The sequence below is a fragment of the Schistocerca cancellata genome, chromosome 9 (assembly GCF_023864275.1).
Source record: "Schistocerca cancellata isolate TAMUIC-IGC-003103 chromosome 9, iqSchCanc2.1, whole genome shotgun sequence".
Lineage (NCBI taxonomy): Eukaryota > Metazoa > Arthropoda > Insecta > Orthoptera > Acrididae > Schistocerca > Schistocerca cancellata.
This window is the reverse complement of record NC_064634.1, coordinates 209,505,119-209,577,207: the sequence shown is the minus strand read 5'-3', so window position 1 is coordinate 209,577,207 and position 72,089 is coordinate 209,505,119. Positions and strand designations below refer to the sequence as shown.

Below are 72,089 nucleotides of genomic sequence, written 5' to 3'. Positions count from 1 at the left end.
TGCTCAATGGGGGACAGATCCGGAGATCTTGCTGGCCAGGGTAGTTGACTTACACCTTCTAGAGCACGTTGGGTGGCACGGGATACATGCGGACGTGCATTGTCCTGTTGGAACAGCAAGTTCCCTTGCCGGTCTAGGAATGGTAGAACGATGGGTTCGATGACGGTTTGGATGTACCGTGCACTATTCAGTGTCCCCTCGACGATCACCAGTGGTGTACGGCCAGTGTAGGAGATCGCTCCCCACACCATGATGCCGGGTGTTGGCCCTGTGTGCCTCGGTCGTATGCAGTCCTGATTGTGGCGCTCACCTGCACGGCGCCAAACTCGCATACGACCATCATTGGCACCAAGGCAGAAGCGACTCTCATCGCTGAAGACGACACGTCTCCATTCGTCCCTCCATTCACGCCTGTCGCGACACCACTGGAGGCGGGCTGCACGATGTTGGGGCGTGAGAAGACGGCCTAACGGTGTGCGGGACCGTAGCCCAGCTTCATGGAGACGGTTGCGAATGGTCCTCGCCGATACCCCAGGAGCAACAGTGGCCCTAATTTGCTGGGAAGTGGCGGTGCGGTCCCCTACGGCACTGCGTAGGATCCTACGGTCTTGGCGTGCATCCGTGCGTCGCTGCGGTCCGGTCCCAGGTCGATGGGCACGTGCACCTTCCGCCGACCACTGGCGACAACATCGATGTACTGTGGAGACCTCACGCCCCACGTGTTGAGCAATTCGGCGGTACGTCCACCCGGCCTCCCGCATGCCCACTATACGCCCTCGCTCAAAGTCCGTCAACTGCACATACGGTTCACGTCCACGCTGTCGCGGCATGCTACCAGTGTTAAAGACTGCGATGGAGCTCCGTATACCACGGCAAACTGGCTGACACTTACGGCGGCGGTGCACAAATGCTGCGCAGCTAGCGCCATTCGACGGCCAACACCGCGGTTCCTGGTGTGTCCGCTGTGCCGTGCGTGTGATCATTGCTTGTACAGCCCTCTCGCAGTGTCCGGAGCAAGTATGGTGGGTCTGACACACCGGTGTCAATGTGTTCTTTTTTCCATTTCCAGGAGTGTATGTCTGAGAAGTTCATGCTACGAAGTCAAATAACAGCAGGCGAGCATCCTATTTCGTGGAATGGAATCTCTTGGTCCCAGTTCCTTTGCACACGAGTCTCTCGATTACAGAGATGTTTCTAAACAAGACTGCTATACGATCTCTTTAAGAGGCTATCGTCGCATCAGATGCAGTGCAAATGGTCTTGCAACCTCAGCGAAAGTCAATATTGTTGTCTGCTTGCAAACGAATTCTCAGTCTACGATATTTGCCCAAGTAACAGACGACCGCCTTTATATATGATAAAAATATTTTGTATATGCACAGTAGGCAGTCAAATTCTTTATACAAGATAGCCTTTATTTCGTTGTGTATTACGTCACACTCGGGCCAGTTTGCCATGTGGCGGCTTTCAGGTGCTGTTGGCCGGTGATACTTGTGTATTTTTTTAACTTAAAAAAATGTTACATTTACACCTATCACCGACGTACGCACATTTGCAAACAGCCATGGTGCGAACCTAGATGTCCGCACTGTAATAAGTGTAAGTTGTTTGAGAAGGCCGCGCGCAGAACAATGGTTTCGGGGGGGGGGGGGGGGGGGGGGGGGGGGGGAGCGGGACTTGGTGCTCGTTGGTTTCTATTTGAGCCAGAACATGGAGTAAAAAGATTTTGGCTCATCTCGGGCCAGCGGCGATTTCTATAGCCATTTGAAAATCATCTTTACTGTAGCTATGTTACAGTACATTAAACGAGATTTGAATGACGAACCGGATCTGGCGCCCAGGAAATTTGCAAGGGTCGATTAATTCCGTTTGAAAAAGAATTTAATTGGACTGAAATTAATACCTGCATACGCAGGGTTCTGATTATACGTGCAAAAACATGCGAAGAAGACATTTTTCTGAAAGGATTTTTAAACGCGCCACTTCTTTACATTAATTACGAATCGGTTGAACTTTCGCAAGGAGCAAGATAAATAGATAAAGTCAAAAATATTTCTTAATCCAGTAATCGTTGCCCATTGTCGAGATGCGCTGGTTTAAAGTTGAGTTAAATGTTGTGCGTAAAATTCGTTCTTAAGTGAAATGAGTGCGCCGAAACGATTTAAAGTGAATCAAATTAATGAAAAATTTATTATTACGATAAAATTGAAAACGTGCTTTTAAAAATCTTCGTTCAACAAACACGTTTTTGTAGCTTTTTTACGTGAGCGACTTATATGTTACAGACATGTTAAAATACATTCATATTTTGTGAAAGCTTTACCCGTTGCCACGATATAATCAATATGGTTCTAAAGATAATAATAAAAAAAACAGTGGATCAGTCATCCTCCGAGTCAGCAAAAATGTACGTTGGTTCCAAGCTATGACGGTGTAATATCACAATTATGGTGCAGTTAAAGTTGGGAATCAGAATGAAAAATGCACCTATCATAGAACAAGAAATGGCAAATACGTCTCGGTAGACTCAGGGATGTAAAAAAGTAAAATAAGCTTTTTGACTTATTTGGCAACTTCAAAAACATTTAAATCAATACATCCTGGCATACTCGCTCTTTTTATGACTTAAACCAACTTCTCCAGCGCAGTGAGCTCTCTTAAGCAGTAATGTACCGGCACACCTGTATCTTGCGATTTATACGCTAAAGTCCCTGATCCTGTGCCCAAATTCAGAACATCCGTGAGCCATAGTAAACAATACGTAATATCATATGGCTGAAGAGCATGTATGTAATAGCTAAAAATGTTTTTCTGGGATGATAAAATTTCTGGTAGTGGATTTTTTTTTTTTTTTCAGGGCGGCGGGGGTTGATTTTTTTCCCCCAAAGGGACCATTTCTCTCCCAAAACCACACTCTCTTACATCTAAGATGTCGGGCCTACGAACAAATAAGACACAAATTTTCGTGCTTCTAGAGAGTGGGATGCTTCTACAACAGGAAATATCTGAGAGTGGTGGTGCATCTGTAATAGGAAATATCCCAGGATGAGGATGCATGCATCCTAAACTTTAATAACATGTTGTGCCATATTGTACGACGTGACAAATGCCATGATGGATGTCAAATGGCCCGTGTCATGTTATATGACATCACATAACGTATCGTTGATACATTATATAACACGACATGGGTACTAACACTAAAGCCGGCCCGGGTGGCCGAGCGGCTCTAGGCGCTACAGTCTGGAACAGCGCGCCCGCTACGGTCGCAGGTTCGAATCCTGCCTCGGGCGTGGATGTGTGTGATGTCCTTAGGTTAGTTAGGTTTAAGTAGTTCTAAGTTCTAGGGGACTGATGATCTCAGCAGTTAAGTCCCGTAGTGCTCAGAGCCATTTGTTTTACTAACACTAACAAGTAAAAAAGCGTGAATATGTCAAGATGTGAATATGTCACTAACTCTGTCCAGGACATATTCGCGTTAGGGGCAATTTTTCATTCTTTTGTAATACATGGCGTAACTGAAGTCATGTTGTATAAGGAATTCGACAGCCTGCGGCGGACATTTAAAATGGCTTTGTCGTTCAGAAACTGCGCCGAGGCTATGAACCCAGACATTAAGAAACTAATAGTCAACTGCGAATTATCTGTATAGAGACAACTTCCCCCAGCCACACGCCACAGACAGTTGACGCCGAACCCCTTCAGGTAGCAGAAATATCGTTTTTGAGGGCACATGTAACTGCGCTGATGATTCTACTTACCGAAACCATTGTAGCACTGTGTACAGAAGAGCTGCGGAGTTTGACTAGTATCTCCTGCCGCGGTTGGGACTTATATAGAAGCAGGGTGGCTTCATCCCTAACTGCAAATGTAATTAGACGACCAGTTACGTGTGGGACCGCGACCCCTCCTCGTTAAGCATAAAGTAGGACTCTCAAAGGAGGACGCAGAAATTAGTACAGACACCATGGATATTTGGGAACAGTAAATCTGTATCGGTGACCTCTTAACGCTAATACTGCTACAAGGAAAACATTTGGTAGCCCATTTGATGCGCAGGAATCATTTACATAAATTTCTTTACCTGAATGTACAAATTAATTCCATAGCTGTTACGTAAGTGAATACTGCTCGAAAGTAAGCCTACATCACGTCAGTGGTTAGTCTATTTGTGTATCGAAAATATTGCAGAACGCAGGAACAGCGGCAACTAGGTAACATATTGGCTTGAAATGAACGCTGGAAATCTATAAACCAGCGGACAAGTGTAACAGTGCGCGATTGACAGAAAAGTCAAAAACGTACACATATTTCATTGGTTATAAGACATTTAGGTATCGATGATCCACGACCCAGTTCTAGTAGTCACAGTCAACTATCTCAGAATTTGTAGTTTAGCAAGTACATTACATGCATCAAATAAACTGAAATAATTAAATTTGATTAAAGTTTACACGATCGAGTAGGTTTTCCCTGTGTAAAACGGTGCAAAAAATTTTAAAAAATTCAGAATGCTTCCAAAAAATAGTGTGATATTAAAACGTGACGTTCAGAAGTTAACATGGGAACATTCACGAGATAATTGTATACCTTTACCGAAAAACGCTGTAGTGCAACTATCAGACGTTGTAGAGAAAAGATTGCTCTTTCAAACAGGTCAGGGATCAGGCGTCCCTTTTGAGACACAAAGGTTTATTTAAAAGACATTTACGTAGCAAACGTTGTTGTTGTTGTTGTGGTCTTCAGTCCTGAGACTGGTTTGATGCATCTCTCCATGCTACTCTGTCCTGTGCAAGTTTCTTCATCTCCCAGCACCTACTGCAATCTACATCCTTCTGAATCTGCTTAGTGTATTCATCTCTTGGTCTCCCTCTACGATTTTTACCCTCCACGCTGCCCTCCAATACTAAATGGGTGATCCCTTGATGCCTCAGAACATGTCCTACCAACCGATCCCTTCTTCTAGTCAAGTTGTACCACAAACTACTCTTCTCAACAATCCTATTCAGTACCTCCACATTAGTTATGTGATCTACCCATCTCACCTTCAGCATTCTTCTATAGCACCACATTTCGAAAGCTTCTCTTCTCTTCTTGTCCAAACTATTTATCGTCGATGTTTCACATCCATACATGGCTACACTCCATACAAATACTTTCAGAAACTACTTCCTGACACTTAAATCAATACTCGATGTTTACAAATTTCTCTTCTTCAGAAACGCTTTCCTTGCCATTGCCAGTCTACATTTTATATCCTCTCTACTTCGACCGTCATCAGTTATTTTGCTCCCCAAATAGCAAAACTCCTTTACTACATTAAGTGTTTCATTTCCTAATCTAATTCCCTCAGCATCACCGGACTTAATTTGACTACGTTCCATTATCCTCGTTTTGCTTTTGTTGATGTTCATCTTATATTCTCCTTTCAAGATACTGCCTATTCCGTTCAACTGCTCTTCCAAGTCCTTTGCTGTCTCTGACAGAATTACAATGTCATCGGCGAACCTCAGAGTTGTTATTTCTTCTCCATGGATTTTAATACCTACTCCGAATTTTTCTTTTGTTTCCTTTACTGCTTGCTCAATATACAGATAGAATAACACCGGGGAGAGGCTACAACCCTGTCTCACTCCCTTCCCAACCACTGCTTCCCTTTCATGCCCCTCGATTTTTATAACTACCATCTGGCTTTTGTACAAATTGTAAATAGCATGTCGCTCCCTGTATTTTACTCCTGCCACCTTCAGAATTTGAAAGAGAGTATTCCAGTCAACATTGTCAAGAGCTTTCTCTAAGTCTACAAAATCTAGAAACGTAGGTTTGCCTTTCCTTAATCTAGCTTCTAATATAAGTCGTAGGGTCAGTATTGCCTCACGTGTTCCAACATTTCTACGGAATCCAAACTGATCTTCCCCGAGATCGGCTTCTATCAGTTTTTCCATTCGTCTGTAAATAATTCGCGTTAGTATTTTGCGGCTGTGGCTTATTAAACTGATTGTTCGGTAATTTTCACATCTGTCAACACCTGCCTTCTTTGGGATTGGAATTATTATATTCTTCTTGAAGTCTGAGGGTATTTCGCCTGTCTCATACATCTTGCTCACCAGATGGTAGAGTTTTTTCAGGACTAGCTCTCCCAAGACTGTCAGTAGTTCTAATGGAATGTTGTCTACTCCCGGGGCCTTGTTTCGACTCAGGTCTTTCAGTGCTTTGTCAAACTCTTCACGCAGTATCATATCTCCCATTTCATCTTCATCTACATCCTCTCCTATTTCCATGATATTGTCCTCAAGTACATCGCCCTTGTATAGACCCTCTGTATACTCCTTCCACCTTTCTGCTTTCCTGTAGGCAGTATATATCTTACCCCTAGAGAGATAAGCCTCTACATCCTTACATTTGTCCTCTAGCCATCCCTGCTTAGCCATTTTGCACTTCCTGTCGATATCGTTTTTCAGACGTTTGTATTCCTTTTTGCCTGCTTCATTTACTGAATTTTTATATTTTCTCCTTTCATCAATTAAATTCAACATTTCTTCTGTTACCCAAGGGTTTCTACTAGCCCTCGTCTTTTAACCTATTTGATCCTCTGCTGCCTTCACTATTTCATCCCTCAAAGCTATCCATTCTTCTTCTACTGTATATCTTTCCCCCATTCCTGTCAATTGTTCCCTAATGCTCTCCCTGAAACTCCGTACAACCTCTGGTTTATCCAGGTCCCATCCTTTTTGCAGTTTCTTCAGTTTTAATCTACAGTTCATAACCAATAGATTGTGGTCAGAGTCCACATCTGCCCCTGGAAATGTCTTACAATTTAAAACCTGGTTCCTAAATCTCTGTCTTACCATTATATAATCTACCTGATACCTTTTAGTATCTCCAGGGTTCTTCCAAGTATACAACCTTCTTTCATGATTCTTGAACCACGTGTTAGCTATGATTAAGTTATACTCTGCGCAAAATTCTACCAGGCGGCTTCCTCTTTCATTTCTTAGTCCCAATCCATATTCACCTAATATGTTTCCGTCTCTCCCTTTTCCTACTCTCGAATTCCAGTCACCCATGACTATTAAATTTTCCTCTCCCTTCACTACCGGAATAATTTCTTTTATCTCATCATACATTTCATCAATTTCTTCATCATCTTCAGAGCTAGTTAGTATATAAACTTGTACTACTGTAGTAGACGTGGGCTTCATGTCTATCTTGGCCACAATAATGCGTTCACTATGCTGTTTGTAGTAGGCTTACCGGTACACCTATTTTTTTATTCATTATTAAACCTACTCCTGCATTACCCCTATTTGATTTTGTATTTATAACCCTGTATTCACCTGACTAAAGGTCCTGTCCCTCCTGCCACCGAACTTCACTAATTCCCACTATATCCAACTTTAACCTATCCATTTCCCTTTTTAAATTTTCTAACCTACCTGCCCGATTAAGGGATCTGACATTCCACGCTCCGATCCGTAGAACGCCAGTATTCTTTCTCCTGATAACGACGTCCTCTTGAGTATTCCCCGCCCGGAGATTCGAATGGGGGACTATTTTACCTCCGGAATATTTTACCAAAGAGGACGCCATCATCATTTAATCATACAGTAAAGCTGCATGCCCTCGAGAAAGATTACGGCTGTAGTTTCCCCTTGCTTCCAGCCGTTCGCAGTACCAGAACAGCAAGGCCATTTTGGTTAGTGTTGCAAGGCCAGATCTGTCAATCATCCACACTGTTGCCCCTGCAACTGCTGAAAAGGCTGCTGCCCCTCTTCAGGAACCACACGTTTGTCTGGCCTCTCAACAGATACCCCTCCGTTGTGGTTGCACCTATGGTACGGCTATCTGTATCGCTGAGGCATCGAAGCCTCCCCACCAACGGCAAGGTCCATGGTTCATGAGAGGTCTCACGAACAAATAAAGTCCAAATTTCGTTTCTCACGAACAAATAAAGTCCAAATGCTATTTCTGAGTGACAAATCGACTATGTGAGTTTACGGTAGATGTACATGGGGTGGATAGAAGTATGGAAATATCTTAAACCCAACACATTAGCTTGTCTATGAGAGCGTAAGAAAACCGTTGGTATTCAAAACAGTTTTCCGTCATACCGGAATGTATGGTTTTTAAGCGAATCTTATACCACTTTTCCTGCAAAACTGCTGCCAGTTCAGGAAAAGACGATGAAGCCAGATATCAATCACGCACACTTCTCTCCAAAGCAGATCACAAAAGCTCAATAATACTGAGACCTGCTGGCTGTGATGGCCAGGGGAGAGGCGACAGTTCATCCTCACTTTCACAAAATCAGTCCTGGGCGGCCCGAGCTGTGTGCGCGAGGTACCTGTCGTCTTGGAACACACCACCACCATTGGGGAGGAAACGTTGTACCCTGGAAAGGACTTGATCAGCCAAAATGGCCACATAAGCCTTGACAGTAGTATGACCTACAAGAGTAACTGTGGGTCTATGGAATGCCATGATATGACTGCCCGAAAGATCTCCGAAACCTCGACATGTTCATTCTTGGGACGTAGCCATAAGTTGGAGGCAATGTGAAAGAAGACTCATCCTACCAAAAGATTTTCTTCCATTGTTCCATAATCCAGGTTTTATTGGCTTCGGCAACACGTTCCCCTGTTTCGGGCAATTGCATCTTTGATGAGTGGTTTTCGAATTCCAGCTCGCCCTGCAATTTTCTGCTTCTGGAACTCCCTTCTTTCTACATTCTTGCTAACAGGGTTCGCTAGTGCGACATTCTACAACTACATATCTACATATACAGAATGGTCCATTGATAGTGACCGGGCCAAATATCTCACGAAATAAGAGTCAAACGAAAAAACTACAAAGAACGAAATTTCTCTGGCTTGAAGGGGGAAACTAGATGGCGTTATGATTGGCCCGCTAGATGGCGCTGCCATAGGTCAAAACGGATATCAACTGCGTTGTTTTTTTTTTAAATAGGAACCCCCATTTTTAATTACATATTCGTGTCGTACGTAAAGAAGTATGAATGTTTTAGTTGGACCTCTTCTTTCTCTTTGTGATAGATGGCGCTGTAATAGTCACAAACGTATAAGCACGTGGTATCACGTAACATTCCGCCAATGCGGACGGTATTTGCTTCGTGATACATTACCCGTGTTAAAATGGACCGTTTACCAATTGCAGAAAAGGTCGATATCGTATTGATGTATGGCTATTGTGATCAAAATGCCCAACGGGCGTGTGCTATGTATGCTCCTCGGTATCCCGGACGACATCATCCAAGTGTCCGGACCGTTCGCCGGACAGTTACGTTATTTAAGGAAACTGGAAGTGTTCAGCCACATGTGAAACGTCAACCACGACCTGCAACAAATGATGATGCCCAAGTAGCTGTTTTATCTGCTGTCGGGGCAAATCCGCACATCAGTATCAGCCAATTTGCGCGAGAATCGGGAATCTCAAAAACGTCGGTGTTGAGAATGCTACATCAACATCGATTGCAGCCGTACCATATTTCTATGCACCAGGAATTGCATGGCGACGACTTTGAACGTCGTGTACAGTTCTGCCACTGGGCACAAGAGAAATTACGGGACGATGACCGATTTTTTGCACGCGTTCTATTCAGCGACGAAGCGTCATTCACCAACAGCGGTAAAGTAAACCGGCATAATATGCACTATTGGGCAACGGAAAACCCACGATGGGTGCGACAAGTGGAACATCAGCGACCTTGGCGGGTTAATGTATGGTGCGGCATTATGAGAGTAAGGATAATTGGCCCCCATTTTATTGATGGCAACCTCAATGGTGCAATGTATGCTGATTTCCTACGTATTACTACAAGATGTTTCACTGCATGACAGAATGGCGATGTACTTCCAACATGATGGATGTCCAGCACATAGCTCGCCGGCAGGTGGATTGGTCGTCGAAGCACCATACCATGGCCCGCACGTTCACCGGATCTGACGTCCCCGTATTTCTTTCTGTGGGGAAAGTTGAAGGATATTTGCTATCGTGATGCACCGACAACGCCTGACAACATGCGTCAACGCATTGTTAATGCATGTGCGAACATTATGAAAGGCGAACTACTCGCTGTTGAGAGGAATGTCGTTACTCGTATTGCCAAATGCATTGAGGTTGACGGACATCATTTTGAGCATTTATTGCATTAATGTGGTATTTACAGGTAATCACGCTGTAACAGCAAGCGTTCTCAGAAATGATAAGTTCACAAAGGTACATGTGTCACATTGCAACAACCGAAATAAAATGTTCAAACGTACCTACGTTCTGTATCTTAATTTAAAAGACCTACATGTTACGAACTGTTCGTCTAAAATTGTGAGCCATATGTTTGTGACTATTACAGCGCCATCTGTCACAAAGCGAAGAAAGTGGTACAACTAAAGAACCCTTCAAGCAACACAAGTTTCGTTCTTTGTAGTTTTTTCGTCTGACTCTTATTTCGTGAGATATTTGGCCCAGTCACGTTCAATGGACCACCCTGTATACTCCGTTAGCCACCAAGTGGTGGTCAGAACCACGACTGACACTTACAACATGCTGAGGACGTTGCAGAGTATCCTTTCGTGGTCAAATACAACTGCGCAACCTGCAGGCTTGGCTAGTGTCTGAATTTACGCTCAAGCATGCATTTTCAAGTATGCATTTCTCACATTGTCCAACACCTCTAGATGGCGTAACTCCTACCTACTTCAAACGGTTGCTCTGACGATTGTAGCAAGCCTCCTTCATGACGTGGCAGTTTTAATGTGTATGTTTGTGTATGTGCGTGGATGTTTATGTATGTTTGCCATTTATGGGCGCCCAACAGCGAAGTGATCAGCGCCCTTACAAATATTAATAGGCACGAATGTCGTTAAAATATGATAATACCAGATTGTATCATGACACTGGATTGTAAGACGTACCCAGGAGCAGTCAGTACAGAGATATTTCAAATCCCTAGAAGTCAGGTACCAAGAAATGCACAGAATGTAGAACAATAAGTATAATTTCTCACGCTTTTAAAATTCTGTTGAGGGTGTTGAATTGTATATTTGTTCATAGAACGGAAGAGAACGTAAGGGAAGATCAATTCAGGTTTTAGAAAAGGGCGATGTGCAACTGAACGGTTATATTTATTGGTGGAAATTCTAAAATTCAGAAAGGAGAACAGAAAGGACAGGGGACTAACTAATGAGCTATACATCAGGCAGAAAGTAACCACGAAACTAATAAATGGTATGACAGATTGGTCTGAAATAGGAAGAAGAGTAGACAAGGCTCTTGTCTTTCGCCTACTCTCTTAACCAAATGAATCGGGGAGTTGTTGTTAAAGACGGTAGAAACAGGCAGGGAAGGATTAATCACATAAGGCCGGAAGATAAACTGCATCATACTTGCTGTTGTCGTGGTACTGCCTTGAGATACAGCAATATCTCTTCAAAGAATTTCTAGACTTGAAGAAGTATTACGAGAGTACAGAATGAAAATCGACAAACAGAATACTTGGGTGACGGGAGTAGGCCTACATGATAAGAAGATATAAAAGTGAAAATACAAAATGTCAAATTCAACAGGTTGCGCATGCGGCATGCTAACTGATAACTGGATGAGTGAAAAAGAAATAAGATCAAGAATATCAACGGCAAAGTAATCTTTCCTGATAAATAAGCACTTATTATGCAGCAATATGATGCTGGAGTAAAGGAAAAGATTGGTTAAACACATCTTGAGCAGTGTTTTTCTGTATGGCTGTGAAAGATTGACACAGATGAAGAGAGAAAGAGACGGAATTGAAGCAGTCGAGCGGTGGTTCTGGAGGAGAAAGGAGGAAATAAAATGGGTGGATGGTGTGAAGAAAAATGGAGGTACGAAAAGGATAAAAAGAACAAATAATTCTCCGAAAGCTGGTTAAGAAAAGAAAAGCTAATTGAACGTAAACCGTGAGGAAAATGAACTGGAACAGCAGTTATCCAATATGGTGGAAGTACGGAAGAAAATAGGAAGAAGAAAAATAAAAATACCGGGATGAAATGAAAGAAGAAGATAACAGACTACGAATCAACGGTTTGGAACAGAATCGGACGAAGACAATGATGGCAGGAACGTGGCAATAGAAAGAACACGCGATGATGACGATTATAATCTCTTTCTTATATTGTAAATTTTTAAAATGATTTAGCTCATGTCTAAAAATTTAAGATTACATTCTACGAAGAGTATGCTTATTGTTGGTTTCAGTGGCATGCTGTTAATGCTAACAACATTGGAAACGATCAATATCAGCCTGTAAGATAACCGACCATCAGAATATTCGCTCGCGTAAATGAAGAATATGTATTTAACATTTCATTCACGTAACAGCGTGTGAATCGTAAGGACTATGAGTAGCCACACAAAGATATTCATTAAGATTACGTGTTTCTTTAAAGGACAAATCCAATGACTGTAGGAAATCTGTATCAGAAACACTGCTAGCAAAATTCCAAACGAAGCCACTCCACGATATCCTCACATTCTCGGACAATACTGAGAACACCCCCCTCTACACTCTATACGCAAATGGCACAACTCGGTAGACCAAAAGTCTCTCTCATTGAACCGCAGAAAGGCACTTAAAATTGGCCAGTCTGCAGGCAGTTTCTTTTCTTATATTTATTTCGCATAACAGCTACAATTTATTGAACTGTAATCTATCGAAATTCACCCAACCGACTTATACTGGTCATCAAGAAAACCTGTTTTCATTATGGATGAGCGATATTTAAAGTAACTATTAAATTAACCCTGTCCCTGAGTCGCACGTATTAAGCAGATAACATGTGACTCTGTCAAAATTTATATTGGGCAGGATTCGCTAAAATAAAAATCAGTTTTCACCATTCATATCGTTTTTGGATTGTAATGAGAAAAGTATTGTCTTTATGAGAATACTTATCTGATCACTGTGAAATTCTCAGTTCTCCAAAGTTTTAAACGGATCAGTACCATTCGTTTATTCTCCCAGCAAAAGTCTGAGTTCCGTCTTGCAACCTATTCCGCACAGGTGTATCCGTCGCACCTGCGGAACGTATCGTCTTAGACCAACAGTCTAACTGTAAGGAACATAGTCGTGACACTCAGTGCTATGAAAATCGTCACTATGAGACGCATAGAGACACATTAGCGTTCTCAGTGGCGATAAATCACCACTTCACGTCATATATACCGTAATAATAATTTACATGTTGTTGGTCTGGCCGTGAGTCACACACGGATAATTAAAGCGGTTAAGGCGCCCGCTGACATGAAAGCCAGAAATCCGGGTTCGAGTTCCGCTCCGGCACAAACTTTCGTTGTCGTAATTCCATTGTACAGCTGATAGTTGTTCGTATTCGCAACTGCGAATACGTTTCACACATTTCTTATAGGTTGTAGCCGCCGCAGTGCTTGTTCCTTTGGACCTCTCTGTCCATCTCTTCCTCTCACTCTTTCCACCCCTTTCTGTGTTCATCTCCACCTCTTCCCTTCCTCTGTCCACTTCTCCCTCGTTTTCTCTCTCTCATCTTCTCTTCCTCCCCCTCTAAGTATCCATTTCCTCCTTCCCCCGCTCTGTCCATCTCCTCTTCCTCCTTCTCTCCCCACATTATCACCCCCGCCCCAATAGAAAGTTGCTGGCTCTTTTCTTTCCCGATGTAAATGATGAGTGTGTTTCAAATTCATCCAGGGGCTTAGGAGTTTTTTATACATGTCTTTGCCCATATGCTCACATGTGATTTATATTTAATAAGTTTGTACATATATGTCACGTGTATCTGTAGTGAATTTCGCCTTGCAGTTTCGCTTTCACTCAGCTCCATGTTTAAGACGTCATATCTGCTGAACAATGTGTCGTACAACAATATTGTCTTGTGGGCACATTTAGTAGCATATGTTGATAACTGTCTGCAAAATGTGTTGCGAATAGAGTTAATAGCAAAGAAATAATAAATTTAAACTTTATGTCCCATGCGTCCGCCCTCGTGGTCTCGCGGTAGCGTTCTCGCTTCCCGAGCACGGGGTCCCGGGTTCGGTTCCTGGCGGGGTCAGGGATTTTTCCTGCCTCGAGATGACTGGGTGTTGTTGTGTCGTCTTCATCATCATCATTCATCCCCATTACGGTCGGAGGAAGGCAACGGCAAACCACCTCCATTAGGACCTTGCCTAGTAAGGCGGTGCGGGTCTCCCGCATCGTTCCCCTGCGCTCTGTAAAGAAGCGTGGGTCTTCATTCATTTTTTTCATGTTCGATGTGGCATTTTTTTCACGCATATCAGTGTTTATGACGTTAAACACTGAAGCGCCGAAGAAAATGGTGCAGGCATGCGTATTCACATACAGAGATATGTAAACAGGCAGGATACGGCGCTACGGTCGGCAACGCCTGTATGAGACAAGTGTCTGGCGCAGTTGATAGATCGGTTACTGCTGATAAAATGACAGGTTATCAAGATTTAATTGAGTTTGAACGTGGTGGTATAGTCGATGACGAACGATCGGATACAGCACCTCCGAAGTAGCGATGAAGTGGGGATTTTCCTGTACGGCCATTTCACGAGTATATCGTGAATATCAGGCATCTAGTAAAACATCAAATCTCCGACATCGCTGCAATGGGAAGAGATCCTGCAAGAATGGGACCAACACGATTGAGGAGAATCGTTCAATGTGCCAGAAGTGCAACCCTTCCGCAAACTGTGCAGATTTCAATGCTGAGCCATCAACAAGTGTCAGCATGCGAAGCACACAACGGAACATCATCGATGTGGGCTATCGGGGCCGAAGGCCATCTCGTGTACACTTGATGACGGCACGACACGAAGCTTTATGCCTCGCCTGGACCCGTCGACATCGACATAGCCTGGTCGGACGAGTCTCGTTTCAAATTGTATCGAGCGTATGGACGTGTACAGATATGGAGACGACCTCTTGAATTCATGGACCCTCCATGTCAGCAGAGGACTGTTCAAGCTGGTGGAGGCTCTGTAATGGTGTGGGTCGTGTGCAGTTGGAGTGATATGGGACCCGTGATACGTCGAGGTGACACGTACATAAGCATCCTGCCTGATCACCTGCAACCATTCGTGTCAATTGTGCATTCCGACGGACTTGTGCAATTCCATCAGGACAATGCGACACCCCACACGTCCAAAATTTGTATAGAGTGGCTGCAGGAACACTCTTCCGAATTTAAACTCTTCCGCTGGCCACCAAACTCCCCAGACATGAACATTATTCAGCCTATCTGGGATGCCTTGCAATGCGCTTTTCAGAAGAGATCTCAACCGCCTAGTACTCTGACGTATTTATGGACAGCCCTGCGGGATTCATGGTGTCTGTTCCCTCCGGCACTACTTCTGGCATTAGTCGAGTCCATGCCATGTCGTGCTGTGGCCCTTCTGCATGCTCTCGGGGCCCTACACGATATTAGGTAGGTGTACCAGTTTCTTTCGCTCTTCAGTGTCTCTCCTGAACAATGCGTCGTACAATGATATAATTTTGCAGGTAGATTCATTGGTATAGTTGAATACTGTGTGCAACTTGTGTCACGAATACAGTTAGTATTAAGTAAGTGATAAATTGAAACGTCATGCCTGATACGGCAGTTTTACTACACAAACAGTGAAAATATAGTAAGAGATAAATCTTCTTCCGTTCATAACTTTATGGGGGTTGTCAGCGAGAGAAACGTCTTACAGGTTTGAAATTATGTGTAAAAGTTTGTTGACAGTCACTAAGTACTCTCATTCTCCAATAACGAATAAGATTTGGGTATTCGCTCATTGTGGGCCGCACTTCTTTCTCACTCCCGAGCCCCCTCCCCCCTAACCCAACCCCACCCCAACCCGTACCCCTTTGATAGATAGCTAGGTCGTTCTTAACTTCACATCTATTCTCTCTCGACCGTAAGTGATTTGTATACCAAGTCTGGTTGAAATTGGTGCAGTGGTTTCTGAGGATATGTTGAATGTACATACTTAAGTTATTGTTATAATTTCTGTGGATATCTTTTTTCTAGTAATCTGGTTGTGATTAAATAAAGCCTATACGCTGCCCCTAGCTACGCTTAAGTTACCTTTGAAAACCCCCATTACAATTCATGTAGCAGTTTTGAAGATTAGCGTGTTCAAACTGACAAACAGTCTAACACTGCCGTTTTGCAGTTTTATTTTTAGTATAGATACTTGACTGAAAATAATCAGTAATTAAATTATTTACTAACTTCTGTTAGGATATTAGAATAGTGAAATGTATTGAACTAGCAACATGGAATGTCTAATATAGTTTCATTTTCATGTTTCATTCATTTTTTTGATAGACAGTCATCACAAACATAGACCGCCCAACACATATGTATCATAATTCTTTGTCTCTACCTATTTCTCCACAGATGAAATACATCTCAGTAACCTCTCTATGCTTGAAGGTAGCGATATTAATGCGCCAGTAAACTGGTTATCGTAATCATCGTCTTCGCCAATATCACGACTCTAGGAATGCACTGCAAGCCCCTACGCATCGCTCCCGCAGGGAGGCATGTAAAAAGTCATTCTTTCCACACGTCATACGTGAAAAACACTAATAACGGGTATCTTGAGACGTAACCTCTGCAGACGTTGGTTCTCAGAGTAGAGATCTTTATGTAATTCTGAAATTCTGGAAACGTCCGATATCGCTTTATTTCAGCTTCTTCTGAATTCTTTTCCACGAGGGAGCGCACGTCTTGTCTTTCAGCGTACTATTACCAGACTGCCGTTCTACTAACTCGATCAGATTCGTAAGTTAAACTGCTACATGTGGAAATCGCATCCATGCAGTGCTACTGTGAATTACAGTTTTTAACAACATAGATAAGAGTATTATCAGTAATAACAGCTATTTTCTGTGTGAGGAAAATTACAAGAAACAGGCCTCTATTCTTTTCCCACATTCACGCATTCCACAGCTCAAATGGCTCTTGTGTTCTTAATCCTGGTTGTTACGTACAGGAATCAGAACAGGTCAACAACAATCGGAAGCCGTCGTGCTTATCTCAAGATCCAGCTACTGTATGCGTACGATTATCGGCTATGCATTATTACCCAACACTCTTCTAACAGGAAGGAAACTGTGATAATAAATCACTAAAAAAAATAATAAATAAAGTTCGGAATTAAAGAGCAAAGGTAAAAACAAAAAATTCATAAAGCAGACCTAACATAAGCAACTACAATAAGCAGAATGCAGCACGAAAATAAAATACCTGACATAAAAATGTAAGATTATAGTTGAAAATCTTTGCACCCTTCTCGTAAACATCTTTCCTTTATCTCCCGTGAAACATCTAAAAACATGTACCTCAATCTTACTTAGAGATGAGACTCGCTCAACGTAGACTAGCGTGGAGAGCTACATGGAACCAGCCTTCAAACTGAGGAGAACGCTAAGATCAACGAGTGACTGTCAGCAATACGTGCAGTGTGATACCTCGATTACCCGCCATACAGCTTGTTTCTGTGGCTATTTTTCGATGGAGTGTCAGCAGCAGAAAGAGGTTCTCCATGTGAAAATACTCCAGCATTTCCGCTTTTCGGGTAACGGTAGTAAAAGAATGTGTTATAAAGGAGAGAGACAGATGACGAATTGGTGACACTTCATATCTTTCTCTCTCTCTCTCTCTCTCTCTCTCTCTCTCTCTCTGTCTCTCTCTCCGTCTCTCTCTCTCTCTCTGTCTGTGTCTCATCGTGTACGAGCACGTTAATCTAGAGAAGCAAGTGTCATTTCAACTAGCAATTTCTGTTTTTATTTTGGTACTGTTTGTGTTGGTCCACGCTGATTCCTCCGATTTGAGATGCGTCTTCCTACTCTATGAGAAGTAATAAGCCATAGTCTCTGTTTCTCCCTGTACGAACCAGGAACTATGCACAAAAGGAGTTCGCGTAACTGAAACTGACAAGGGCAGTTTTGCTCTTAGATACTAATGACTGCGCCCGCATCTCGTGGTCGTGCGGTAGCGTTCTCGCTTCCCACGCCCGGGTTCCCGGGTTCGATTCCCGGCGGGGTCAGGGATTTTCTCTGCCTCGTGATGGCTGGGTGTTGTGTGCTGTCCTTAGGTTAGTTAGGTTTAAGTAGTTCTAAGTTCTAGGGAACTTATGACCACAGCAGTTGAGTCCCATACTGCTCAGAGCCATTTGAACCATTTTTTACTAATGACTGCAAGCGTCAAAACATCATCACTTAGAACTCACCTAGTGCTGTACAACTATTAAGAATCAAACATAATTTTTAGGCAATTCATTTTATTGTAGATAACGCAATAAGTTTTTAATAATGTAGAGGCAACTTTCTAAGTTTTTGGCACCAGTTCACATGTAGAACTGTGACTGACAATACCCCCTATCTGTATTTACACTGATTAGCCTACATACTTTTACTAATGCCGTCGGTGAGACTGAATCCCAGTTGGTGGCATTGTGGTGAGCAAAGCGTGTAATCGAAGCAGAGATCATTGGGGAATCACTCTAGCGACCATATGATCCTCAAACGGGGAACTTCACTCTCATAAGCGAGTCTGGCAAACGGCAGAGAACTAACAGGTAGGAGAGGCTGGTCAGTTGTCCGCGTTCTGCAGTCATGAGAACGTACGTGAGGTGGCTGAAGCACGGTGAAACCACGAGTAGGCGAAAAGGTGGACGTCCACTTATCATCACACAAAAATGGAGGTCCAAGGCTTGTCCGCTCAGTAAAGTAGAATAGGTGGCGATGTGTAGTCCTTGGCAGTAACGAGACCTTGTAGAATAACTGTGGGGCCCTTGGAATACTACAATATGGCTACTCAGTTCATCACCGAAGCCTCGCCGTCTTTCACTCTTCGGTCTTAATTTCAGCCAGAAATTGGTAACAGAGTGAACCAATACTCATCCGACCAAATGGCCTTCTTCCATAACAACATAGTGCAGGTTATATGACTTCGGCATCATCTTTTACTGTTGCGGGCAGTTGCATGGCTGATGAGTAGTTTTGCAATTCAACCTCCCCCTGCTTATGGAGCTCCCTTCGTCTTGTTTTGCAGCTGACAGGGTTCGCGAGTGCGACATTCAACTCAGTTCCGTAGCTGCCGTCTTCTTATGCGAGGACCTGCAGAAAAGTAACGCCTACGAATCTTTTATACACTGAAGAGCCACAGAAACTGATACACCTGTGTAATACCATGTAGGACCGCCGCGAGCACCCAGAAGTGTCCCACACCACGTGGCATGGACTCGACTAATCTCTGAAATAGTGCTAGAGGGAATTGACGGCATGAATCCTGCAGCGTTGTCCCTAAGCCCGTAAGAGTGCGACGGTGTCGAGATCTCTTCTGAACAGCATGTTGCAAGGCATCCCAGACATGCACAATAATGTTCATAACTGGTGACACTGGTGGCTAGGGGAAGTGTTTAAACTCAAAAGAGTGTTCCTCTGTGGCAATTCTGGACGTTTCCGGTGTAGCATTGTCCTGCTGGAATTGCACAAGTCCGTCGGAATGCACAATGGATGCACGTGAATTGACAGGGTGCTTACGTACGTGTCACCTGACAGAGTCATATCTAGAAGTACCATGGGTCCCACATCACTCCAACTGCACACGCCTCACACCATTACACAGCCTTCATCAGTTTGAACAGTCCCCTGCTGACATGCTGGGTTCATGGATCCATGAGGTTGTCTCCACATCCGTACACGTCCATCCGCTCGATACAATTTGAAACGAGGTTCGATCGACCAGGCAACAGCCCAATTTCGGTGTTGGAGGGCCCAGGCGAGGCGTAAAGCTTTGTGTCGTGCAGTCATCAAGGGTACACAAGTGATATTTCGGCTCCGATAGCCCATGATGTTTTCTTGAATGTATCGAACGCTGACACTTGTTGATGGCCAAGTATGGAAATCTGCAGCAATTTTGCGGAACGGTTGCACCTCTGTCACGTTGAACGATTCTCTTCAGTCGTCGTTCGTCTCGTTCTTGCAGGATCTTATTCCGGCCGCAGCGATGTTCACGGTACACTCGTGAAATGGTCGTACTGGAAAATTCCCACTTCATCGCTACTTCTAAGACGCTGTATCACATCTCTCGTGCGCCGACTATAACACCACGTTCAAATTCGCTTAAATCTTGATAACCTGCCATTGCGGCAGCAGTAACCGATTTCACCACTGGGCCAGTCACTTGTTGTCTTGTAAAGGCGTTGCCGACCGCACTGCCGGATTCTGCCTGTTTACATAACTCTGTATTTGAATACGCTTACCTTTAGCTGTTTCTTTGGCGCTTCAGTGTATGACAACTCTTAAAGTTTGTTAAGTAAAATGAACTTTACTAACATTCTACGTCCTTATTCTTCGTATCTACATTGTATTGTGTTGTATTGTACTGAACTGGCGACCTAGGAACGACGGAGGGGTTTCGTCCCCGCGGTAGCCCTCAGTGGTACACAACACCACAACAGGCTACAGCAGTCCACTCACCCCACCGCCGCCCCACACCGAACCCAGGGTTATTGTGCGGTTCGGCCCCCAGTAGAATGCCTCATTCAAGACGAGTGTAGCCCCAATGTTTGCGTGGTAGTGTAATTATGGCGTACGCGTACGTGGAGACAGTGTTTGCGCAGCAATCGCCGACGTAGTGTAACTGAGGTGGAATAAGAGGAACCAGTCCGCATTGCCGAGGCAGACGGAAAACCGCCTTAAAAATCAACCACCGGTTGGCGGGCAGACCGGACCTCGACACTAATCCGCCGGGTGGATTCGAACCGGGGACTGGCACGCCATCCAGTTCGCGATGCAGTGCGCTAGTCGAGCGGGCTCGTCTATACACATGGTGAGTAACCTAACATTACCAACGGATATATTTCGTAAACCACATCAAATACTGACGAGTCGATTCCACAGACCGAACGTGAGGAGAGGGGCTAGTGTAATTGGTTAATACAAACCATAAAAAAATGCACAGAAGTATGTTTTTTAACACAAACCTACGTTTTTTTAAATGGAACCCCGTTAGTTTCGTTAGCACATATGAACATATAAACAAATACGTAATCAGTGCCATTTGTTGCATTGTAAAATGTTAATTACATCCGGAGATATTGTAACCTAAAGTTGACGCTTGAGTACCACTCCTCCGCTGTTCGATCGTGTGTATCGGAGAGCACCGAATTACGTAGGGATCCAAAGGGAACGGTGATGGACCTTAGGTACAGAAGAGACTGGAACAGCACATTACGTCCACATGCTAACACCTTTTTATTGGTCTTTTTCACTGACGCACATGTACATTACCATGAGGGGTGAGGTACACGTACACACGTGGTTTCCGTTTTCAATTACGGAGTGGAATAGAGTGTGTCCCGACATGTCAGGCCAATAGATGTTCAATGTGGTGGCCATCATTGGCTGCACACAATTGCAATCTCTGGCGTAATGAATGTCGTACACGCCGCAGTACATCTGGTGTAATGTCGCCGCAGGCTGCCACAATACGTTGTTCCATATCCTCTGGGGTTGTAGGCACATCACGGTACACATTCTCCTTTAACGTATCCCACAGAGAGAAGTTCAGAGGTGTAAGATCAGGAGAACGGGCTGGCCAATTTATGCGTCCTCCACGTCCTATGAAACACCCGTCGAACATCCTGTCAAGGGTCAGCCTAGTGTTAATTGCGGAATGTGCAGGTGCACCATCATGCTGATACCACATACGTCGACGCGTTTCCAGCGGGACATTTTCGAGCAACGTTGGCAGATCATTCTGTAGAAACGCGATGAGTGTTGCAGCTGTTTGTTACAACACGCAACTGAATGTCGGAGGTTTCAAGCGTCAATTTTAGGTTACAATATCTCCGGATGTAATTAACATTTTGCAATGCAAACAAACGGCACTGATTACGTATTTGTTTATATGTTCAGATGTGCTAACAAAACTAACATGGTTCTATTTTTTAAAAAAACGTAGATTTGCGTTTAAAAACATACTTCCGTGCATTTTTGTATGGTTTGTATTAAACAATTACACTAGCCCCTCTCCTCACGTTCGGTCTGTGGAATCGGTTCGTCAGTATTTCATGTGGTTTACGAAATATATCCAGCGGTAACGTTAGGTGACTCACCCTGTATACATATTGTCCCCGGCGACGAAAAATATTCCTCCCCGTGATGGATCAATTATGGAGGCACAATCTCACCTTTGCCTGCACCACTTCATCACTGTCAAATTGAAGCACTCAAAGGTGCTCTTTAAGTTATGGAATCAAATTAAAAACGAATGGGACAAGTCGGGACTGTATAAAAGATGATCGATTACAGTGAACCCAAAGCGCCGTCGGATTGTTGTAGATGTCGCAGCACTCGGGTGTGGCCTGGCTTTGTTACACAGAGGGAGAGAATGCTTCATATGCAAAACAACTGTTCGAATACGAAACTTAACTACAGAGAGCTTTCCTCACGGACCGATATTGTTAACATCGCCATGTTACACGGTGCAATTCGGACTCTCTTGCTGCATGCGGCTCCAAATACATTGACATGAAGAATAAATGTTAATAACCTTTATTTTATTCAAAACGCTTTAAGAGTTCTCTCATAAAAAATTCGGAAGCGTACTTTTCAGCAACACGAAGGGAGCTCAATAAGCAAAAAATTGCAGAACAAGCTGGAATTCCAGCGCCTCTCATCAGTGATGCAAATGCCCGTAACAGGAGAAACGTGATGCCGAAGCCATAAACTGGACTATGGAGTAATGGCGGAAGGAAGTAATTTGTTCCGATGATTCTTGTTTCACACTGTTTCCTATTTACAACTGAGTTTACGTATGGCGTACGCGGTCCTAAGCGTAAGATGCAGATTGCTTCCAAGAGTGACACATGTCGGACTTCGGTGATGATATATACAACTGGCCATTTAAACTGTTACACCAAGAAGAAATGCAGATGATACACGTGTATTCATTGGACAAAGATATTATACTAGAACTGACATGTGATTTCATTTTCACGCAATTTGGGTGCATACATCCTGAGAAATCAGTACCCAGAACAACCACCTCTGGCCGTAATAACGGCCTCGATACGTCTGGGCATTGAGTCAAACAGAGCTTCGACGGCGTGTACAGATACAGCTGCCCATGCAGCTTCAACACGATACCACCGTTCAGCATGGGTAGTGACTGGCTTATTCTGACGAGCCAGTTGCTCGGCCACCATTGACCACACGTTTTCGATTGGTGAGAGATCTGGAGAATGTGCTGGCCAGGGCAGCAGTCGAACATTTTCTGTATCCAGAAAGGCCCGTACAGGACCTGCAACATGCGGTAGTGCATTAGCCTGCTGAAATGTAGGGTTTCGCAGGGATCGAATGAAAGGGTAGAGCCACATCTGAAATGTAACGTCCACTGTTCAAAGTGCCGTCAATGCGAACAAGAAGTCACCGAGACGTGTAACCAATGGCACCCCATACCATCACGCCGAGTGATACGCCAGTATGGCGATGACGAATACACGCTTCCAATGTGCGTTCACCGCGTTGTCGCCAAACACGGCTGCGACCATCATGATGCTGTAAACAGAACCTCTATTCATCCGAAAAAATGACGTTTTGCCATTCGTGCACCCAGGTTCGTCGTTGAGTACATCATCGCAGCCGCTCCTGTCTGTGATGGAGCGCCAAGGGTAACCGCAGCCATGGTCTCCGAGCTGATAGCCCATGCTGCCGCAAACGTCGTCGAACTGTTCGTTCAGATGGTTGTTGTCTTGCAAACGTCCCCATCTGTTGACTCAGGGATCGAGACGTGGCTGCACAATCCGTTACAGCCATGCGGATAAGATGCCTGTCATCTCGACTGCTAGTGATACGAGGCCGTTGGAATCCAGCGCGACTTTCCGTATTACCCTCCTGAACCCACCGATTCCATATTCTGCTAACAGGCATTGGATCTCTACCAACGCGAGCAGCAACGTCACGATACGATAAACCGCAATCGCGATAGGCTACAATCCGACCTTTATCAAAGTCGAAAACGTGATGGTACGCATTTCTCCCCCTTACACGAGGCATCGCAACAACGTTTCACCAGGCAACGCTGGTCAACTGCTGTTTGTGTATGAGGATTCGGTTGGAAACTTTCCTCATGTCAGGACGTTGTAGGAGTCGCCACCGGCGCCAACCTTGTGTGAATGCTCTGACAAGCTAATCATTTGCATATCACAGCGTCTTTTTCCTGTCGGTTAAGTTTCGCGTCTGTAGCACGTCATTTTCGTGGTGAAGCAATTTTAATGGCGAGTAGTAGTATTCCGGGTGCCCCACAGTTGCTCTGCACAGTCTCTTTACTGCCAAGGATTATGTGACTATTTCGCTGATCGGGTCCATCCGAATGTCCAAAAGTTTGTTCCCTAACGGTTCTGCTGCATGCCAAGACGACAGGGCCCCTGTCACACAGCTGGCGTTGTCCAATACTGGCTTTGTGAGAATGAGGATGAACTGTGCTTGGCCATCACAGTTACCAGATCTCATTGCTATTGATCCTTCGTGGTCCACTTTGGCAAAAGGGTTGCTATCCACCTCCATCGTTGAACTGAACTCGCCACTGTTTTGCAGGAATAATGGTTGAACACTGCCTTGAAAATCATACAAGACCTTGGATCCGTTGCGTGAAGACTGGAAGCTGTTTTGGATGCCAACAGTTTTCCTACTCCGCCTTATTTTTGGCCATACGAGTGTCGTGGCCCGGGGAACATCGAATGTGGACCGTAGATTAATGGACAACTGTTGACTGGTTGGATGAATCACGTGTCTTCTTACTTGTTACACGGAATGGTCGTGTCTACATACGCCGTCATACAGCCCAACCGCTGCTCGAAACTTGCATAGCGTCACGGACACAGGCCGCTGGACGCAGCATTATGCTATATGGAAAATTCACCTTGATGTCTTCCCCAACGACCATGACACCTTCCAGTAGGAAGCCAGAATCGTGCCCAAGTACTGATGTATTGACTATCAATTTCGGTTGATCTGACGTCGATGGGGCTCCTGTTCCGCTTCTGCAAACCACAGACCCATAATTTACGGGAACAGAGAGATCTGCGCGAAGGCGTCTGGTACCATATACTTCCAGAACTGGAACCGATGACCTAGCAAAATGTTCAAATATGTGTGAATTTCTAAGGGACCAAACTGCTGAGGTCATCGGTCCCTAGACTTACACTCAAACTAACTTATGGTACGAACAACACATACACCCATGTCCGAGGGAGGACTCGAACCTCCGGCGGCAGGCACCGCGCAATCCATGACATGGCACCTCAAACTGCACGGCCACTCCGCGCAGCGATGACCTAGCAGTTTGGTCCCTTCACCCCCTTTTTAAACCAACCAACCAACTTCCAGAAACCTACGAAGAACTTTTCGAATTCGTGCCACGAAGAACCCCAGCTGTACTGAGTTTCAAAATCGGACCAACATGCTATTAAACAGATTGTCATAATGCCTTCACCTAACGTCTGAGGATGGAATGGCATTCGGTCGGTACCGTTGGGACCTCGAGGCCTTCTAAGACGGAGTTTAGTTTTCATAATGCTTTGGCTCATCAGAGCACATATTAGTGATTTTTATACGTACTGTGAAGACAATCCTAACGTCTTGCAAAGAGCATTGATAATGGAGCCTTAAAGATACAGAAGTGATCATCTGTAGCTGCCGGATGGGTTTCTCTCATATACAAAAGGAATTTCTCAGCTGTAGACCTAGTGCAATCAGATACAACATGAAAATGCTTGGTGATCAGTGAGTATTGGTTCCCACAGCTCTGTTCTTGTGTATGCAAAACAGTCATCACGTGGGAACATAAAGTGTTACATAATCCTACAGGAAACTAACGCCAGTAAAGCACATATATCGTTCTGCGCTTTTATTCTGTGACTCTTCTTAAGGACAGTAACCGCATGATCCTCTTTCCGTAACGCGAAACGCGTTGTCATTTCAGCGACGTTGAATGACTGTTACCAAAATATGAGCCACTTCTTCCGAATGTTCTACAAATAATATAACTGACATTCTTTTAGGTCTATCTGATTTTCATCAGTCGAGCGTCTCCAGATCTTTTTCAGTTCCGTCTTTGCCTTTTATAGCTCTCATTTTGGCATCCGCGCAACAGTCAAAAGTATGAACTGCGTTCTTCTCCAAAGAGCAAATTTCGGTAGGCTCAATTTTCATATCAGCATCCATTTTATCACCTACTTTTTTTTCACTTGTGGCAGATGTTAGAATGGAGCACCTTCGGAGTATAATCTAAGAGACCGAAAATTGTGGTTAGCAGCAGATACAACAGCTCAGAGAGTTTTGAGACTAGAGATCCTTATCTTACACGCTTGACCTTTTTGGGTTACGTTACTTTATATTTACATGTTTCCAGCAGTTATTTGGTTCCTTTGTATAGTGTTATTACGAGTAGATGTACAATTTAGTATTAGAATTACAGCAGTGATGATCGACAAGGACTTACGAAAGCTTTAAAAGTGTACAATCATGTATAAACCAGATGGTACCGAATAGATGAGATGTAGTTTAATTTATTAGGATAGGATGCGTGACAAGACTCGAAGTATTTTTGAGCGAGCGATGAGTACGTAGATGGGGTTCGTCTTTAGTTGGTGGTTATTTGTGCCAATTTCATTTCAGTATATTCGTTATGGTATGATAAAAAGTTTGTCTTGCTACAGTAACTTATGATTGTAACCTAGCAGTAATGGATTACGTCTTTTGTGTGTTAAATTGCTTGTAATAGAGATTAAAAAGACCATGTGTTAACGAAATACCAATAAATATAAATAAAAATTATCTTCTGTTCCAGTGACATCATGATCAACGATCATTGACTATTGATTCATTAACTGATTTTAAGTAATACCTAAGTTTTAATAGCTATAATGGCAATTTCAAATGTGTCCCTTTCCTTGACGAGCCGATGTCTTACGTCAGCACTGTAACCAGTCTACAAAACATTTACATTTGAGGCTCAGAGACTCATACCAACGTGCCAGACTAGGGTCCAACAGTCCAAAGACAAATATTTCATGCGCGTTTTTACGCTATAATACTGACAGCCGATTCTTTTTTCTTCTTGAAGGCATTTCTAGTACATAGGCATTTCTAGTACATTTTCGATAGCGAAATTCTTTGCTGTTCCTCAACTTCTTGAGTATCACTCAGCTATTCTTTTTCTACAAGATGCTCTTCTCCACTGAGTTGTGATAATTATGCGTCATTTTGAGAGTAGTTTCACGTCTCTGTCATTTTTAAGTGAAAAGTCTGCAAAGTATGTAACCAGGAAAAACCTATTCTTTACAGTTGTCATCGATAATGTCCTTTCTTTACACAGGGGTGGAAGGTAAATTGAACGTGATAGTAAAAGAAGACAGTGCCTTGACTTAAATATTTTTATTGCTTAAAAATTTTTACATACAGCAGATGAAAAACGTTTTGTATAAATGTATGCATAGTTAGTAATTAGACGAGTCATTCAGGCCACAATGCTGCGAGCAGCGATTCTGTTTGGACCATGAAGCAATGGCACGATCTTAACAGTAACGGGCATACTGGTGAGGCGCAGAACTACACAACGAGACAACGAAAATGTACGCTCTAATTGTACAGGTTCGTCTTTGTGTCTTTCTTCTCGAGCAAAATGGTTGTGGAAACAGCGTATGTACAATAGTACTGTAGACGAGAGCCTGCAGCAGTTGTGTGCGTACTGTTAAGTGTGAAGTGTGCATCGGAGTCGAGAGCACTGTGTCCAGTAAATGCGTGGCAGTGGGGGAGCTACTAACGTTTCGTAAACTACAAAGGTGGGGTTTGCCACCACAACAAAAAGCTTATCTTCCCGGTGTACCTAGAAATTTTTATTCTTGGTGTTGTAGCATCCTGTAAAGAGAAAACGGACAGAAAATATTGCACATAAACTCAAGATTGGCAGCTTCGAAACTGACAAGATTCTATCTCGAACAGTCTTAACGCCGCTAACCAATCTCTGACGTATATGGACGCCTTCATTGAAGGCATACTACCACTACAAACTTTTGCCTGTAGGTTTTCTCTTGACACTGTCACTCCCATTGTCTAGGGATGATCGTGTTGTACCTCACACGGGGAAGAATCTGGTCTCGAGACGCGCTTTTTGTTGTGGATTGATATATAGCGTTTTACTGGGCACAGTGCTCTAAAAGTCGGCAGCGATATGTGTGGGGATTCTGGTTGCACAACCCTCTGGCAATTTGTCGACCCCTGCGTGTGACGAGCAGCGATGATTGAATATTGGAGTTCCTCCTTGGTGGCTGAGAACAGTTGTACGTCGGCAGCTCTAAAGGACGCGTTGCTACTGGATTGTCTGCAGGATACGTGCAACCACTGTGCGGTACACTACTGCAGACGGCAAAGGTAGCTGAGGTCCAATGGGAGCTGCCGATATACGAGTGCGGGGGTCGTCAGGGCAGCTGGGATCGTGGCGGTCGGCGGCTGGTGGAGACCCTACTGGAGGACGTATCGGCCGGATGCGACCTCGGCGCGCTGCTGCTCGTTGAGCTGCGCCTCCTCGGCGGCGTTGCGGGCCAGCGCGATCTGGATGGCCTCTGGGATCTCGGGCTCCTTGGGCAGCACGTTGCCCTCGGCGCGGAAGCCGCCGTCCTCACCGACGATGTACGAGACGACCACGTCGCGGCCCTCGGGGTCGACGTACGAGTAGCGGCCGCGCACCACGCGCTGCTGGTTCGGCTGGCCCGGGTTCAGGACCTCGCTCTGCTCCTCGCGGACGATCGAGTTGCCAGTCTCAAAGCTGCGGATACAAAAAAACATTTTTAAAAAATCAGTGACGAACGTTGAATACTTACGAAGAAATGCTAGATATAACACCCTATCGGCGATGTCGTTTGAAGTTTTGGGAATTCATAGAATGAATCGCAATGAGCAGACGAACATCTTAACCTCTCTGTCATCTTATTTTCTGAGGAACGGACGTACTCACTCCAACTTATTTTCCTTACGGACATGTACCAGGTGATCAAAAAGTCAGAATAAATTTGAAAACTGAATAAATCACGGAATAATGTAGACAGAGAGGTACAAATTGACACACACACTTTATTAGAAACAAAAAAATACAAACGTTCAAAAAGTGTCCGACAGATGGCGCTTCATCTGATCAGAATAGCAATAATTAGCATAACAAAGTAAGACAAAGCAAAGATGATGTTCTTTACAGGAAATGCTCAATAAGTCCACCATCATTCCTCAACAATAGCTGTAGTCCAGGAATAATGTTGTGAACAGCACTGTAAAGCATGTCCGGAGTTATGGTGAGGCATTGGCGTCGGATATTGTCTTTCACCATCCCTAGAGATGTCGGTCGACCACGATACACTTGCGACTTCAGGTAACTCCAAAGCCGATAATCGCACGGACTGAGGTCTGGGGACCTGAGAGTCCAAGCATGACGAAAGTGGCGGCTGAGCGCACGATCATCACCAAACGACGCGCGCAAGAGATCTTTCACGCGTCTAGCAATACCTTTTTTTTTTTTTTTGCAGTTTTAAAGTGGTAATTGTCGTGCAAGAGGACGGACCAGCAAGCTATCCGCCTAGCTATATGCCAAGCAAACTTTTTTTTAACTGTTATTTCATTCTCCCCAGCCCTTTCTGCCAGTGGTGCAAAATTCTGTCGTTCAGCCAAAAACTAAGTAGCAGAACCCAGTATGTTGTCTTCGACGGCGATTGTTTATCAGAGAAAAGGTTATCGTCATGAGTGCCCCAGGGATAGTGTGATAGGACCGCTATTATTCTATATGTAGATAAATGATCTTGAAGACGGGACAAGCAGCAGTTTGCAGCTGTTTGCTGATGATTATAGTGGCGTACGGGAAGGTGACGCCGTAGCGTGATTGTAGGAGGATACAATTTCTAGTTGATATGATGAATGGCAGCTACCTCCATATGTAGGAAAATGTTAAGTTAATGCAAATGAGTAGGAAACACAAACCATAGTGTTCAAATACAGTATTAGTAGCGTGGTGCTTGACACAGTCGTTTCGATTAAATATCAAGGCGTAACGTTGCATTGCAATATGAAATGTAATGAGTATGTAAGGACTGCACCAGCGAAGGCGAATGTTCGGCTTCGGGTTGTTGGGAAAATTTTAGGGAAGTGTGGTTCATTGCGACCCATTATTGATTACTCGCCAGTTTGGATTAACGAAAGACATCCCAGCAATTCAGAGGCAGGCTGCTAGATTTGTTAAAGGTAGTTTAGAACAACACGCAAGTATTACGGAGACGCTTCGGGAACTCAAATTAGAATCACTGGGGGAAAAGCGACGTCGTTTCCGAGGAGGACTGTTGAGAAAATTCGAGGCTGACTGCAGAATGATTCTTTTGCCGCTGACGTACATTTCGCGTAAGAACCATGAAAATAAGATACTAGAAATTAGGACTAATACGAGGCATATAGATAGTCGTTTTCTCTTCGCTCTATATTCAAGTGAAGTTGAAAAAGAAACGACCAGTAATGGTACAGGGTACCGCCCACCATACGGTGGCTTGTGGAGTATATGTATGGATGTAGATGCAGCAAACGAAACCAGTATGATTAAAAGATGAAATATTTTACAAGTTTTTTGAAAATTCTGTAAAAATATGGATTTTTACAGTATTTATATAACATCTGTATTCTTCAAATAAAAACTGAAAGACTAAAAGGTTAAGATGAAGCCTAAAATACTTCTTTGAAACACTTTGCAGGAACTGCAAACAAGCACCGCACTTAAAGGACCTGCACTGGAGAAAAGAAAGGTTTACGGGAGTGGAAACGTTAGGTGTTCTGTAGGATTGAAGGATGTGAATATAAATATAGGTTCCGTTGTGTAGTATCTGTAGAGATAAAGTTGGGTTGGAGAGTGGGAAGATGTAACGTGAGCAGGGGTTTAATTGCTGGGCAGGACCGTAGTATTGAGAAGAGAAGACGCGAGAGAAGTTGGAGAGATAGGAAGGAGGTCTGACGTGTAGTGGGATAAGGGGGGAAAAGCTGTAGCTAATATGATGGATGAATAAGGGAGACAGATTTCATTGTCTGGCAGGGGGAGTCGTTTGAGCTTGTGTTGGGGCAAGTAGCTATACCTGCAACTGGTGTAAAAAATTTAAAAAGTGGTAGCAAAAATAAGAACACTGCCCCAAGTGAGTCAACTACAATAAAATAAGTTGTCGTAGCGTCGGCAATCGCCAAACATGTAATAATATCAGGAACTGAGAACACGTTGAGAAGCTGTACTCGTTCGTATCACTACAGTACGGACAGTTATATATGAGCGAGATAAGTCAAAAAACATCAGAAATGCATAACAGTGAAATCCTCATCTGCCATATAGAAGGTAACACCCGTACATGTTTTGCAACAAGCCGGAGAAGAAAACTTCGATTTCCAAAAACATAATTAATCAATAATTTATTCATAGTGTATAAAATTAACGTTAATTTAGTACGCTAAATAACATGAAAAGAATGTATGCTCTTATTGTTTTGCCCGTTTGGGGTAAAAGGAGTAGTGGATATTACTTTCAACAACGCCTTTACGAAAAAGAGTCTCCAGAAGTAAGAAAGCCATACATCGTACGCTTAACTGGTTCAGGAATCGTCAGTAATTACTGCATGTCACGAGATACCACGAAGGTCGACCGTCGCTTGTAAACAGCGACGTCTATGGTCATTCAACCTACAAGGGCCAGGTAATCGACCTGCCGCCGCCGGAATCTGCATAAAAATGAAAAACGTGTCCTTTCGCAACCTGAGAAACCTGTTTAGGAATCCTGAGCCGAGTTATCTGGAAGTGCAGATCTAGATTCCGAGAGCGAAGATTAAACAAAAAAAAAAAAAAAAAGGCCAGGCGCCTTCTCACAAGGACAACCGGTTTGCTCCAGTTTATTTCTCACTGATGCTCAAGTTCGTTAACCATGCTGTCGCTTTCAACGGTCTCGTAAATGGGACGAGAACACCAATACACTTGCATCTGCAAAAGCTAAGGACACTCATCTCCTCATCCTTCACTGGAGGTGCTTATTGGTGGGGCGTAAGGTTTAGCATGCCATACACGGGTCCGTCGTTTCACTGATGTATGCAGCCATTTTAAATCAGCTCTATAAACCTCAGCGTGACATTTATCACTTTACCATTATGTAGGCTGCTCATGAATTGAAATCGCTTTATGGTCATTATGTATGCACGTAAATTTCCTCCACTTCCTATATTCCAGCCTGAGATATTTAGCCCCCCTCCCCGTCCCGCTTGATCCCAACAACAGCCTTTTTTTTTTAATTTTTGTGTAAACTAGAAAAAGTAACATTTCACAGTGTCTAGGATTTTGTATTTGAGCCTAGCTGAAGTCCTCTTTATCAACTAGATTTTTGTCGTGTGTATAAATTTTCAATATTCTGATTTCTAAGAGTACCAATTACGATCAACGAACATGGCACCAATACTCACCTAAAATGATATACTTTTCTTGGTAATCTTCCATCTTTATAGACCCATCACTTTACCTATTACTGGCTACAAACTCTCATTTCTCGTATCGCATCAAATCAATGTTCCCACCTTTTAGAAACAGAATCTATACTTTGTAACAGGACAGCGTCACGTTAATAAAAACTTCAGTGCGTCATGCTAAATCAGTTAAGATGGTACGTTGGTTGGTGTATTCATTTGAGGGGGGGGGGGGGGGAGGGGACCAAACACCGAGATCATCGGTCCCATCGGGTTAGGGAAGTAAGTCTGCTGCGCCCTTTCAAAGGAAATGTCCCGGCATTTGCCTGAAGTGATTTAGGGAAATCAGACAAAACCTAGATCAGAATGGTTGGATGCGGGTCTGAACCGTCGTCCCCCCCTAACACGAGTTCACATCGCTCGGTAAATGCACGACAGTACACGAGAAGCTGTGTACTAATAAATTCTTATTTCCCTTAAAAAGAAATTTTCATGCGAAGGTATCTCCTACTTCTTCCATGTAAGGGCCAGATAGGCAGGCATAAATATTGATCAGCGTACGTTCTGTAGATCGGGAGGACTTAAGAACGGACCATTGGTTGGCTGGGAAATGGCGACAGATATCGTCCCACATGCGTACCATGGACTTCAGATCAGGCGAATTTGGTGCCAGTATATGAACGTGAGTTTGCTATTCCCCCCCCCCCCCCACACACACACACACAAACAACTGTAGCATGATCGTGGCCTCCTGGCATAATCACATATCCCTTGGAAGATGTCATTGCCTTCGGGGAAAATACAAAGCAAGAAGAGATACAAGTGATCCAAAATAATGTGCACATAATCCATAAGTGCCATGGTCCTTCGATTACTACCGCAAGTTTCGTGGAAACCCCTGTAGCATAATACTGCTTACAAAAGCCTCCATCTGTGGCTCGCTGCATATTTCGGGCAGTTGTTTGCCTGGATGACGGCGTGCCCGGACGCGACCATCGATCTGCTGTAAATACAAGCATTAATTCGTCCGACTAGTCAAGACGTTCCAAATGATCCTCTATCCATTGCAAATGTGATTCACGAAGTCGTTGAGTCAACAAATGAATGCGTACGGGTCGACTACTGGGGAGCACGTATTAAACATTGTGCACTGCCCTTTGTCAAAACCTCTTAATATGTCAGTGGATTTAGCCATTTGCGGTCCGTATCGTCACTACAACGATTGGCCGTTCGTCTCCGCTCCGCTTGTATATTTTTCTTACCGCGTCAAGTGCCCACAACACCACCATTTGGTGTTTACTCTCATGATGGGCAATGTTCGTAAAGTTTTGGATCATGAGTGCATTTTTCAAATGAGCTAGATCTTTTTTTTTTCCAAACGGCGTTTTTCCGATGGATTATAACAATAGATTGCCGTCATATATTAAAAACTATACTAAGTATAAATTGTGATCTGAAATAGCACTATGCAGCTTTCACAATTAAGGGATGTAGGATTAAATGGCTGTCATGTAGCTAGCGTATTGCGTGAAACTTTCTCTTCCAGAGGACGCAAGTGACACGCTGTTCTTTTCCTGTGGTACTGCAGAGAATGTGTGCAGGTAAGATAAGGCAAAGTTCCGCGTTCAGTCCTTCCTCCTCCCGCACAGGCCACGAAAGCCCAAAGGTACCGACCGGCCGCCGTGTCATCCTCAGACCACAGGCGTCACTCGATGCGAATATGCAGGGGCATGTGGTCAGCAAACCGCTCTACCAGCCGTATGTCGGTTTCCGAGACCGGAGCCGCTACTTCTCAATCAAGTAGCTCCTCAGTTTGCCTCACAAGGGCTGAGTGGACCCCTCTTGCCAACGGCGCTCGGCAGACCGGATGGTCACCCATCCAAGTGCTAGCCCAGCCCGAAAGCGCTTAACTTCAGTGATCAGACGGGAACCGGTGTTACCACTGCGGCAAGGCCGTTAGCTGCGTTCAGTCCTTACACGGACCAATTTGGTCCGACCCAACGCCAGGTCATCGTCTACCCATGGCGTCATGCTGTGTGGAGCTGTATGTGGCCAGCATACAGTTCTCCTGACCGTTGCCGGATTTCTTGACCATGGAAACGTTGTTGATCGCTCGAGCAGCTCACCAGTTGGCCTCAAGAGGACTCCATACCAGACCCCCTACAAAGGAAAAATTCCTGGCAGCACCATGAATTGAAACCGGAATCGCCGGCCGCGGTGGTTTCGCGGTTCTAGGCGCGCAGTCCGGAACCGTGCGACTGCCACGGTCGCAGGTTCGAATCCTGCCTCGGGATTTGGATGTGTGTGATGTCCTTAGGTTAGTTAGGTTTAAGTAGTTCTAAGTTCTAGGGGACTGATGACCACAGCTGTTAAGTCCCATAGTGCTCAGAGCCATTTGAACCATTTTTTGAAACCGGAATCCAAGCATGGCAGTCAGCCGCACTGACCGCTCAACTACGGTGGCGGACAAACGGTAAGGATACTAAATGTTATGTACCTGCCTTCCAAAATATGGATCTGTTTCGGTTAGGTTGCTGCGACTAACCTGAAGGCGTAGTTTCCGTCGTGGTTGGTGTCGAGCGCGGACCTCAGGATCGGCACCGGTGGCGTGGTGGGCCCCTGCACCTGCTGCGGCGCGCAGAACACCGCCGTCGCCAAAGCCAGGACACAAACCACCTGAAACATACGCAACACACATAAAGCTTAACAACGAGTTCTCAAAAATGGAGACTACTGTAATGTGTTAGTCAAGTATCACGAAAGAAAATTTGTTACTGCGACTAGCGTTGCTTCGTGATTCCGCTGCAAGCAGCAGTGCAGTTCGGAACTAGACATGTCTGTTAAGGGAACTTGGTACACTACTCTGGTATAAGATAACTCTACCCAGCATAGAAATAATCCGGAAACAGAAGCTAAAGAAATTTTACTGCTAGATAAAACGTACCTAAGAAGTGATGGGCGGGTACTCAGAACTAATTTTTCACCCTGTAGAGTACGTACTATGAAACAGGCTCCCTGACGTACTGAGCCGGCCGGGGTGGCCGAGCGGTTCTAAGCGCTACAGTCTGGAACCACGCGACCGCTACGGTCGCAGGTTCGAATCCAGCCTCGGGCATGGATGTATGTGATGCCCTTAGGTTAGTTAGGTTTAAGTAGTTCTAAGTTCTAGGGGACTGATGACCTTTGAAGTTAAGTCCCATAGTGCTCAGAGCCATTTGAACCATTTTTTTGACGTACTGAAATCGTCTGTTGGAGTGGGACTCGAACCTTGATTGTGTGCAATGACGTTAACAAGAAACTCATTGGAGTGGGAGACCAGTGGTGATGTTCTGGTCGTTGATACGCAGAATTTAGACCTGACATGTGCTGGTATAGCTCAGTTGTTAATTTTCTTTTTATCCCGAAAGGCTTAGTAGTCGGTTCCAAGCGCGAATCTGTCTCCTTGTATTAAAGAAACATCTTCAGAATAAAGTTACTTGGTGAAATTACTACTCCAGTTTTTCGTTTATTCAACTCTCTGCTTTACTAATTACGATCCTACTGAAGACGCTGTGAACTTGCCTTCTTCCTATGCATAAGCCCAATGAATTACGGGACGACCCAAATTTTAATGTGCAACGGCGTTTGTAACATATGCGAAACAACAATAACTAACGGAACGAAATCTTAGGTCACAGTGGAAACCGAACTCCTTAACTCTAGATTTGCAACCTGAAAAACCACCTCAGCAACCAAACTACAAACTAGTAAACAACCACTTGTGATAGCTTAATGTGAGCAATGGTCATAGAATCCAGATCACTTTTAGCTTAGTGTGACATACAGATTGATAATGTAGTAATAGAATCTTATCCACTGAAATTTGAGCCGTCCTGCTAGTAGCAAACTATTATTGAAAGATCAGCGAAGTCTAATGAGTGATATTTCCCATTCCTCCCAGATTAACTAGCTGTATGAAGCCATTCGGGTACTTATTGCAAACTTAATAACTTGTTCTCCGTCAAAACCTAAATGAAACAGCATCTAAATAATAATCGAGAATAATTTACAGAAAAGTTTATTTTTCTGAAGCGTTGTACGGTTAAGGAAATTACTGTCAAGCGCGTTAAACCTGCACAGACGTCGCAAATATAAATAACTGCCAAATAATATAGTACATCTGCGGAAATTTTAGGTTTTGGATAAAAACCGCAATCATACATAAGGTATACCGTGGAGCAGTGCAGCACACGTAAGTCGATATGCATCGTATTACCTTTGAAGTAACTACGTATAGTGGCAATGGATTCGTGAAACTAAGGTTAGTAGTGAAGCATTCGAACTGAGTTGCATTCTAGCACCGGAGACTAACTAGGACATCCTGCCCTACATGACTACGAACTGTTACCGTTAATGAACAGCTAGCAGCTTCCGGCGTCGTCCCGCTAACAACCGCTAGTTTGTAAAGCAATTAAGTGTTATCTCCGTAGTCATCTGCCTCACCAACACCTGAGGTATGCATTCTGAGTCGCGTCGACAAGGTGAGAGTGATTACGTCATTTACGGAGATGAGCTCAGACCTTGCTTCTTGAATGTGGCTCCCAGCGTGTGTTAATAAGAGATTTTAGGAAGTCTTTGTTTGTAAACGAATACACATTCAGCACGGTCCAGAGTGCTTATTTGCTAGTGTCTAAAGCTGGTTACAGGCGTGGTTTTTAGCACATGGCAAACATGTAAAGATTAAGCTAGCGCTTGTGGTGTGAGATGAAGGCAGGAGCTACTATCACGACATTTAAAGGGTTGCGTTTCACAGCAGCTTCGTCTCTGGAAATCGTGAAAGGGCTTCCGAACTTCTGTTCTGGTTCAGCTACATAGCGTCTTCGATTACTACTTACTTTGCTGTGAATGGCGTTAGGTGCTTCGTCATTATTTCGAACCTCGAAACAGGCATACTGAAGGAATAAGATACTGCCTCGCTTCTCTTCTCGCAGTGTGTCAAGTGCGGCCCCGTATCGTATGGACGAATACTAATGAGTGTTTGCGCAGTGTGGTGTTGAAACGAAAGAAAGGGAGAGTAGGTGGAGATCTGTGTCGCCTCCACACCTTTCCCTTTGAACAGCATCCCGAGAGCCGGGCAAAGTGAGGCACTAGAACTAAATCGGCGAAAATTTCTTTTTTTTTAACAAATCTCTCTGCATTCTGCTGTTGTGAAATACTGATAAGAGACTGAGAAAAAATATTTTAAAGCTGTGTCCGGAGAGCAGTGGTTTATGGGGAGGGAGTGAGTGCCCTAGGTAAACATGAGGAGAATAAATTGGAAACATTTGAAATAGGCTTCGGGAAAAAGGGTTTTAAAACTTGAATGGGCATATAGCGTGCGAAATGAAAAGGTAATAGTGGAAATGTGAAAGGAAAAGTAGTATGTAATAAAGTTGTTATCAGAACGTGACAAGGAACAGTGGAAATAGTTTGACTAGGAGTCCGAGAGGAAAATTGTAAGGGCAGACAAAAATTAGACTTGCAAAGTATGTAATAGAGGATGTTGGATGTTGTAGGTATGTAGAAATGAGAATGATGAGATGATTGGTGGTCTAGCTTATCAGTTGGAAAAGGAATCTAAGAATGTTATTATTACTATTATTGTTATTGTTATTATTCGTTTTTCTAGCCTTTGTCCCGTAACTTCATGCGGCTGGAATGATTATTTATTGGATTTGGTAATTCTGGTGGTAAAGAGTTGCCAGACGCTCTTCTTCCGGCCACCTCATCCCTCTCTCCCCCACTGTCGCCCTCCCCCCCACCGGTGACAGAATTTCTGTACCTGATCTGTCCGCGACTAGTGTCATTCTGTGCGAAAGAGTGCAGTGCAAACATTTTCTAAATGTTTGCGAATCGTATAAATGAGGCAGGATATGAGTACAAGCTCTGTATTCACCTAGTTTGATATGGAAGAAAAGAAAATAACTATGTGATGGGAAATGACGCAGTTGAAAAGGACGACCGAAACACAAGAGGCCCAACAAGGATAGCGGCTATTCATATGGATATTTCGAGTTGCTAGCGGCCCCTTGAATGAGCTGTCCTTATCTGGCAGGTACGTGAAGGCTTCCACCCAGCATCGACAATGGCCCGGCATCTACTGCGCCGACTGACAAACAGCTGCGCGTCTGACAAACAGACAAAACGTGCGTAGCAGTCACGTCTCCCAGGCGCTCTGTTAATAACAGAGCACATACGGCACGCTCTTTGTGAAGTGCGCCGCGGAGGAGGTTCAAAAGACTCCAACCTTCCTTCCACGTGTAGTCGCTGCTCTACTACATAGAATTCTCGCTGATCATGCGTAGGAGATTACTGTCCTAAATGTTGTCGGGTTGACATTTTGCTCTTTCATCTCGTAGTCCACTGTGACTCTGCAATTTTCGTTTTCTGACCGCTACCGATTTTAAGAACAGTGCTGCTACTTTTCTTCCTTAGACCTACGGTGTAAAAACGTTGTCAGCTGCTTCATTTTACAGATGACAAACACTTGAAGAGCATTTCATGAAAAACTTTCGAAAAAGGTACTCCACTGATCACCGTATGTGATGTAGGGAACTACGTAAAACCAACATGAAGATGGTACGACCTGCAGTTGCACTAGCAAGTTCCGAAAATTGCAGTATCGTAGTTTTTCTCCCTAGCATCGTTTTATTTGCTCTTCCATACTAGTAGCAGAAGGAAACTGTTGGCTTTTGCTTTGTAAGTAGAACTTAATCATTCGTCAGGTAAGGACTCAGAAGAGACATAGCAAAATTTGAGTCACAAGCGTCCAGAAAAAAGTGCCATCCTGCTTAAAAGACAGTCTGATCACTTTTCTGGTGGCACATAAAAAACTAAAGGGGCTCTCAAATGCTTTACTGGCAGTTACCCAGACACGACCCGCCCTCATAGCGTCATTTGCGCCAGTATCTCATCCCTGTGTTCGCCGAAGTTCTCGTGTCTGACTTTCTGCACTATCATTCTTGGAAGAAAGGATATTGCGAAGGAACGGCTTAGTCACAACCTGGGGGATTGTTCCCAGAATGACTTTCCATTCTGCAACAGAGTGTGCGTTTGTCTGCAGTATCCTGGCAGATTACACTTGTGTACCGGACCGGGACTCAAACCGGCAGCCTTGGCCACTCGTGAGCAAATGCTCCAGCTACTGAGCTATCTATACTCTTCTCACGACCGGTCTCTATAGCTCAGCTTCCACAAGTATCGCTCTCGTGCCTTCCGCAGTGTGTGGAGATTGTGAGTCGAGCCTGGATTGCTCCAACGGTAGAGCACTTGCTCGCGAAAGGTACACAGGTAATTTTATAGACCACTTTTTTCCATCTCTCCTCACGGCTGTCCAGTGTCATATCCTTGAGTAACCAGTGTACCTAAAAATTAGATAGTTTCTGGATACGGTAACAGCCAGAAATCAGAAGACGCTTACAGAGTCCTTAGCCATTACGAAAGCAACTCTTCCTTCCTGATCGGAGAGTTTTGTGGAGCAACGTGTCCTCCAGCGGTGACAGGACTTAATCTGACTGGAGTGTACCGACGCACATTCCTGAAGGCGCGGCCGCCGCCCACCTGCGCTTCCCACGCAACTCACGCACCGTCGCGCGTGCACTTACAAACGTCGCACCCAAGTTCAAGGACCTCTTGCTCTGACAAACAGGTCAGACTAGCATTCAAACATTGGTTGCCAGCAGAACAACCTGCTAACTGTAGATAGGTCTCAGACTGTTTTCAATCGGCGCTATGATTAACGTACAGAACGCAGAGTACGCCGCATTCATGTTTTTGTTTTTTCTTGTTTGAATGAATTTATAGTCTGATGCTCTAACGAGCCCGATGTTGACGGGACATGATAGCATAATCTTTCTCCCTCCCCTCCCACGCATCGTTAAACTAGCGTTTTTGTTATGGCGGAGCTTTTCCGCATATCTACTTCCATGGCGAAAGTAATGAAAGGGAATATCGAAAATAAATGACACCTTATTGGAGAAAGTACTGCTTGACGCCCACTGGGCATATTAACTGAATAGTGAAATATTTTAATTCACAAAAGGGTGTCCTCCTCATATAGGGCATGGTGATACTTATTTAAATTATTTAGTATATGCAGAGAAATATGAAAAAAATTCAGCTACCAAATAAACAACACTGTAAAACACTACCGTGGTAAGGGGAAAGTCATAATCTGAACCAGGCGAAAAAAGCTTTGTTCCGCAATAAAAGTTAACTTACATTAAAACTGATACATAACTAAGGAAATAGTGTCTGAAAATATTCGTCTGAAACATTACAGTGTGTGGAAATGAAATGTATATGACAGTAAAAATGAAAAAGAGAAAACAGCTAACATTTGCAATGAGGTAGCGCACGAAAATTACGAAGAGAGGCCAGAACAAATCTGAAATGTAGAAAGAAAACGGAAAACGGGAGGAGCTGCAGCTGTGACACGCGTGGGCATCCGCGAATAGCTAAACTGCCTCTGGAAAGAGAAGTAAGGTATGTAGGAACAGAGAAAGGTAAGAAAATGCTAAGCGCATTTACGGGATGCTAGGTATGGTTGTTACGTAGGGGTAAAAAAGATTAGCACCACATGGAGATAGGAAGCAGCGGCATGAGTATAATTTACTGTATTGCTACATTTAAAAATAAAATAAAACGTGGAAGAAATTAAATGGCGGTCCAAGTGATACTACTGGCAACAGACCTGGGAATTTGTGTGCATTAATGTGCACCAGACACTTAAGAAAGTTTACGCCAGCCTGAAAAGACTACTTAAGCAATATCAGTTACATAATAATTAAATCTATTATTAAGAAAGAGAGAAAACATATCAATATGAAAAGTGCTCATAATGTCTCGTAAAGAATAAATATCTACGCGAAGTTTGCCTCAGATTACTAGTCGTCGACGTTTGCAAATACAGTGGTGTTACTACATTAATTTTCCATAGTTCCAGTAATAAAATGAAATTCAGTCACTTTTATCTGGATGAACTCTCTGAACATGCATGTCCCAAGGTAAAAGTTCTAAATCTGTCACATTTTCTGCCAATGCCCATATAAGCGGAAAGCGGCTCGTCATTCTGTTATTGGAACGACTTGCCAGTAGTAAAGCATTCTTTTCGCCCTCAAGAAATCTCTTATAGGTTCCTTACGTAAAGTCGTTTTCTATTACGTTCCGGGAAAGCAAAATGCTAAACACGTACATTCCTCCCTCCTTCCCCCCCCCCCACCCCCACCCCCACCCCACCCCACAATCACCTGAACTACGGCTAGCAGATTGAGATCAGTACGCAGTACCGACGCCCGTTTAGGCTATGTGCCAGCGCGATGTTCCGGATCGTAACCCGGCAACGCAAGTATCGTGCGAGCCGATCACTATACTCGCCGAGTTACTCACACTTGCCAGAACTAAATACTTGTCGCTCTCCTGCATCAAACTGTGCGAGGTGGCACAGAAGCTTGTACACAGATGAGAGTACAGTCATCCTTTTGTAGGATCCAAGAGGTTTCCCAAAATCATCTAACGCAAATTATGGGGTAAGTTCTTTAGGTTGTGCTCCACAGCAAAAGTCGCTCCCCACTGGTGCAGAATAATAAAAATTTAGCAGCTTTTTGGTGGTACTCATGAAAATTTTGAGACAAGTATTTAAACAAGGCCACGGCCGATTTCCTTCCCTATTCTTCTTCGTTGTGATGTTCAGTTGTATTCTTAACGATATCTCTACAGCCCGCCTCCGTAGACGCTTTCACTAATATGCGCTTGTGAGGTGGCGCTCGATTTCGGGTAGCCCAAGATCCAGATGGCGGGAGAAATTTTCACCACAAGTGACCAGTGGAGTAGAGGAACTGTTGCAAAATTCCTTATTAATAGATACTGCGTCGATATCCTGAGTGAAATTCCGAAATCCTTGGCAGTGTCTTCTGTAGTGAGAGCATATGATAGTCTTGATGGTGATCCATTCGTATGACAGGATCATCTAAGCTACGTGGCACCCTTGATGCTATTTGTTGGCAGCAGTCCCTCTCCCACATCATCATTAACAACTCTACACGTATTACACTAGACACATGCGCTTAACGCAAAACTCATATTTTGCTAAGGGTAAGATCCGCTGTGTAACTAGACGACTGAACAACCGACCTCTTGGAGGTCTTCCAACCGAGCAAAATTCGTATCTTCATTTCCTCCACCGAGGAATCTGAATTTCTAAATGGCGATCAGATTTCATGACTATAACAATTTCCAGTAGCAAGAACTGTCTTACGTAAGCAAACAGTCTATTAATATTCACCACGAGTAAGTTGACCCGAACGCTTCCACTATTAATGGTACGCTAGGAACCAAGAGATTGGCATAGGAAGGGAAACGTGATCGTCAGCACAAAACCAACTGCAAGACACAGCATGAAAAAAAAAGACTTGACATTAATTTTTGTCTATCCGATAATTAACAAAGGATATCGTCGGTGAAAATAGCTCTGGCAACGTAGCAGCTTTTTGAGATTTGGGTCAATCGGACTACTAAACTTTTCTTACAGTATTTCTCTTTTTTCTTTATTTATCTTTCAAAGCCGGCTGTGGTGGCCGAGTGGTTCTAGGCGTTTCAGTCTGGAACCGAGCGACTGCTACGGTCGCAGGTTCGAATCCTGCCTCGGGCATGGATGTGTGTGATGTCCTTAGGTTAGTTACGTTTAAGTAGTTCTAAGTTCTAGGAGAATGATGACCTCAGTTGTTAAGTCCCATAGTGTTCAGAGCCGTTTGAAGCATTTTATCTTGCAAATATTTCCCTATCTGCGATTTTTAATAAACGAACTGATCGTTTCTGTGGCGAGGCAGTTGAGACGACTCGCTAGACAGGGAACTCTTCTCTTACAATGGTGCCAAAAAGAAAAGAATTACAACTGAAAGCTTTGTTAGAGTCGAAAACACTAGAGACGGAAAGCAAAATGACGATGTTTCAAGGACATGCATGACGCCTACTTAAGGAAAGATATCGACGTTCGTCTGTAGGGATCTAAGAAAACCAGACTCATGACAGATGGACTGGTATTTGAGCCTAACGACAGAACTGCAGTATCTAGCGCGGTTAGATAACCTCGGTGATTTCTCAAAGGTAATATACAATATGAGGTCATACAATAATGTCTACATCACTCAAGACGAAATCGGATATAACTCTACTAAAATTATGCTTCAGATACAGATGACAGATTATTGTGATCTTCAAGAGACCTTTTCAGAGGATGACTCCGTAAGCGGCATCCGCGGATTCCGTATTCTGTTAGGCATGCGCATACATATTTTCACGAAAACAAGCACTTCGGATTCCGGACGCATACTGGGAACGCGCGGAGAAGGATAACTCCGCCTCTCCGGCCACTTCACTTTCAGGGCGATACTTCGCCCGTCGTAAGTGTTTACATTCGCAGTGCGTGAGGCCCCCTGCGTGCGGGCACAGAGACTGTTGGCTCGGAATCCACCCCCGCCACCAGTTCAAGGTCGTCCGTGGAGGAATCCGTCCGCGAACTTCGCTGAGACCGGTTGTGGCACGGGATATCCATCTACTTGCCGGCGCGCTTCGTTTCCATTCTCAGTCCATCAGAATGATGAGCGCTCGTAAATGAATTTAGCAGGTGGAGTTCAGATTGACGTATCGAATGGAGTGAATGTTAGCTATTGGTATGCGATCGAAGAGGTGGGGAAAGATACCGGCCTACAGTTCCTGACCGATCTGAAAGTTACAAACTGATAGCGTCCGTAGGGCATGGGGCGATGAGTGCGTGATGTACCAGTATTATCTCACCTTCTTCCATTACACCTGTGGATGGTGCAATGCAAGAACGACTAAGGTACACTTGCGGAAAAGCTCAACCTATACAATTTTACTGTCATTGAGATAATGAGAGATGAATAGGGAAAAAAATACTCTACTGAACTTGTTCTGGAACGTACACAATAGTAATTTTGAAAGTAAGCTTTCCCGCGATGCACAGCTTCTTTTAGTGGTGTATCCCATACTGTGGAACATTCCATACCCCTTATGAGAGACTTTCCGATCTCTTCCCATACTAAAAATCTGTAAAGGTCTCAGATTGATAAATATTAAGTAAAAACTTACATTAGAGAGTTTCATTTTAGACTTGCTTGGGTTTCTTTAAACGCATCTCATCAATCCATGCCAGGTTTACGTGGCTTATTTACTGTGAAACGCTCCTGATGGTTGCCACGAGCTGAGGTTGTGATCTCCGATGGTGTAACTATCAGTTGAATGCTCCAATTTACTGGAGTCAGATTCTTTTTGGTTTTTGGCCTACTGAGCATAACTTATTCTTTGTACAACGCTACCATTAACGGGAACTCTTCCTGCTTCTCCCAATATTCCAATTCCTGCAACTTGACCCCTTCCCAACTGCATCGCCTGCAAATATCAAAGCGAGCGACTTACTTTTGCTCAGTCTGTGAGTAGTTACGGTCCTCTGTAACTCCGCATGTGCCGATATTTTCGCTTCCCAAGATACTTCCCCGTGGAGAATGACGTACAGGCTTACTTTTTCTAGAAAGCATTCCGTCCTGTCGGGCTGATAATGTTTTCTTCTTCACACTATCTGACGCGTCGCCCAGTACAGACTACTCGTTTTATCGTTCCCTACAGTTCCACAGTTATATCGATTTTCAAGGGAAGATGGTACACGCAGACTGAGAGGCAGTCGGAGAAATCTGCGTAACTTGGTTGGTTGTTCAGTCCTATCAAAGTATCTGACCTAACTTCGAAATAGATAGCATGTAAAATGAACATCAATAGATACAACAAAAATAAAAAAAAGTCTATCCTGAATACTTTGGAGCTGACTGTCCTGTAACTTCCATCGACATGAAAGAAGAATCGGAATAAATGGTCTCATATTGTGTATATTCATTGATACAGGATGGCTGGTGCTACACGATTTCTATTGTCCCGTTTATCTTGAGCAACCTAAATAACTTTACCCAGAAGCTAATTGAAAAAGGGATTAAGCAGATTTTGTTTAGCTCCCACGCAGACATTAACCAGCATGATAGTCTTTCTCGTAACTTCGTTCGGTATTAAGATATTAATAGCAGTACGTCTTTTTTTAAATAGCACCGTATTTTTTATCTAATAATCTCGCCTCAAGACCTGTTCAAAAACGTGCCACACTGTACCATGCACGTAAACACGGTGTTATTAAAAACATAACAGAAAACTGCTTTACTACCACACAGCGTATGTATCTGGGGTAACATAATCCGTCCACCTGCTGGATGTGACAGCAAAAAATTAAACACAAGGAAAAACCACGCCGGTCATTACAGTTCTGCAAACTTACATCCTCCACAGATGAGCAGAGTTTCTTCCTTCTCTTCGTTGGTCTACATTGCACTCGCACAAAATTTCTACCACAGAAGTTTTACTGAATGATAGGAGGGCATTTTTCTTGGGTTTCCAATTGTTTACTGTCTTCTCGAGGAAGTGGACGAGATATGTTAATCCGTGCTGATACAGAAGAATCAAGTCAGTTTCGTGAACTTTTATGAATGACGTCAAGCTTACATGAATGGTACGCAATGGTTCCTTTTTTTGGACAAGTCTTGTGGAAGGAAAACTGTGTGCTGGACAAAAATTCAGAATGCTACTTAAAAGAGAGGTATCCTTATAATGAAGATGTTGTTCGGTGCCCGTATACGAGAAATTATTCATTTGAACAAGACCCTGAGTTGCAGCGGATGCGGAGTAGGACTGCAGAGTACGAGACGGTACTACTCGCTGCTACTCATTGTGGGGGCTTGCGCTGACTCAGCAGGGCTTGGGGCTCTCTCTCTGGAGCTGTGGCTAACCACAACGTTCCGCCGTCATCCCACTCCGGTACGTCCGCGCGCGACAGTTACTGCACACGCAGAGGACTCAAAAATTAAGCGAAGTGCTGTTCTGTGGTTACCCTTGCCGCGGAGTTTAATGTCAAAGCATTTACTACTGGACCCAAGTAAAACCTCCAGCATTCACAGTGACTGGGCGTCTACACTGGAACTACACTGAATGATACAGAAGATACTGTCGCGGTTTAATCCAGGATGGCATGGAGCCTATTTGAACCTTGTTCATTCCGTAACACCCCCAACATCTACTTGGCCATCGTTTGGTGGAGGAAGATTAGACAATAGCGCATAACGGCTTATGTACTCTAGTTATTGGCCGGCCAGAGTGGCCGAGCAGTTCTAAGCGCTTCAGTCTGGAACCGCGCGACCGCTACGGTCGCCGGTTCGAATCCTGCCTCGGGCATGGATGTGTGTGATGTCCTTATGTTAGTTAGATTTAAGTAGTTCTAAGTCTAGGGGACTGATGACCTCAGTGACTGATGACCATAGTGCTTAGAGCCATTTGAACCATTTGAGCTTCGTAATGCTGAAAGCATTGCAATCCTAACCAACAAGAAATACATAGATGGGGTTAAACATAGCGTTACCAGAATAAATTATTTCCCAGATAAATATTCTGATGTGTTGCGTTACAAAGGGATATAAGAAAATTCGTGAGAGAGATCTAAAACGAAAAGCTGTCGTCATTATAAAGCAAGGAGTGGCCGTTTGTTGACTTTATTTCTTAACAGTACTAATGCGATGCGATTCGAGGCTCAGATCGTACCATCAGGTGGCAGACTCAGCAAGTTACATCACATAAGTATTTGGGTGTAACAGCAAGAACTGGTATGAAATGGGATGACCAATCAAAATTATTTAGGAAGATTCTGCGAAGGTGCAGTGCACCTGGGCAAGAATCGCATAGTGCGAGCAACGCTAGAGTTCTGTTCCTTTATTAAAACCGGTTCCAGTGTTTATGGGTTATCAAACAGGCATGTCAGCAGACATGAAACGGATTCAAAACCGTGATGTTGGGATCGTAACAGGTCGGTATAGCTACTACGATAGTGCACCAGAAATGATCGGGCAACTTACATGGTAATCCTTGGAAGAAGACATACTTCTCGCAGTTCCCTGTCGAGTAAATTTAGAGAAGTTGTATTACAAGGGCACTGTCCAATCATTATGCTGTCGTTATCGTGTATCTCGCCGAGGGATTATGGGGTTAAGATAAGCGAGACTATCGTGCTTACAGTCTTAATCAATATCCGCTACAGTTGCTGCCTTATTTCAGTTCAGAGACGGTATTGGCTTTTATATTGAAGCCATTCCTAGTGGACCAGAGAAGTGCGCTTCGCAACAACACTATTTTGTGATACACTGGATAATAGCTTCCATACAAAAGACGAAACGGGTCTTGGACAGAAATGATGCAGCTGGAGCGGGTATTCATTAACTCAGCACACAAGTACAGTGCAGCGGCGCTCTAGAAATAAGCAGAAACTATTAATATTGACACCAACTTTTCTTTCGCTCAAGATGCGAATGGAGTAGGAGAAACTATTAATATTGACACCAACTTTTCAAATGGTTCAAATGGCTCTGAGCACTATGGGACTCAACTGCTGCGGTCATAAGTCCCCTAGAACTTAGAACTACTTAAACCTAACTAACCTAAGGACAGCACACAACACCCAGCCATCACAAGGCAGAGAAAATCCCTGACCCCGCCGGGAATCGAACCCGGGAACCCGGGCGTGGGAAGCGAGAACGCTACCGCACGACCACGAGATGCGGGCGACACCAATTTTTCTTTCGCTCAAGATGCGAATGGAGTAGGACAGAAAATACGTTGGCTGGAGGAGTATATATGTAGGTGTAGATGTAAATAAGACTTTCGTCCTAGATAGTGTGCCAACAGGACATATGATGGTCCATATCGTCACAAAAATATGCAGGGTGGAGTCTGCACTCGTACTAGGCTAGAGGGAACTACACTGAGAGAAAATGGAATGAAACTATCGTATGGCGTTATGGATCGAAAGACCCCGTCTGGGCTGGTTCACCCGCCAGCTGCAAGTCTTTCTATCTGACGTCGCTTCGGCGACTTGTGCGTCGATTATGACGAGATGAAATGACGAGGACAACACAAACACCCAGTCCCCGGGCGAAGAAAATTTCCGACCAAGCCGGGACTCGAACCCGGGCAGCGATGTTAACCACTAGACCACGAGCCGGCGTCTACGCTGGCAGCTTGTCACGTGACTACTCACCAAGGACTGCATGGTCTCTGTTGCTGCTGCTGCTGCTGCTGCTGATCTGATGAGGACACGCGGCAAGTGCGTCTGCAGTACGCCGCTGCCCACCGGCCTTATATACGGCGGGCTGGCTTTTTTTGGCGCCGCTCTTCACCGGTCGGCAGGGCGTCTTCCAGCGTCGTCTCCAGGGAGCGCTGGAGGGGGGCAGCGCGACAGCGGCGGGTGGAGGGGGGAGGGTGCCCGCTGTCTGGCTGGCACGCGCGCCCTGCTCCCGTCTCTGACGGCGTCCACACCCAGGCCGCGGGGCTGAGCTGGAGGAGGGGTACGGCTCTCCACCCCCAGCCCAAACACACGGCGGGCGCCGGCTCCCAGGGAGCGAGGTCTCCCGCGCTTACGTAAAGGACCCGCCGTCACTGACCAGCGGCAGACGAGGAGGTGTCGCGCGACCCGCGACGCGGAAGAGCTCCGCCACCCACGATGTCCTCTGTTGACTTCTCAATTATCACCATTCTTTCGAGATAAAAGCCAACGTGCAGTCGGCTTTCTACCGGTGACAGCTCTGCTGTAACCTTTAGATCTGCGCAGTCAATCTCCTCGCACACAATGCCGCTGTCGAAATGACAGGTTTATACCAAATAAACTAACAAACGAAGGAGCTGATCCTCCTTGGTGCACAAAACGGGTTAAAACACTGTTGCAGAAACAACGAAACAAACATGCCAAATTTAAACAGACGCAAAATCCCCAAGATTGGCGATCCTTTACAGAAGCCCGAAACTTAGCGCGGAGTTCAATGCGAGACGCGTATATCAGTTTCCACAACGAAACTTTGTCTCGGAAGCTGGCAGAAAATCCAAAGAGATCCTGATCGTATGTGAAGTATGTTAGCGGCAAGAAACAATCGATGCCTTCAGAATGGGATTTTCACTCTGCAGCGGAGTGTGCGCTGATATGAAATATCCTGGCAGATTAAAACTGTGTGCCGGACCGAGACTCGAACTCGGGACCTTTGCCTTTCGCGGGCAAGTGCTCTACCAACTTTTTTTGTGTAATCTCATTTTGTTCGTTATTGTTCGTTTGAATTGTTCGTGGCGGACGTCACCTGACGCCCGTTGAAGTTCGTTATTGATCCATTCACTCAGTTTTTTTTTTTTTTTTTTTTTTTTTTTTATTACAGAGGGCAGCCAACCCTCTGACCGAACATGCTGAGCTACCGTGCCGGCTTTCAGGAGTGTTAGTTCTGCAAGGTTCGCAGGAGAGCTTCTGTTAAGTTTGGAAGGTAGGAGACGAGGTACTGGCAGTAGTAAAGCTGTGAGGACGGGGCGTGAGTCGTGCTTGGGTAGCTCAGTTGCTAGAGCACTTGCCCGCGAAAGGCAAAGGTCCCGAGTTCGAGTCTCGGTCCGGCACACAGTTTTAATCTGACAGGAAGTTTCAAATCAATGCCTTCTCTGCGCGATAACAATGGAGATACTCTCGAAGACAGTGCTGTCAAAGCAGATTTTCTAAACACAGCCTTTCGAAATGCCTTCACACAAGAAGACGAAGTAAATATTCCTGAATTCGAATCGAGAACAGCTGCCAACATGAGTAACGTAGAAGTAAATATCGTCAGAGTAGTGAAGCAACTCAAATCGCTTAATAAAAGCAAGTCTTCTGGTCCAGACTGTATACCAATTAGGTTCCTTTCGGAGTATGCTGAGGCATTAGCTCCATACTTAACAATCATTTACAACCGTTCGCTAGACGAAAGATCGGCACCCAAAGACTGGAAAGTTGTACAGGTCACATCAATATTCAAGAAAGGTGGTAGGAGTAATCCACTAAATTACAGGCCCATGTCGTTAACGTCGATATGCAGGAGGATTTTAGAACATATATTGTGTTCGAACATTATGAATGACTTCGAAGGAAACGGTCTATTGACACACAGTCAACATAGGTTTCGAAAACATCGTTCCTGTGAAACACAACTAGCTCTTTAGTCACATGAAGTGCTGAGTCCTATTGACAAGGGATTTTAGATCGGTTCCGGATTCCTGGATTTCCGGAAGGCTTTTGACACTGTACCACACAAGCAGCTCGTAGTAAAATTGCGTGCTTATGGAATATCGTCTCAGTTATGTGACTGGATTTGCAATATCCTGTCAGAGAGGTCACAGTTCATAATAATTGACGGGAAGTCATCGAGTAAAACAGAAGTGATTTCAGGCGTTCCCCAAGGTAGTGTTATAGGCCCTTTGCTCTTCCTTATATATATAAACGATTTGTGAGGCAATCTGAGCAACCGTCTTCGGTTGTTTGCAGATGACGCTGTCATTTATCGACTAATAAAGTCATCTGAAGTTCAAAACAAACTGAAAAACGATTTAGAAAAAATATCTGATTGGTGCGAAAAGTGGCAGTTGACCCTAAATAACGAAAAGTGTGAGGTCATCCACATGAGTACTAAAAGGAACTCGTTAAACTTCGGTTACACGATAAATCAGTCTAATCTAAAAGCCGTAAATTCAACTAAATACCTAGGTATTACAATTACGAACAACTTAAATTGGAAAGAACACATTGAAAATGTTGTGGGGAAGGCTAACCAAAGGCTGCGTTTTATTGGCAGGACACTTAGAAAATGTAACAGTCCTACTAAGGAGACTGCCTAACTATGCTTGGCCGTCCTCTTTTAGAATACTGCTGCGTGGTGTGGGGTCCTTACCAGGTACGACTGACGGAGTACATCGAAAAACTTCAAAGAACGGCAGCACGTTTTGTATTATCGCGAAATATGGGAGAGAGTTTCACAGCAATGTTACGGGATTTGGGCTGGAAATCATTAAAAGAAAGGCGTTTTTCGTTGCGATGCAATCTTCTCACAAAATTCCAATCACCAACATTCTCTTCCGAATGCGAAAATATTTTATTGACGCCGACCTACAAAGGGCGGAACGATCACCACGATAAAATAAGGGAAATCAGACCTCGTACGGAAAGATATAGGTGTTCATTCTTTCCGTGCGCTATTCGAGATTGGAATAATAGAGAACTGTGAAGGTGGTTCGATAAACCCTCTGCCAGGCACATAAATGTGATTTGCAGAGTATCCATGTAGATGTAGATGTAGATGTAGATGTAGACAGAGAAATGTAGTAACAGGGGAGACGATACTAACGCCGCCTATTATCCTAGAAGTTAGGCTGAACAAAGGCAAACGTACGTTTCTGGGATTTCTAGATTCGAAGAAAGATTTCGACAATGCCTTGTGCGGGCGATGTTGAACAGCTTAAAAAATGGGTAGGAACTGCATAATGCAACACACAGCTGCAATTAATTCTGTTTTGACAGTCGATTTCAGTCACAGTACATACTTGGCCGTGCATTCCATAACTGCTATAACAAAATGGAGCATTTCGATATTTTGATCAGTTATTGCAGTTGTGGAATGTCTACATCTATATCCACGTAACTACCGTGCAATTGACACTTAAGCCCCTGGCAGAGGGATTTTCCAATCACCTTCACACTATTTCGCTGCCGATCCACTCTCTAACAGCCGTAGGAAAACTACACACTCAAGTCTTTTTGTACGAGCTTTGATTCCTCATATTATATTGTGATGCTCATATTTTCACGTTCAGGAGAGAAAGCTGGTTATTGAAATTTCATGCAAAGATCTCGTCGTAACGAAAATCGCCTTTTTTTTTAATGATTGCCATCTCAACTCGCTTATCATATCTGTCACATTCTCTCCCCTATTTCGCCATAATACAAAACGATCTTCCCCCCTTTCACATTTACAATGTCCTCCGTCAATCCCATAAGGTAATGATCCCATACAGCACAGCAGTACTCCAGCAGAGGACAAACAAGCGTAGAGTTGCAGTCTCTTTAGTAGATCTGCTGCATCTTCTAAGTGTTCTGCCAATAAAACGTAGTCTTTGGTATATTTCCCCACAACATTATAAAACTTAAGTTGTTCCTAATTGTAATGCCTATGTATTTGGTCGAACTGACAGCCTTTAGGTTTGTGTGATTTGTATCGTAATTGAAATTTTACGGATCTATTTTTGTACTCAAAAAATGGTTCAAATGGCTCTGAGCACTATGGGATTTAACTTCTGAGGTCATCAGTCCCCTGGAACTTAGAACTACGTAAACCTAACTAACCTAAGGACATCACACACATCCATGCCGAGGCAGGATTCGAACCTGCGAACGTAGCAGTTGCGTGGTTCCAGACTGTAGCGCCTAGAACCGCTCGGCCACCCTGGCCGGCTTTTGTACTCATTTGGATGACCTCACACTTTCCCTCACTGAGAGACATTTTCCACTTTTCGCACCATTCAGATATCGTATCTAAGTCCAGTTGTAGTACCTTCAACATTGCAGCTCGTCGGCAAACGTGATAATCTAGTATATAAGAAACTATCAGCCTCGATTGCGGTAATGAAACCAACCTTTACCTAGGTATCAGCCCAATTAATTGAGCCTTCTTCAGAAGATATAGCTGATTCTATAATATGTCTACGAGGACATGTCTACAAATAAATGTGCCGCATTTTTATAATGTGACTACGCCTATTCAGGCTCTTTTAGGTTTATTTCTAGACCATGCTCTCGTAGACATATTATAGAATCAGGTATATCTTCTGAAGAAGGCTCAATTACTTGGGCTGAAACCTAGGTAAAGTTTGGTTTCATTACCGCAATCGAGGCTGATAGCTTCTTATATATAAGTCCAATTGGTTTTGATCTTTTGATGGATGTACTATACGGTAAAGTACAGGAAAACATCTAAGAGGGCTGCTCACATTATCTCCTAAATCGTTTGTGTAGATTAGGAACAGCAGAGGGCCTAAGGGAAAAGCCAGATATCACATCTGTTTTACTCGATGATTTTCCGTCGGTAATACGTAACTCTTCTTAGAGGAAATGACGGATCCAGTCGCACAACTGAAGCGATACTTCACAGGCACGCAATTTGAACAGAAGTCTCTTGCGAGGGACGGTGACAGAACCCTTGTGGAAATTCAGACATACGGAATCAATCTAAAACCCCGTCGATGGCAGCAGAGGCAAACACATTCTTACTGGCCCAAGGATGGTTACATTATGACGGAAACAAGTTGTCGAAGTGAAAATTGCTAGAACTCTGTATTGCATAATGCAGAGCCTAACTTTTGACAATGTGACTCAAATATTCTCTTTGAAATTCTGAAGGTAGCGTAGGTAAAATACGGGGAGCGAAACGTTATTTAAAATTCGTAAAGAAACCAGACTGCAGTTTGAAGCGGCAAGGGAAATGAAAAGGAAACAGTAGTAGAGAAGATAGTGAGACAGGCTTGCAACCTGTCCCCGATCTTATTCAATCTGTGTAATTAGAGAGTTATAAACGATACAAAGGAAAAATTTGGAAAGGGAATTAGAATTCAAGGAGAACAAACGAAAACTTTGAAGTATATCGAGGACATTCTAATTCTATGAGAGACACAAAGGAGGTGCAAAAGCATTTGAATTGAACGCACAGTGTATTAAAAAGAGGTTATAAAATGAGTATCATTAGAAATAAAGAAAAGGTAGTGGAATGTACTCGAATTAAATTAGACGATGATGATGGAATTAGATTAGAAGTAGGTAACAGACGGAAGTAGTTGTAGTATATACTGGGTGTATCATAATTAATATTGAAAAGTGACATACGTGAAAGTATACGATAATGGAAGCAAGGCGGTTCCAGTAAACATGGATCCGCAAAGGCTTCCATTGTGAAGTGAGCCCGCCACTGATTTCAGTATCAAATATTGTCGTAGTTACTGCAGATGCAGTCGAGATGAAAATTTTTCGTTTGTCTGACTCACATCAGCTCGTATTTCATTGGACTTAGAAAAACTGATAGCAGTTTAGTTGATTTAGCCTGAGCATTCGCAAATGTGTGAATCAAATAATTATTTATTCCATTTAAACGATAATTATCCTATTTGGTTAACGCTGTTTATGCTACCGTGTTTATCCATGCAGTTATTTATAAATTATTTCGCTAACCCGCCTGCTAAATTATAATTCTCTAAGCTTCAGTTCTTTAATAATACTTGGGCTTTGTTGGATGACTAACCCCTACAACACTTCAGCGAACGAAACTAATAGTCCAGATAAACGAAAGCTAATAGTCTAGGTCGTACACTGCCCACAACAATAGCAGAATTTAAAAAATGGCGAATAAAATCTTCCGTAATGGCTGATAAAATAATTCTATTAAAAAGTCGTGACCGGTTACGCAGTGCAGAGGCATCGTCACTTTATAAACGCCCCTGCAGTCGCAGGAAGAGCTCGTTACTCAGTTAATCTGCATAGCAGTTTCAAGAGTTTCAAACTCCTATGTCTGGAGTAGCAGTAATCTAATCACGCTACCACGTGGTGTTAAACACTCGATAGATTATCAACGATACGTATGAAATTGCTTACAATTTTAGTAACGTGAGACGGGATATGGGGTGTTTCCAGAACACTGAAATTAATTTAAGAACTAATTTATCAGCAAGTATTTTATAAAATGATTATCAATAACACATCAAACGTAATTTGTCTTCCTTAAAACGACTCTGAGTTGTCATCGAACGAAGTTGATGAACGTACTGGCTATGTATTTAGGAAACGTGTAGTGAAAATCACCTTCCAGCTTCCTCGTTTATGTTTCCCCGTGTTTCCATAGATGATTTCAGATAAACACACGTGCGACCCATCTTAGATAATTACTTAAGTCTGTATGACCAACAGAAAATAGGCTATCAAGGGAAATTGAAGATGTAGAAAGGGCGTATGCAGATGCTGAAAAAACAGAACTGGCAGACACTTGAAGATAGGTGCAACTTACCCGGGAAGCCTGCTGCCAAAAGCGGAACAACTTTAAATGAGGTTTCTAGCAATACGCTGCTACCCCCTAAGTATCGCTCCCATAGGAATCACGAAGAAAGCATTATATTAATTACAGCGCACAAGAGGCGTTTAAGCAATCATTGTTACCGCGCTCTGCCCGTGAATGTAACAGGAAAAAGCCCAAGCGAATAGTACAACGGGATTATACCCCCTGTCATGCACTTCATTGTGGTTTGCAAAATTTGGATGTATAAATGTTCAGTAGTCGCCAGTGGAGATGCTGCAAGAAAGGTGTATTGCTTCATGGAAAGGTTACTCTTAAAATTTGGAAAGCGGAAGTTCCAAAACTAATCTTACAGCGTACGTGTTACTTTCTCCACAAAGCGTCTCAAGTGATGACAACATCTGGGAATTACAGGCTTATAGAGAATTATGTTGATAGACCTTCCTTCGAAGAAACATTTATTAATGGAAAAGAAAAATGGGGGAAGAAAATATTGCTTCATTAGCTATCCTCCATATCACTCCGTATGGTAGTCAAAGGGGAGATTTAGATGGCGCAATAGAAAATTAAGTTTTGAAGAATGTCAACACTTATTTTAAAATAGTACTTTCTTAAGAACCTAGTTAGTTTCGACTATGCTCGTTCTCAAGCGCATAATAGTAAACATCATCCTCATAAATTATATAACCCAAAAGTCACATGCCACGCATAGTTACGCATAGCATAGACGTGAGTGCGTGTAGCCTCTGAATAGGTATTCAGGAAACTAGGCATACTCCCACGTGTAGACATACAGTTCCAAAATTTCCCGTTCAGAACTGCACACAACTTTGTATGTTTGTAATTGTGTTTACCTTATGCGATATCGTATGCGTTTACGACCATGCTATGCTATACGCACTTGAGACTGAAAAAAGTTTGGAACTAACTAGTAGTACTGGTAGTGCTATTTTAAAGTAAAAGTCTGGTATAACTATGATTCCGAGTGGGGTAACACACATATATAGGTCTTTCAATCGGACGCCGCTTCGGCTAGTTGCGTGTCCGTAATCTACCCCAGTCACGCCATCTGGCAAAGAGCACTGACAGCTTAAAAAGGATTCGAACCACGTGTCGTTTCTGGCTAAGTCTCCCATCACTGAAAGGGTGAAACATTCCGTGGTCCGACTGGGATTTGATCCCGCAACCTTTCGTTACTCGGGTGCTTCATCACTGGACCACCACGCCCGACAACAGTGTGGTGAAATGATGCCATTCTTAAAATTTATCGAGATGTGGCGCTCATCAAGAAGAAGTCAAATTAACTTTTACCAATATAGGTCGCAAATACGTTATTTCTACGTATTTCGCAGCCAACAAAGTTTTTTCGAAATAACAGTTCTTACCATGCTAAATTGTAACATCTTGTAAATGTCTATTGTTACGCGTTTCGTTATTGAAACCTAAGAAAAGGCAACCTCTTCTGAGTCACCGCGCACCAGGACAATACACGGGAGCAAACCTGCGATGATATGCGTGTCGGCACATCCGGTGCAGGGACAAAGAAACCTGTTGCTGGCCAGGCGTGTGTGTGTGTGTGTGTGTAAGAGAGAGAGAGACAGAATCTTCCTGGCATGAAAAGACTGACCCTAAACCGGTTGTCCGAGCACGCCTTTGGACTATAATTAGGCTCTCCCTGCAAGTCTGGGATCTGCGAGAAAGAGAGTAAAAGGAACCACTCGAGAAGACGCTCCGCACCAAGGTAAATCAGGGTCGTGGCGGTGGGGGTGAGGTGGGGGCGTACTGACCTTCCGAACGCCGATGCCGATGGCTTCTCGCGGGAGGCCGGCTACGGCTCCTCGTAGGTGGCCGCTTCAAGGAAACGGCTAGCAGCGTGAGATAGCCCCCTAAAGGAACGCAGACTCACACGCAACAGAACTGGTGGAAGATACGTTATAAGACGCTACTAATACAAATTTTCTAGTTGTCTCTTATATCGTAGTTGGAAGCCAAAAATGCCATACTGATGTTCCAAAACATTCTGACCACCTGGTCAACAGTGAGTACGTCCACCTTAGGAATGCAACACCACATCGATTGTCCATGGCATGGATTCTATAACTTCTTGATAGGTTTCCGAAGGTATGAATTGCAGACACCTATGTTCCATCGGGATCAATCAGCCGAATTTGGCGGACAAGACTTCGATGTGAGTACACAATCATTCTTGGCTTCTCTAACCACTAACGGCTAACCTCTAGCGACTCTGACCTTGTGACCCATTTATTCTGCTGGCAGATGCCACCGCCGTCGAAGAAGATATCAAGCATGAAGGGATGCACGTTGTCCATAATATTGTTCACATAGTACACAACTCTCAAGATGCCTTTGATTACTATTAGAACCACAATGTTTTTTCCGCATTTTTTCATTTAAGTTCGAGGCGTTATTGTGAAATACTTACAAAAACTTTACGATCCAAAGTATTGGCATTCACTACTTTGTACCATCTTTAGGCCAGAATATCAATCCCGGGGTGGAAGAACAGGGCATCTTTTGAGGAGATCCGTGACTCGATCCAATTTTGCACTTGTTCATACGCTCAGATGCGCTTGTCAGCCTGGCCGTGTACCACTGATCGAAAAAGGCGGCAGTCAGAGGGAGTAATGTCTGGAGTATGCGGCGAGTTGCTCAGGACTTCCCGTTTCAAGGTTTCCAAGCATGTTTTGACGGGTTTCGCGACATGTCTATTGTTGTACTGTGGCCGTTTGTCTTTCAGTGCTCGGCTAAAAAGCAATAATTGCTTCCACCATGACGTCGATTTTCGACGTCAAAATCACCATACTTGAAGCGTTGAAACCATTCTCTGCCCGCTCTTTTATTTATAGCTGCCTCACCATACATCTTACTCAGCATTTTCTGAGCCTCAGCCGCAGATTTCTTCATGTTAAAGCATAAAACTCAAACTCCCCACACATGAGTAGACTTGTAGTCTTGATATACAGGGTGTTACAAAAAGTTACGGCCAGACTTTCAGGAAACATTCCTCACATAGAAATAAAGGAAAGATGTTATGTGGACATGTGTCCGGAAACGCTTAATTTCCATGTTAGAGCTCATTTTAGTTTCTTCCACCTATGCTCAATGGAGCACGTTTCAATGATTTCATACGGGATGCTCTACCTGTGCTACTAGAACATGTGCCTTTACAAGTACGACACAACATGTGGTTCATGCACGATGGAGCTCCTGCACGTTTCAGTCGAAGTGTTCGTACGCTTCTCAACAACAGATTCGGTGAGCGATTGATTGGTAGAGGCGGACCAATTCCATGGCCTCAACGCTCTCCTGACCTCAACCCTCTTGACTTTCATTTATGGGGGCATTTGAAAGCTCTTGTCTACGCAACACCGGTACCAAATGTAGAGACTCTTCGTGCTCGTATTGTGGACGGCTGTGATACAATACGCCATTCTTCAGGGCTGCATCAGCGCATCAGGGATTCCATGCGACCCAGGGTGGATGGATGTATCCTCGCTAATGGAGGACATTTTGAACATTTCCTGTAACATAGTTTTTGAGGTCACGCTGGTACGTTCTGTTGCTGTGTGTTTCCATTCCATGATTAATGTGATTTGAAGAGAAGTAATAAATTGTGAATTGTGCCAAGAGACACGGTTAGAGCTTTCGACTGTATTTTACATTCTGAAGTAAGGCCTGGGCATGAGATAAATTGTAACATGACCGTTTCCGCATGATTTGACAGAAATGCGCCGGCCGAAGTGGCCGAGCGGTTCTAGGCGCTACAGTTTGGAACCTCGCGACCACTACGGTCGCAGGTTCGAATCCTGCCTCGGGCATGGATGTGTGATGTCCTTAGGTTAGTTAGGTTTAAGTAGTTCTAAGTTCTAGGGGACTCATAGCCACAGCAGTTAAGTCCCATAGTGCTCAGAGCCATTTGAAACATTTTTTGACAGAAATGCAGAAGTGTTTACCGTACGACGCTGCTCATATCCACTTGGAAAACTGTAAACGAAAAGGAGAGGCTTTCTTACACGGTAGCATTATGATAGATAAGATGGGCCAATTCGCACAAGCCACATCGAGCACACCAACGGGTCACCACGACTGTCAAAAGTTGGTCAGAACCCCAGCAATGTGAATGTTATGGCGATTCTCATGTAAGAACGCAGTCCATTCCCAGCGGCAGTTTTACTGTTCAGCTTTGGAACAGAAGTTGCGATCAGCTCTGAGAAAGAAGCGGCGAAGCTATCTGCATAACCCACCCATCATTTTCCAGGACAACGCTCGGGAGTATGGAGCGCAAATTATAGCTCCTTTATTCGACCAATGGGGGCTGATAAGTGCTTTACAACTCCGCCACTGAAACTCTTGTTTAGTCGACTTGATTCTTAAGATGAAGGAAACACTTCGTATCGTTCGCTTCAGAACTGTTTAAGAGATTCGTCGGGTGATGGATTGCTCCATTTGATCAGTCAACAGAACTTGAGAGGCGTCAGTCCGTTCCCACTCTGACAAATCTCGCTTTTATTCCGTAAACTCCATTAATCACAACCACAGACTTGTTTCTACTGCTTGATTTACACTGGTTGCTTCTTACAACAACGATGTCAGTGATCGTAAAGGTCAAGCCGTCTTTTGCTATTTTTGCTACGTGTGAGGGGCGTTCATTAAGTAAAGCAGAACACTTTTTTCTCTTCTGAAAGCAGGCTGGTTTTATTCAAGATTCCAATACACCTTGTTATTCCCCACCTGTTTGCCTACTAAACCTTATTTTTCAACATAATCTCCATTCAGTGCGACGGCCTCGCGCTACCTTACTGGAAGGGCGTGCTTGCCCGCATTGTAACGCTACTTGTCGACGTCAGATCCAACGTCTTGCTGCCTTCATCTGCGTTCTGCTTCGCGCGGAGTACATCCTTCAGTGGGCCAGCGAGAACCCGGCTGTAGTATGGATGAGGCAGAATAGTCGAATGAAGTTTAGTGAGCTCCTCTTGGCTGGGCAGACTTGAGTGAGGCCTTGATAGGGAGGACATCAAACAGATTAACCCCTTCTGAATCCCAGAAGACAGTCGCCATTTTTAACGGCCGAGTGTCCAGCTTTGAACTTTTTCTTCGGAGGAGAGATGCTGTGGCGCCACCCCATGGATTGCCGCTTTGTTTTCGGTTCGAAGTGATGAACCCATGATTCGTGACCTGCGATGATGTTCGACAAAAATAGTCACTATCAGCCTCTTTGCGCTCACAGATGATCCTTCGTTGGTCTTAATGATCTTCCGTTAGTAGGCGTGGAATCTAGTGTTGTACACCTCTGAGTATCCCAGCTGGTGAACGAGTGTGGCAGCACTACCAACAACGACGTCCAGCCCAGCAACGAAGTGTCCGTGATCCGTCGCTCACCTCGAATGAGAGTGTCCGCTCGTTTCAACGTTACCGGAGTCACAGCTGTGTGCGATCGGCCGGCACCTGGGAGATCGGGACAGGTTTGCGCGATCTTGTTGCGATGATGACTGTTGTGTACATAGATCCGCGTAGTCAGCGCGTACACATCTTTCCCACTAGAGCGCGCCCCGCGAATCACAACAGCGCAGGCGCAGCGCTCGCCCGTCTCCGCACTACGAGATGGCGCTGCCTTAGAGACGGACCAAATTCTGCTTCCGCCTATCCGCGTATTAATATGTAACGCAGCCAATGAGATTGCTGCTAACGTAGAACCTTTTCTCCTTGCGGATCACACTCGCGCAGTGATACATGAACGCGCGAGGTATTATAACGAGTGTACAAACCTCCGATTAGTCAGTCTGCATTTGTCTGCATCAGTCTGTACGAGTTCTACATTTGTCTGTACCAGTCTATGGTCAAGTTTCAGTCTGCGCCTAATAAGATTACCATATTCCTGTACATAGCCATGAAGATAAATGTATAGACACTTTTGTCAAGTATCAGAGATATATGTGAGAATAAGATTAACGTACGAATACCACAGGAACTTCAGATTGTCAATTGTAAATAGCGTCCAGAACCAAGTTAAGTAATTTTTATGCTTGTTATTATTTTAATAAATGTGGGTGAAAATTAATCAAGTTCTGTTTAAACTTGGTCACGGTCAATCTGCTACTCTAAGCGTGCAAGTGGCATTTCTATCGTCTGACCAAACGGCAGAAGATAAACACGCCATGATAAGACCACGAGACATACTTCTGACACTCACCTACTTCGTTAGTGCGACAAGTCAAATAATCTGATGGTGTGTGTACGGAAGGTCTTACAGTACGCACACCACAATGACATACGCCTCGTCCAACGATTCACCGTGCTTTCCTTCACTCCCAGGTCTCCGCAGACATTCTGCAAACGCCTGTGAATATCTAAGATGCTCTGATTTTCCGCCAAAAGAAACTCACCTTTCTGCATGGAACGCACCTCCCTTACGGAAGCTATTTTGGAGGCTACGTACAGCGTCGCCACCTGTTGGGACTACATGAAACGCAGGTGCTGAAGCCGGAATATTCCACTGTGTCCCATTCCTCATTTTTTCAACCGAAATTGGCCGAGAAAAAAATGTATTACTTACGGAATACCCCTCCTACTAACTCCTCTATTCCGATTAGAGTACTTTTTACACCGGTTATATGGTGGGAAACGAGACAGCTCCTTGACAATTACCTTATTGGAAGGTTCTGTTTTGTGTCGCGGACTCTGCTCAAAGCAGCGACAGACGATACATAGACAACATTTAGAGCTAGGACTGCGAGGAGAATACTTGGTCGTAAGGTTACGAGTGAAGACTAGACTCTCCAGAGCGGAGATGCAGCAGCGGGCGGAACTTCTGCTCTGAGAGGAATTGTGTGTCTTGCCTGAGAAGTGGTGGTTGCAGCCAACGGTATCGTACGCAGCTCACGTCCCTACACGGCGATTACGGCGAGATCATCTGGCGGCATCGGTTGATTACGGAGGACAGCAGTTAGGTGTTTTTTATCACTCAATTAAATATATTCGGCCTCATCCATAACCAGGCGAGCAGGAGTAGTTACATGTTTGTTTCCCGTTCTCCGTTCCGTGTGATCTTACAATCACCAGAGGTCGTGTTTCCAGCGATTATGTTGTTTGGATATTTCTGAAAATCCCAGTTCCTTTTCCGAGAACATTGACAAGTTGACTAGTGCTTGTTCTGTCTCATTGATCTGTCCTCTTTAACTCTTTCTTTTGTCGTGTGCCTAGTTAATATTGTTAATGTTACGTTTGACATGAGGACACTGATTGTAATAAACTCACATTCACGAGCGCTAAGTTTATAATTCAGTAGTTAGCGAATCCTCTTTCCCAGTAGTATACTTTTAATGAGTTTTTATTACGTCCAAGACCCAGGTCTCATTTCCAAGGGCTGTCATACATCTTTCGTAAAATCCGTTGTGCACAGTTTTCAAAAAAATGGTTCAAATGGCTCTGAGCACTATGGGACTTAACTTCTAAGGTCATCAGTCCCCTAGAACTTAGAACTACTTAAACCTAACAAACCTAAGGACATCACACATATCCATGCCCGAGGCAGGATTCGAACCTGCGACCGTAGCGGTCGCGCGGTTCCAGACTGTAGCGCCTTTAACCGCTTGACCACGACGGCCGGCTGCACAGTTTTCGATTCAGTTCTGTGGGAGTTATCTGCTCCTCAGTAGCACAGTTGATGCAGACCCCTATAGCAGCCTGAAGGCTCACGTTCATAGCTCAGTTGGCGCTTGTCAAACTTACATTGTTGATGTTATTGTACGACTTCCACATCACTGGCAACAGTTTAAAATACAACTAGGTGACAGAAGTCATGGGATAGCGATGTCCACATGTACAGATGGCGGCAGTATCGCGAACATAAGGTATCAAAAGGGCAGTGCATTGGTGGAGCTGTCGTATGCACTCAGACGATTCATGTGAAAAGGTTTCCGACGTGATTACGACCGCACTACGGTAATTAACAGACTTCGAAAACGAAATGGTAGCTGGAGCTAGACGCATGGGACATTCCACTTCGGAATCGTTAGGGAATTCAATATTCCGCGATACACAGTGTGAAGAGTGTGCCGGGAATACCAACTTTCAGGCATTACCTCGCACTGTGGACAATGCAGTGGCCTACGGGCAGCGCGGGGTAGCCGCGCGGTCTAGGGGGTCTGGCCACGGTTCGCGCAGCTTCCCCCCCCCCCTCCCCCCCCTCCCTGTCGGATGTTCGAGTCCTCCCTCGGGCATGGGTGTGTGCGTGTTGTCCTAAGCGTAAGTTAGTTTAAGTAGTGTGTAAGCCTAGCAGTTTGGTCCCATAGGAACTTACCACAAATTTAAAATAAATAAATAAATAAAATAAAAAATATTCGTGGCCGACGGCCTTCACTGAACAACCGAGAACAGCGTCGTTTGCGTAGTGTTGTCAGTGCTAACAGACGCAAGCACCACTACGTGAAATAATCGCAGAAATCGACGTGGAACCTACGACGAACGTACCCACTAGGGCAGTGCAGCGAAATTTAGCGTTATGGACTATTAGTAGAGAAGCGACGCGAGTGCCTTTGCTGACAGCACAACATCGCCTGCAGCGCCACTCCTGGGCTCATCACCTTATCGGTTGGACCCTAGACGGCTGGAAAACCGTGGCCTGGTCAGATGAGTCCCGATTTCAGTAGGTAAGAGCTGACGGTAGGTTCCAAGTGCGGCGCAGATACCACGAAGCCAAGACTCCAGTTGTCAACAAGGGACTGTGCAAGCTGGAGGTGGGTCCACAATGATGTGGGCTGTGTTTACATGAAATGTACTGGGTTCTCTGGTCCAACTGAACTAGTCATTGATTGGAAATGGTTATGTTCGATTACTTGCAGAACATTTGCAGCCGTTCATGAACGACATGTTCCCAAACAATGATGGACTTTAATGGACGACAGTCTTAAATGTCACCATGCCACAATTTTTCGCGATTGGTTCTAAGGGCATTATGGACAGTTCGAGCGACTGGTTTGGCCACCCAGATCGCCGGAAGTGAATACCATTGTACACTTATGGGGCATAATCACGTGGTAAGTTCGTGCATTAAATCAGCCACCGGCATCATTTTCTCAATTATGGACAACTATAGAGGCAGTATAACTCAATATTTCTACGGCGGCGTACTTCCAGCGACTTACTGAGTCCATGTCACTAATCCGGCCAAAAGGAGGTCGACACGATATTAGGAGATGTACCTCGACTTTTGTCACCTCAGTGTAACGTTGGTCACTACTTTGAAGGACAGTAAAATTTTCAAAAATGTATTTTAGCACTATTAAAGTTACAAACCTTATACAATCCTGAAATTGACTCGTTCCACATAATAGTCAGAGGCTGCAATTATGACCCACGAGACATGCAAATAACTAACCGAGTCGACACACGTCTATACGTGCTGCACCCACTGCTCAGAACACATCTGCACGACGATTTACCCGAGTCCGCGCTACAGCTCTACCGTTTTTATCTTCAGCGGAGCGTAAAAACATGACTGTGCTAAAATGGTCTTCCACTGCTACTCTGCTGAAACTCTCCACTGCGTAAAAGAAGGATAAAAACAGTGAAGCATTCGTATTCCAGAACAAATACACTATGGGATCAAAAATATCGGGACACGACTATGCAATGCGGAATTGACCATTAGATGAAACGAGAGACGGACGTGCCAGAATAAAAGAAGTCACAGAGTATTGTCAGCAGAGACGCATTAACAACACAATGGATCGGTCTCGAGACTCAGTGACCTCGAACACGGACTAGTCTCTGGATGTCATCTGAGTAACAAATCCATTAGGGACATTTCAACCATTCTAAAACTTCCCAAGTCGACTGTTGGTGATGTGACTCTGAAGTGGAAACGTAAAGGAACAACCACAGCTAAATCAAGAGCAGGCCGACCTCGTGCACTGACGGAGAGAGACCGTCTAACATAGTAGGGGGTAGTCCGAAAAAACTACATGAAATCAGCGGAAGGACTCATTCGTAAGATCTGGCTAGCACAAAGAATGTGTGTTGGGAGTTAATATGGTACAATGGTCGAGCAACTCCTCATGACCGCACCTTCAGTCACTATTTGTCGAAGTTTTTTGTGCTATAAACAGCGACCCCCTTAGCATTAGATGATTAGAAACGAGTGATTTGTAGTGATGAATCACGATGTACTCAGTGGCAATCCGATGGAAGCCCTTGGGTTTGGCGAATGCCTGGCGAACGTTACCTGTCATCATGTGGAATGCCAGCAGTATAGTATGGCAGAGGTAGTGTTACGGAATTGGGGTGTTTGTTTTTCGTGGTTAGGGTTCAAAATGGCTCTGAGCACTATGGGACTTAACATCTGTGGTCATCAGTCCCCTAGAACTTAGAACTACTGAAACCTAACTAACCTAAGGAGATCACACACATCCATGCCCGAGGCAGGATTCGAACCTGCGACCGTAGCGGTCACGCGGTTCCAGACGGAAGCGCCTAGAACCGCACGGCCACACCAACCGGCGTGGTTAGGATGTAGTTCTTTTATTGCACTTAAGGAAACGTTAAATAACGAAGGATATGAACACATCTATAGCAATATGTATTGCGTACAATTGAGGAAGTTCGGAAACGACTGCTTGTATCGCCATGATAATGCACTCTGCCATGATGTTCTTGTGATCTTCAGTCCGAATACTTGTTTGATGTAGCTCTCCATGACAGAGTGGAGTATCCTGAGCAAGTCTCAGCCTCCTCATCTTCAAATAACTACTGCAACCCTGTTTTTGAGTCTTCAGTTTTCTGACTGGTCTGATGAGGCCCTCCAAGGATTCCTCTCTTCTGTTGGTGGTAAGTTCCTATGAGAGACCAAACTGATGAGGTCATCGATCCCTACACAATATAATTTAAAGTAACTTGCGCTAAGGGCAACACACACACACACACACCCGTGCCCGAGGGAGGACTCGAACCTCCAACGGGAGGGGGGGGGGGGGGAGGGGGGGCGGTTACTGCGCGAACCGTGGCAAGGCGCCCCAGCCCACGCTGCTATCCGGCGCAGCTTCCTCTCCCGTCCCAAACTCTCTTCATCTCAGAGTAATAGTAGCACATGCAGAGTACGTCCTCAGTTATTGCTCTACAGTTTTTATCCTCTACAGCTGCCTCTAGTACCATCGAAGTTATTCTCTGCTGTCGTCACAGATGTCCTGTCATCCTGTCTTCTCCTTCTCAGTGGTTTTCAAATATTCCTTTCCTCTCCGCTTCTGCGCAGAACCTCCTCATTCCTAACCTTATCAGTCCTTCTAATTTTCAACATTTGTCTGTAGCACCATATTCCATATTCACCTATTCTCTTCTGTTCCGGTTTTACCGCAGCCCGTGTTTCACTACCATACAATGCTGTGCTCCAAACGTACAGTCTCAGAAATTTATTCCTCAAATTAAGGCCTATGTTAGATACTAGTAGAGTTCTCTTGGCCAGGAATCTCCATCTTGCCAGTGCTACTCTGATTTTCATGTCCTCCTTTCTCTGTCCGTCATTTGTTGTTATGGTGCCTAGCTGGCAGAGTTCCTTAATTTACTTCGTGACCTTCAATCCCGATGTTAAGTTTCTCGCTGTTCCCATTTCGGATACTTCTCATTACTTTCGCCTTTCTTCGATTTACTCTCAATCCATATTCTGTACTCATTAGACTATTCATTCCACTCAGCAGATCCTGTTATTCTTTTCGCTTTCGTTGAGGATAGCAATGTCAACAACGAATTTTGTCACTGATATCCTTTCAACTTGAATTTTAATTCCGCTGTAGAACCTTTCTTTTACTTCTGTCATTGTTTCCCCGATATATAGTCTGACAGCTGGGAGAAAGACTACATCCCTGTCTAACAATCTTTTTAATCCAAGCATTTCTTTCTTGATCTTCCAGTCCTATTATTCCCTCTTGGCTCTTGTACATGTTGTACATTATCCGTCACTCCCTACAGCCTACGCCTGTTTACCTCAGAATTTCGAACATCTTGCACCATTTTACAGTGCCGAACGCTTTTTCCAGATCGACAAACTCTATGAACGTGTCTTGATTTTTCTTTAGTCTCATTTCCAATAGCAATCTCAGCGTCAGATATGCCTCTCTTGTTCCCTTACCTTTCCTAAAGCCAAACTATTTTTTCCATTCTTCTGCACATTATTCTTGTCAGTAACTTGGATGCATAAGCTATTGAGCTGATCAGATGGTTGCAGTCTACATCCTTCTGAATCTGCTTGCTGTATTAATCTCTTGTTTTTCCTCCATGATTTTACCCCACCCCCACCCCCCCACACCTTCCACCAATAGTAAATTGACGATCCCTTTGTGTCTGAAAATATGTCCTACCAACCGATCCCTTCTCCTAGTCAAATTGTGCCACAAACTTTCTCCCCAATTCTATTCAGTACCTCCTCATTGGTTACGTGATCTACCCATCTAATCTTCAGCATTCTTCTGTAGAACCACATTTCAAAAGCTTATATTCTCCTCTTGTCTAAACTGTTTATCGTCCCTGTTTCACATCCACACGTGACTACACTTTATGCAGATACTTCCAGAAAAGACTTTCTAGCACTTAAATCTATCTTCGACGTTAAAAAATTTCTCTTCTTCAAGCACATATGTTCACTACTAGTCTACATAGTGTGTCCTCCCTACTTCGGTCATCATTAGTTATTTCGTTGCCCAAACAGCATTACTATTCTAATACTTGAAGTGTCTCTTTTTCTTATCTAATTCCCTCACTATCACCTGACCTAATTCGACTACATTCCATTATCCTAGTTTTTATTTTGTTGATATTTATCTTATCCTCTCAGGACGTTTTCCATTCCGTTCAACTGCTCTTCAAAGTCCTTTGCTAAATTTCTTCTTGGTGCCCTTCACTACTTACTCAATGTAAGATTAATAACATCGGGAAAAGGCTACAACCCTGTCCCCCTCCCTTCTCAGCCACTGCTTCCCCTTCATGTCCCTCGACTCATAACTGCCGGCTGGTTTCTGTACAAACTGTAAATAGCCTTTCGGTTCCTGTATTTTACCACCGTACCTTCAGAACTTCAAAGATAGTATTCCGGTCAACATTGTCAAAATCTTTCTCAGAGTCTACAAATATTATAAACATAGGTTTTTCTTTCCTTGACGTATATTCTAAGATAAGTCGTATGGTCGGTATTGCTCGTGTGTTTGTACATTTCTCCGAAGGCCAAACTGATATTTTCCGAGGCGAGATGCTACCATTTCTTCCATTCTTCTGTAAAAAATTCGTGTTAGTATTTTGCAACCAAGACTTATTAAACTGATAGTTCGGTATATTTCACTTCTGTCAGCAACTGCTTTCTTTTGAATTGGAAATATTACATTTTTCTTCAAGTCTGAGGGTATTTCGCTTGTCTCATACATCCTGCACACGACATGGAAGAGTTTTGTCAGTCGGCTGTTGTGACCGAGCGGTTCTAGGCGCTTCAGTCTGGAACCACGCGCCTGCTACGGTCGCAGGTTCGAATCCTCATCGGGCATGGATGTGTGTGATGTCCTTATGTTTGTTAGGTTTACGTAGTTCTAAGTCTAGGAGACTGATGACCTCAGATGTTAAGTCCGATAGTGCTTAGAGCCATTTGAACTGTTTTTGGGGGTTTTGCCTTGGCTGGCTATCCCAACGCTATCAGTAACTGTAACGGAATGTTGTCTGCTCCCGGTGCCTTGTTTCGTCTTAAGTATCTCAGCATTCCCCTCTTTTCTTAGGACTGGTTTTTCATCTGCGCTTTTCATATTCATACAGCTGTTTCTCGTCTCCAAAGGCGTCTTTAATTTTCCTTTAAGCTCTATCTATCTTTCCCGTTGTGAAATATGCTCCTAAATCCTCACAGTTGTCCTCTAGCTACTACTGTTTAGCCATGCTGCACTCCTTGTCAGTCGCATTTTTAGACATTTGTACCCTTTTCTTCTCCTTCCATCAGTTAAATTCAAAATCTCCAGTGTTATCCAAGAATTTCTACTAGACTTTGTCTTTCTACTTATTTGAGCCTCTGCTACCGTCACTATTTCATCTCTTACGGCTACCCATTCTTGTTCTACTCTGTTCCTTTCCCCTGTTCTTGTCAATCGTTGCCTGATAGTCCCTCTGACACTCTCACACAACTTCTGGTTCCTTCAATTCTTTCAACTTCTCCAGGTCCCATCTCCTTAATTTACTACCTTTTTTGCAATTTCTTCAGTTTTAATCTACAGTTCATAACAAATAAATTGTGATCAGAGGCCATATCTGCCCCTGGAAGACGAGAACAAGAGTGAAGACATCTCTCGCGACACGTTCGGGTGGCACTGGCCCTGTAACATTAGATCTGTGCATATTTTTCGTGGTAGGGTAGCGACATTCATTATATAAGAGCTCCAGACTGGAGTAAAAGAGTTGAAGCTATCGCTCATTATTGCTCTTCATGACTATACTCAGTGTGGACCAAAACAAATGGAGGAAAGAAGATGAGGTTTTAACGTTCCGTCGACGTCGAGGTCTTTGGGGATGGAGCACAAACTCGGATTTGGGGAGTGTGGGAAGGTAGATCTGCCATACTCTTTCAAAGAAACCAGCCCAGCATTCATTGAATTATTTAGCGAAATCGCGGAAAACCTAAATGTGGATGACCGGACGGGGACTTGAAACGTTGTCTGCCAGCGTCTTACTACTGCAGCACCTTGCTCTGCACCAACAAATGCAAGTGCAGCACTGACAAGAGTTTCTGTCGAAAGATAAGGCTTTCATAGTTTTTCTTTCACACTTGCAATGCCGCACTGCACAGAGACATCTCGTGTGCAATTTCTTCCCCTATACGGTTAGTTTTGTGGTGTTTAAAACAGCTATCGGATGGAGTGTATGAACATGAGATACTCCACTGCACGTTAAAGATTAATAGTTTTTAGGGAAACCATTATATCCCAGCTCATGGCACTACAGCATAAATTAACAGTGTGTTCCGAAGACTCTTCGTGTCGTACTCGTAATCTGGGAACAATACTGTCACTTAAACATGTAGCTACATTAAATGAAACTATGTAGTTCCAGAGACGTTTCAAAGTTTCAACGCTGTTCGCGTTTAGGGGTAATACCAAGTGGGCTGAGGCGTGAATGGGAATTAGTATGGAGGAAGGAGGCGTTCTAGTACGAGGAGCTGTACGGCATCAATGTGCCAGGGTGGCGTAGTGGTTAGCACATCTGCTTGGTGAGCAAGAGACCCGGGTTCGAATTCCAGCCTTGGTACAAAATTTCATTCTTCGCTTCAGTCTGCATAGACACATGTAGTTAACTCTGAAACATGTCTTGACCTCTAAATACGACATTTATTAACTACGAAAGTCCCGTTTTCTTTAAAAAGTTTTACCTTCAGTCGTCAGCACAGCCTTTCGAGGCAGGGATACTAGCGATCTGAGGACTAGCTGCGGAACCTTGTCTCAGCACGTGAGTAAATGCCCCACATCGAAGAATAAGTACCAAAAGCCGCCGTATGATCGAGCGTTAATAGGCACTCACTGAGAACCAGTGTCCATTTTCGGCTGGCCAGAAGAGCGACAGTGTCGGTGGAATGATGTGTGGAGGGGAAGCGTCTATCGAAATCTCTGGGCCCAGTGATTAGGGTCAAGGCGTAGAGTACGTCGCGACTCTGAGGCAGACCGGGCAGTTGGCTAATCACGTCAGAGGCAGCTCCTGTAACATCAGCGGTTTCTACATGGCACCGAAGGTCATACTGATGACTCGATGTTTCCCATCGTTAACCGGCAGCTGCCTTCTTCGAGACTGACGAGTTGTTTGCTGCTTGCTATTTAAATATTTTATTCGTATCATCTCGAAGCGTCCTTGTCCTTGTGTTAGTCAATCCGAGGAGTGTATTATAATCTCATAATTAATGTCCGTCGCTTGAGAGGCCTGTTAGCATTTTGATAGCGCGTTTAGCTAGAATTTCTGGATGCCGAAATGAGACATGCAGCGTCGGTAAACAGATGATGTAGAAGATAGAGATTCCAGAGCAGTGTAAATAAGAAAGGTAGGAACGTAAATGTTGAGTCAGTTAGCTCGTTGATTTAGGAATAGGATCGCGACCTTGATGCGGGCATCTCTCTGGCATTTAGGATCGGAGCGGAGAATCTAAACAAATATGAAAGGATGATATATTGAATCCGCTCGTTCTGAACACGAATCCTATGTCGTCTGGTACTAATCGAAATGTAGTGAGTTATCGCAAACAGTTACACTGAAAAATAACCCATGAATATACTAAGTAACTCTCCCACGCCATGAGTCTGTGGAATTCAATGTTCCCCCAAATCAATAGCGCAGTCTGAACGATTTTCTTTTGATGGGTTGCGTCTGCTGCAAGTACCAATTCCCACCCAACTTTGCACCTATCTATGCGTCCGAAACTCTGCTGCTAGAAGCACCTCCGATCAAGTATATGTAATTGGTGAAGGCTCCATACATCGACACGTATCGATCTCTCACTTCTAGCATTGTCTTACAATC

General features: G+C 44.1%; 1 protein-coding gene and 1 pseudogene across 1 annotated transcript; both read right to left on the bottom strand.

Annotated features, from left to right (window-relative positions):
- Nucleotides 1-27,451: 27,451 nt before the first annotated feature.
- LOC126100219 (larval cuticle protein 16/17-like) lies at nt 27,452-48,821 on the bottom strand. Its single transcript, XM_049910781.1, has 3 exons — nt 48,704-48,821; nt 35,093-35,223; nt 27,452-28,856 (listed from the first exon to the last, which is right to left on the bottom strand). The coding sequence occupies exons 1-3, from the start codon at nt 48,713-48,715 to the stop codon at nt 28,553-28,555; spliced, it is 447 nt and encodes a 148-aa protein (XP_049766738.1). The 5' UTR covers nt 48,716-48,821; the 3' UTR covers nt 27,452-28,552.
- LOC126102303 (5S ribosomal RNA) lies at nt 34,391-34,508 on the bottom strand (annotated as a pseudogene).
- Nucleotides 48,822-72,089: the final 23,268 nt, after the last annotated feature.

Excerpts from the sequence above, each read along its gene's own strand:
- LOC126100219 (XM_049910781.1), bottom strand. Across the intron at positions 28,857-35,092 it reads GACGGAAACTACGCCTTCAG|CTTTGAGACTGGCAACTCGA; the intron begins GTTAGTCGCAGC and ends TTGTATCCGCAG.